Source organism: Mesoplodon densirostris (genome assembly GCF_025265405.1).
Source record: "Mesoplodon densirostris isolate mMesDen1 chromosome Y unlocalized genomic scaffold, mMesDen1 primary haplotype SUPER_Y_unloc_1, whole genome shotgun sequence".
Classification (NCBI taxonomy): domain Eukaryota; kingdom Metazoa; phylum Chordata; class Mammalia; order Artiodactyla; family Ziphiidae; genus Mesoplodon; species Mesoplodon densirostris.
In genome coordinates this window covers 655011-727099 of record NW_026778236.1, presented here as the reverse complement: position 1 = coordinate 727099, position 72089 = coordinate 655011, and the positions used below count along the sequence as shown (strand labels likewise).

The following is a 72089-nucleotide window of genomic DNA, read 5'->3' as shown; positions in this document are numbered from 1 at the left end:
TACTGGGCATATACCCTAAGAAAATCATAATTCAAAAAGTCATGTACCACAATATTCATTGCAGCTCCATTTACAATAGCCAGGACATGGAAGCAACCTAAGTGTCCATCAACAAATGAGTGGATAAAAAAGATGTGGCACATATACACAATGGAATATTACTCAGCCATAAAAAGAAACGAAATTGAGTTATTTGTAGTGAGGTGGATGGATCTAGATTCTGTGATACAGAGTTAAGTAAGTGAGAAAGAGATAGACAAATACCATATGCATATGGTATATATATATATATATATATACACACACACACACACACACACACACACACATAAAGAGAGAGAGAGAGAGAGAGAATCTAAAAAAGATATTAAATTGGTCATGAAGAACCTAGGGGCAAGACAGGAATAAAGACACAGACCAATTATAGAACGGACTTCAGGATACAGGGAGGTCGACGGTTAAGCTGGGACAAAGGAAGAGAGTGGCATGGACATATATATACCAAATGTAAAATAGATAGCTAGTGGAAAGCAGCCACATAGCCTAGGGAGATTAGTGTGGTGCTATGTGACCACCTAGAGGAGTGAGAACAGGAGGGTGGGAGGGAGGGAGAACCAAGAGGGAAGAGATATGGGAACATATGTATATGTATAACTGGTTCACTTTGTTATAAAGCAGAAACTAACACACCACCCTAAAGCTATTATATTCTAATAAAGATGTTTAAAAATTAAATTAAAAGAAATAAAGATATTATTTTGCTTACCAAAAAAAAAAAGAGGAAAAAACGATGATCCAAAACCTGTGGGATGAAGCAGAAACACTTTTAATAGGGAAGTTTATAGCACTAAAATCCTACATCAAGAAACAAGAAAAGTCTCAAATAAACAACCTAAACTTACACCTAAAGCAATTAGAGAAGGAAGAACAAAACAAAACAAAACAAAAAAAGTTAGCAGGAGGAAATAAATCATAACAATCAGGTAAGAAATAAATGAAAAAGAAATGAAGGAAACATAGCAAAGATTAATAAGACTAAAAGGTGGTTCTTTGAGAAGATAAATAAATTGACAAACCATTAGCCACATTCATGAAGAAAAAAAGGGAGAATTCTCAAATCAACAGAATTAGAGATGAAAAACAAGAAAAAATTGACATTGCTGAAATATATAGGGTCATGAGAGGTTATTACAAGAAACTATATGCCAATAAAATGCACAACCTGGAAGTAATGGACAAATTCTTAGGAAAGCAAAACCTTCTGAGACTAAACCAGGAAGAAATAGAAAAGAAAAACAGACCAATCAAAAGTACTGAAATTGAAACTGTGTATAAAAAAACTTCCCAAAAACAAAAGTGCAGGGCCAGATGGCTTCACAGGCGAATTCTTCCAAATATATAGGGAAGAGCTAACACCTATTCTTCAAAACTCTTCCAAAATATAGCAGAGGGATGAACACTCCCAAACTCATTATATGATGCTACCATCACTCTGATGTCAAAACTAGACAATAATTACACAAAAAGAGAAAATTACAGGCCAATAGCATTGATGAACATAGATTCAAATATACTCTACAAATGACTAGCAAAGAGAATCCAACCACATATTAAAGGATCATACACAATGATCAAGTAGGCTTTATCCCAAGAATACAAGGATTCTTCAATATACACAAGTCATTCAATGTGATACACCATATTGACAAATTGAAGGTTAAAAAGCATATGATAATCTCAATAGATGCAGAAAAAACTTTTGACAAAATTCAATATACATTTATGATAAAAACTCTCAAGAAAGTAGACATAGAGTGAACCTCAACATACTAAAGGCCATATATGATAAACCCAGATCTGACATCTTCTCAATGGTGAAAAACCAAATCTGTTTCCTCTAATATCAGGAACAAGACAAGGTTGCCCACTCTCACCACTATTATTCAACATAGTTTGAAAGTTTTAGCCACAGCAATCAGATAAGAAAATGAATTAAATCAATCCAAATCAGAAAGGAAGAAGTAAACTGTCAATGTTTGCAGATGGCATGATACTATAGAGAATCCTAAAGACACTATGAAAAATCTACTAGAGCTAATCAATGATTTTGGTAAAGTAGCAGGATTAAAAATTAATACCCAGATATCTCTTGCATTCCTATACACTAATGATGAAAAATCTGAAAGAGAATTTAAGGAAACACTCCCATTACCACTGCAACAAAAATAATAAAATGCCTTGGAATAAACCTATCTAAGGAGACAAAAGACCAGTATGCAGAAAATTATAAGACACTCATGAAAGAAATTAAGATGATACAAACAGATGGAGACATATACCATGTTCTTGCACTGGAAAGATCCACATTGTGAAAATGACTATACTACCAAAACCAATCTACAGATTCAATGCAGTACCTATCAAACAACCAACTGAATTTTTCACAGGACTAGAACAAACAAATTTCACAATTTTTATGTAAACACAAAAGACCCTGCATAGCCAAAGCAATCTTGAGCAAGGAAAACAGAGCTGGAGGAAGCAGGTTCCTGACTTCAGACTATATTATTGAGCTACAGTAATCAAGACAGTATGTTACTGGCACAAAAAAAAGAAATATAGATCAATGGAACACAAGAGAAGGAAAAGACATACAATAACGAACCCAAAACAATCAAGAAAGTGGTAATAGAAACCTACATATTGATAATTACCTTAAATGTAAATGGATTAAATGCTCCAACAAAAAGACATAGACTAGCTGAATGGATACAGAAAGAAGACCGTTATATATACTCTCTACAAGAGACCCACCGCAGACCTAGGAACACATACAGACTGAAAGTGAGGAGATGGAAAAAGATATTCCATGCAAATGGAAATTAAAAAAAAGCTCTAGTAGAAAATCTTATATCCAACAAAATAGACTTAGCAAATAGTTTTGGGAAAACTATATAAGTTTAGGCAGAACAATGAAATTGGGCCTCTGCCTAAAACTTCTTACAAGAATTAACTCAAAATGTATCAAAGACTTAAACATAAGACCCAGTACCATAAAACTCCTGAAAGAAAACAGAGAGGTTCCTTGGCATTGGGCTTGGCAATGATTTTCTGGATAATGACATCAAAAGCACAAAACAACAATAGCAAACATCAACAAATGGTTCTACATCAAATTTGAAAGATTCTGCATAGTAATAATAATAATAATAATAAATAATAATAAAATGAAAAGGGAATCTACGAGTGGGAGCAAATTTTTGCAAATATAATGGATAAGGGATTAATATCCAAAATATAAAAAGAGCTCATACATCTCAATAACAAAAAAATGATTTAAAAATTGGCAGAGAAACTAAATAGACATTTTTCCAAAAAGGGCATCCAAATGACTACATAAAAATGTACATAAAAAGATGTCCAACATTACTAATCATTAGGGAAATACAAATCAAAACCACAATTAGACATTACCTCACACATGTTAGAATGACTACCATCAAGAAAACAAGAGATAGGGCTTCCCTGGTGACACAGTGGTTGGGAGTCCACCAGCCGATGCAGGGGACACGGGTTCGTGCCCCGGTCAGGGAAGATCCCACATGCCGCGGAGTGGCTGGGCCCGTGAGCCATGGCCGCTGAACCTGCACGTCCGGAACCTGTGCTCCACAATGGGAGAGGCCACAACAGTGAAAGGCCCACATACCACAAAAAAAAAAAAAGAAAGAAAAGAAAAAAGAAAACAAGAGATAAATTTTGGCAAAGATGTAGAGGTAAGGAAACCCTCCTAAACTGTTGGTGGGGATATAAGTTGGTGCAGTCACAATGGAAACTAGTAAGGAGGTTCCTCAGAAAATAAAAAGTAGGTTTACTATATGATCCAATTCTGCATATATACACAAAGGAACTGAAAACAAGATCTCAAAAGAGATGCACTCCTTTCTTTACTGAAGCACGATTTACAACAGCCAAGATATGGAAAGAACCTAAGTGTCTGTCAATGGATGAATGGATAAGAAAGACATCGTATGTACATATGCAATGAAATATTATTCAGCCATGAAAATGACATCTTGCCATATGAGACAACATGGATGGACCTTGAGTATTATGTTATATGAGATAAATCAGTCAGTGAAAGACAAGTACTCTATGGTATTACTTACCTGTGGAATCTGAAAACACCAAACTTATAAAAACAGCAAGTTAAGATACTGGTTACCAGGGACTTAAGAGGAGGTGAATTAGAACAGATATTGTTGAAAGGCACAAACCTGAAACGAGTACTAAATAAGCCTGAAAGATCTAACGCACAGTATTGGGAATAGAGACAATACTGTATTATTACAATTAGACTTGCTAAGTAGTGAGTCCAGCTGCTAAAAAGAATAGATAATTATGTAATGTGATAGACTTGCTAATTATTGCTATTATGGCAATCATATTACTATATAAATATATCAGATTAACAGGTTGTACACCTTAAATTTACATACTGTTAAATGGCAGTAAAAAAGTCAATCATTGTCCTATATACCAGCAATGGAAGAGTGGAATTTGAAATTTAAGACAAAATTCAATTTACATTTATCTTCCCGAAAATGAAATACTAAGGTTTAATCTAACAAAATATGACAAGATGTATATAAAAACTACAAATTCTGATGAAATAAATCAATGAAGAACTAAATAAATGGAAAGATATTACACATCCACTGATAGGAGGACCAAATTGGTCAAGATATCAGTTCTTCTCAGTTTGATCTATAGAGTCAAAGCAATGCCAAGCAATACCTAAGCAAGTTACTTTGTGGGTATTGACAACACATGTTTTTTTTAAATATATATAAATTTATTTATTTGTTTATTTATTTATTTATCTTTGGCTGCATTTGGTCTTCATTGTTGTGTGTGGGCTTTTCTCTAGTTGCTGTGAGCTGGGACTACACTTTGTTGTGGTGCATGGGCTTCTCTTTGTGACAGTGTCTCTTGTTGAGAAGCACAGGCTCTAGGCACGCAGGCTTCAGTAATTGTGGCTCACAGGCTCTAGAGTGCATGCTCAGTAGTTGTGGTGCATGGGCTTAGTTTCTCCATGGCACGTGGAATCTTCCCAGACAAGGGCTCGAAGCTGTGTCCCCTGCAATGGCAGGTGGATTCTTAACCACTGCACCACCAGGGAAGTCCTGACAAAGTGTTTTAAAGTTTATGTGGAGGGCCACAAGATCCAGAATAGTCAACACAATAATAAAGGAGAACAAAGGTGCAGAACTAACACTGTCTGATTCAATGTCACGGTAATCAAATAGTGTGGTACTGGTGAAAAATAGATAAATAATATAAGATAGCCCAGAAATAGACCCACATAAATACAGACAGCTGATCTCTGACAAAGGAGAAAAGGTAATAAGATGGAGCAATCATATGAAGAAATGGTGTTAGAACAACTGGACATCCATGAGAAAAAAAAAAGAATCCTTACAACCTACATAATGGATCACAGATTTAAATAGTAAATGCAAGATAACATAAGAAAAAAAATAGATGATACTGGGTTCAGTGATTGTTTTTTGTTTGTTTTTGTGGTATGCAGGCCTCTCACTGTTGTGGCCTTTCCCATTGCAGAGCACAGGCTCCGGACACGCAGGCTCAGCAGCCATGGCTCACGGGTCTAGCTGCTCCGTGGCATGTGGGATCTTCCCGGACCAGGGCACAAACTCGTGTCCCCTGCATCAGCAGGCAGACTCTCAACCGCTGCACCACCAGGGAAGCCCAGATTCAGTGATTTTTAACAAAATATAACACTGATGGCATAAGCCATGAAAGAAATATTGATAAGCTGGAGTTCATTACTTTTTTTTTTTAATGCCCTGTGAAAGACACTTTAAAATGAGAAGTCTAGCCTTGGACTAGGATAAAATATTTTCTAAACATTGATAAAGGACTGTCATCCAAAACATAGAAAGAACTCTTAAAACTCAACAATAAGAAAACAACCTGAGTTAAAGGTGGGAACGGAACTGCTAGCTCATATAAGAAGATATTCAGGTGGAAATAGTATAACAAAAGATGTTCAACATCATGTCACAGGTGAGGGCACATTAAAACAATGAGATACCACTATACATCTACTAGAAAACCAAAACCAAAATACTGAAAACACCTAATGCTGACAAAAATGTAGAGCAACAGGAACTCTCATTCATTGCTAGTGGGAATGAAAATTGTACAAATACTTGGAAGACAGTCTGACAGTTTCTTACAAAACTTAACATACTTTTTCCATACAATTCAGCAGTTATTCCTATGGTTTTTACCCAAATAAGCTAAAAACTTATGTCCATACAAAAACCTACACAGGGATATTTCTAGCAGTTTTATTCATATTTACCAAAACTAGGAAGCAACCAAGATGTACTTCAGTAGGCAAACTGATAAATAAACTGTGGTACATCCAGATAACAGAATATTATTCAGGGTTAAAAAGAGATGAGCTATCAAACCTTACAAAGACATGGAGAAAATCTAAATGCATATTACTAAGTAAAAGAAGCCAACCTGAAAATGCTACATGATGTGTGATTCCAACTATATGACCTTCTGGAAAAGACAAAAAACTATACAGACATAAAAGGACTGTCAAGTGATTAAGGGTGAGAGTGAGATAAATTGGTAGCAGAAAGAGGATTTTTGGACAAAGTATTCTGTATGGTATTCTAATAAAAGATACATGTCATTATAAATTTGTAAACACATTATGTACAAAAACATGAGTGGTTTATAATGTAAACAATGGACTCTGGGTGATTATTATATACCGATATAGATTCCTCAATGTACCAGTCTGGAAGATGATAATGAGAGAAACTGTGGTGACTGGAAGCAGGAATTACAGGAGAAATCTATATATTTTCTATTTTGTATAAGCCTAAAACTTCTCTATAAAATAAGCTCAATTTTAAAAAATCTAACTAGTTCGGAAAAAACGGAGGGAAAGAGGAGAAAAGAAAGGAGAAAATGTTTTGAAAGAAGGAAGGGAAGATTCAAAATGGAAGAATGGAAAGAAAAATACCCACAGAAGAAAATAATCTACAAATTATGTATTTATACCTAGTATGCAACATGTATAAAGAGTTCTGACCACTCAGCAACAAAATGAATAACCCAATTAAAAAAGCAGAAAATGATTTCAATAGACATTTCCCAAAAAAGATACACAAATAGCCAGTAAGCACATGAGAAGACTGTCAACATCATTAGTCATTAGGGAAAGGCAAGTGAACACCACAATAAGCTACTAATTCACACTAACTATGGTGACTAAAACAAACAAACAAACAAACAAAACCAGAAAGTAACAAATGTTGGCCAAAAATGGGGATATTAGAACCCTCATAGTTTTTGGTGGTCATGCCAAATCCTGTGCAAAATAGAATTGTGGTTCCTCTAAACTTTAAACATAAAGTTACCATATGACTCAGAAATTCAACAATTAAGTATATACTCAGTAGAATTGAAAACATATATCTATACAAACTTTTTACACAAATAGTTCATAGAAGCACTAGTCACAATAGTCAAGATGTGAAAACAACCCAAAGGTTGGTACTAGCCATGCAAAGACTGTATTAAGCTATAAAACAAACTGTGCTGATTTTGCTAAATGTAGATAATTTAAATTCATGCTACTTGAAAGAAGTCAGACACAAAAGGTCACATATCATATGACTTTATTTATATGAAATATCCAGGATATGAAAATCCATATAGAAGAAAACAAACCAGTGGTGTCAGGAGAGAGGACAAGGGGCATAACAGAAATGACTGCTTAATGAGCACAGCATTTCTTTTAGAAGGGATAAAAATGTTTTGAATCTAGCCACATATAGTAGTTATACAACACTCTGAATATTCTAAGCCATATTAAGTGGTATACTTTTAAATCGTTATAACAGTGAATTTTTATGTGATGTTTTCCTCTATAAAAATTATTGTTTTTATTCAGTTTTCATGAAAAAGTTGTTTGTAAAAGTCTGATAAAGACACAGCTCTCTTACAGACAAAACTTATGAAACTCTGATTCCAAAGTTATATTAGAAGGGGCCATAGATCAGACAATAGAAAAAGAATCAATAAAACATAAAGAAGAATAGGAAAAAGGGGGAAAAAAAGAAATGGAGCAAAGAATAGGTAAATGTTAACTGCATCAAGGGGATCAGGTCTCAGAAAAAGTCAGGAACTAGGACTACAGAATGTGGTCAATGGATAGGGGTCAGGAAGTAGGTGTTGGGAGGTGGAATCAGATATATAAAACAGGGAGAGAAATAAAGAAAAAAGAGCTTTTTTTTCAAAGATAAACAAAATTGACAAATCTTTAGCTACATTAGCTAAGACAGAAGACTAAAATTAATAAAATCAGAAATGAAAATTAGTACACTACTACTAAAATAAAATGGTTTATAACAGAGCAATGAACAATTGTATATTAACATATTGGTTAACTTAGATGAAATAAACCTATTCATTGAAACACACAACCAGAGGAGGAAGATGGCGGAAGAGTAAGACGCGGAGATCACCTTCCTCCCCACAGATACATCAGAAATTCATCTACACGTGGAACAACTCCTACAGAACACCTACTGAACGCTGACAGAAGACCTCAGACCCCCCAAAAGGCAAGAAACTCCCCACATACCTGGGTAGGGCAAAGGAAAAAAAGAATAAACAGAGACAATAGGATAGGGACGGGACCTGCACCAGTGGGAGGGAGCCGTGAAGGAGGGAAGGTTTCTACACACTACAAGCCCCTTCGCGGGCGGAGACTGCAGGTGGCGGAGGGGGAAAGCTTCAGAGTAGCGGAGGAGAGCACGGCAACAGGGGTGCGGAGGGCAAAGCGGAGAGATTCTGGCACAGAGGACCGGTGCCCTTAGGCACACACCAGCCCGAGAGGCTTGTCTGCTCGGCCGCCGTGGCAGGCGGGGCTGGGAGCTTAGGCTCGGGTATCGGCTTTCAGTCGGAGCGCAGGGAGAGGACTGGGGCTGGCGGCAGGAAGAGAGCCTGAAGGGGTTAGTGCACCACGGCTAGCCCGGAGGGAGTCCGGGGAAAGGGTCTGGAGCTGCTGAAGAGGCAAGAGACTTTTTTCCCTTTTGTTTACTGGTGCGCGAGGAGAGGGCATTAAGAGGGCTGCTTGGGGAAGCGCCAGAGACAGGTGCAAGACGCGGGTAAGGCGCGGACCTCGGAGACGGGCGTGGGCCGCAGCCGCCGCGGCCCGCCGCCGCCGTGGGGCCTGTGTGCGAGCGCGGGTCACTGTCCGCCCCGCCTTCCGGGGGGCCTGTGCACCCCGCCACTGCCGGGGTCCCGAGACCCGGGGACGGCTTTCCCGGGAAAGCGCACGGAGCGCCACGGGCTGCTGCAACGTCACGCCGGCCTCTGCCGCCGCAGGCCTGCCCCACACTGCGCGCCCCTCCCTCCCCTCTGCCTGAGTGAGCCAGAGGCCTCGAATCAGCGGCTCCTTTAAACCCGTCCTGTCTGAGCGAAGAACGGACGCCCTCCGGCGACCTACGCGCAGAGGCGGGGCCGGGTCCAAGGCTGAGACCCGGGAGCTGTGAGAACAGAGACAGGGAAATCTCTCTGTGCAGCCTCGGAGGCAGCGGATTAAAGCTCCACGGTCCATTTGATGTGCCCTGCGTCTGTGGAGTGCATGAATGGACAGCGAATCATCTCAAATTGAGGAACTGGACTTTGAGGACAAGATTTAAGACTTTCCCCCCTTTTCCTCTTTTTACAACGAATTATTCCAAATTAAGGAGGTGGACTTAGAGAGCAAGATTACAGACTTCTCGCCCTTTTCCTCTTTTTACAACGAATTATCCCAAATTGAGGAGGTGGACGTGGAGAGCAAGATTTTTGATTTTTCCCCTGCTCTCTTTTTGTGAATGTGTATGTGTGATCTTCTGTGTAAGATTCTCTATGTATAGCTTTGCTTCCACCATATGTCCCAGGGTTCTATCGGTCCGTTTTTTTTTTTTCAATAATTACATTCTAATTTTAATAACGCTACTATATTTCATACTTTATTCTATTTTACTTTACCTGCTCTTTCTTTTTTTCCTACCTTCCCTTCCTCCCTCCCTCCCTCCGCTCCTCCTTTCCTTCTTTCTTTTTCTTTCCTCCCTCCCTCCCTCCCATCCTTCTTCTTTCCACTTTCTTTTTCTTTCCTTCCTCCCTCCCTCCCTCCTGTCTTTCTTTCTTTCTTTCCTTCCTCCCTCCCTCCCTCCTTTCTTTCCATCCTCCATCCCTCCCTCCCTCCTTTCTTTCTTCCTTCCTTCCTTCCTTCCTTTCTTCCCTTCTTCCTTTCTTTCACTCTTTCTTTCTTCTACTAATTCTTTCTTTCTACTTTTTCTCCCTGTTATTCTGAGCCGGGTGGATGAAAGGCTCTTGGTGCTGCAGCCAGGAGCCAGTGCTGTGCCTCTGAAGTGGGAGAGCCAACTTCAGGAAGCGGGTCCACAAGAGACCTCCCAGCTCCACATAATATCAAGCAGCGAAAATCTCCCAGAGATCTCCATCCCAACACCAGCACCCAGCTTCAGTCAACGTCCAGCAAGCTACAGTGCTCATCACCCTATGCCAAGCAACTAGCAAGGCAGGAACACAACCCCACCCATTAGCAGAGAGGCTACCTAAAAACATAATAAGGCCATAGGCACCCCAAAACACACCACCAGACGTGGACCTGTCCACCAGAAAGACAAGATCGAGCCTCAACCACCAGAACACAGGCATTAGTCCCCCCCACCAGGAAGCCTACACAACCTACTGAAACAACCTTAGCCACGGGGGTCAGACACCAAAAACAACGGGAACTACGAATCTGCAGCCTGCAAAAAGGAGACCCCAAACACAGTAACATAAGCAAAATGAGAAGGCAGAAAAACACACAGCAGGTGAAGGAGCAAGATAAAAACCTGCCAGACCTAACAAATAAAGAGGTAATAGGCAGTCTACCTGAAAAAGAATTCAGAATAATGATAGTAAAGCTGATCCAAGATTCTATTTCCAAGATCCATAATCTTGGAAATAGAATAGACAAAATGCAAGAAACAGTTAACAAGGACCTAGAAGAACTAAAGATGAATCAAGCATTGATTAAAAACACAATAAATGAAATGAAAAATACTCTAGATGGGATCAATAGCAGAATAACTGAGGCAGAAGAACGGATAAGTGAGGTGGAAGATAAAATAGTGGAAATAACTGATGAAGAGCAAAATAAAGAAAAAAGAATGAAAAGAACAGAGGACAGTCTCAGAGACTTCTGGGACAACATTAAACACACCAACATTCGAATTATAGGGGTTCCAGAAGAAGAAGCGAAAAAGAAAGGGACTGAGAAAATATTTGAAGAGATTATAGTTGAAAACTTCCCCAATATGGGAAAGGAAATAGTTAATCAAGTCCAGGTGGCACAGAGAGTCCCATACAGAATAAATCCAAGGAGAAATACACCAAGACACATATTAATCAAACTGTCAAAAATTAAACACAAAGAAATCATATTAAAAGCAGCAAGGGAAAAACAACAAATAACACACAAGGGAATCCCCATCAGGTTAACAGCTGATCTCTCAGCAGAAACTCTACAAGCCAGAAGGGAGTGGCAGGACATAATTAAAGTGATGAAGGAGAGAAAACTGCAACCAAGATTACTCTACCCAGCAAGGATCTCATTTAGATTTGATGGAGAAATTAAAACGTTTACAGACAAGCAAAAGCTGAGAGAGTTCAGCACCACCAAACCAGCTTTACAACAAATGCTAAAGGAAGTTCTCTAGGCAAGAGACACAACAGAAGGAATATACCTATAATAACGAACCCAAAGCAATTAAGGAAATGGGAATAGGAACATACATATCAATAATTACCTTAAATGTAAATGGACTAAATGCTCCCACCAAAAGACACAGAGTGGCTGAATGGATACAAAAACAAGACCCATATATATGCTGTCTACAAGAGACCCACTTCAGACCTAGAGACACATACAGACTGAAAGTAAGGGGATGGAAAAAGATATTCCATGCAAATGGAAACCAAAAGAAAGCTGGAGTAGCAATTCTTATATCAGACAAAATAGACTTTAAAGTAAAGACTATTAGAAGAGACAAAGAAGGACACTACATAACGATAAAGGGATCATTCCAAGAAGAAGATATGACAATTGTAAATATTGATGCACCCAACATAGGAGCACCTCAATACATAAGGCAAATACTAACAGCCATAAAAGGGGAAATCGACAGTAACACAATCATAGTAGGGGACTTTAACACCCCACTTTCACTAATGGACAGATCATCCAAAATGAAAATAAATAAGGAAACACAAGCTTTAAATGATACATTAAACAAGATGGACTTAGTTGATATTTATAGGACATTCCATCCAAAAACAACAGAATACACATTTTTCTCAAGTGCTCATGGAACATTCTCCAGGATAGATCATATCTTGGGTCACAAATCAAATCGTGGTAAATTTAAGAAAATTGAAATTATATCAAGTATCTTTTCGGACCACAATGCTATGAGACTAGACATCAATTACAGAAAAAGATCTGTAAAAAATACAAACACATGGAGGCTAAACAATACACTACTCAATAACGAAGTGATCACTGAAGAAATGAAAGAGGAAATTAAAAAATACCTAGAAACAAATGACAATGGAGACACGACGACCCAAAACCTATGGGACGCAGCAAAAGCAGTTCTAAGGGGGAAGTTTATAGCAATACAATCCCACCTTAAGAAACAGGAAACATTTCGAGTAAACAACCTGACCCTGCACCTAAAGCAATTAGAGAAAGAAGAACAAGAAACCCCCAAAGCTAGCAGAAGGAAAGAAATCATAAAGATCAGATCAGAAATAAATGAAAAAGAAATGAAGGAAACGATAGCAAAGATCAACCAAACTAAAAGCTGGTTCTTTGAGAAGATAAACAAAATTGACAAACCATTAGCCAGACTCATCAAGAAAAGAAGGGAGAAGACTCAAATCAATAGAATTAGAAATGAAAAAGGAGAAGTAACAACTGACACTGCAGAAATACAAAAGATCATGAGAGATTACAACAAGCAACTCTATGCCAATAAAATGGACAACCTGGAAGAAATGGACAAATACTTAGAAATGCACAACCTGCCAAGACTGACTCAGGAAGAAATAGAAAATATGAATAGACCAATCACAAGCACTGAAATTGAAACTGTGATTAAAAATCTTCCATCAAACAAAAGCCCAGGACCAGATGGCTTCACAGGCGAATTCTATCCAACATTTAGAGAAGAGCTAACACCCATCCTTCTCAAACTCTTCCAAACAATATCAGAGGAAGGAACACTCCCAAACTCATTCTACGAGGCCACCATCACCTTGATACCAAAACCAGGCAAGGATGTCACAAAGAAAGAAAACTACAGGCCAAGATCACTGATGAACATAGATGCAAAACTCCTCAATAAAATACTAGCAAACAGAATCCAACAGCACATTAAAAGGATCATACACCATGATCAAGTGGGGTTTATTCCAGGAATGCAAGGATTCTTCAATATATGCAAATCAATCCATGTGATACACCATATTAACAAGTTGAAGGAGAAAAACCATATGATCATCTCAATAGATGCAGAGAAAGCTTTCGACAAAGTTCAACACCCATTTATGATAAAAACCCTGCAGAAAGTAGGCATAGAGGGATCTTTCCTCAACATAATAAAGGCCATATATGACAAACCCACAGCCAACATTGTCCTCAATGGTGAAAAACTGAAACCATTTCCACTAATATCAGGAACAAGACAAGGCTGCCCACTCTCACCACTCTTATTCAACATAGTTTTGGAAGTTTTAGCCACAGCAATTAGAGAAGAAAAGGAAATAAAAGGAATCCAAATTGGAAAAGAAGAAGTAAAGCTGTCACTGTTTGCAGATGACATGATACTATACATAGAGAATCCTAAAGATGTTACCGAAAAACTACTAGAGCTAATCAATGAATTTGGTAAAGTAGCAGGATACAAAATTAATGCACAGAAATCTCTGGCATTCCTGTACACTAATGATGAAAAATCTGAAAATGAAATCAAGAAAACACTCCCATTTACCATTGCAAGAAAAAGAATAAAATATCTAGGAATAAACCTACCTAAGGAGACAAAAGACCTGTATGCAGAAAATTATAAGACACTGATGAAAGAAATTAAAGATGATACAAATAGATGGAGAGATACACCATGCTCCTGGGTTGGAAGAATCAATATTGTGAAATGACTCTACTACCCAAAGCAATCTACAGATTCAATGCAATCCCTATCCAACTACCACTGGCATTTTTCACAGAACTAGAACAAAAAATTTCAAAATTTGTTTGGAAAAACAAAACACCCCGAATAGCCAAAGCAATCTTGAGAACGAAAAACGGAGCTGGAGGAATCAGGCTCCCTGACTTCAGACTATACTACAAAGCTACAGTAATTAAGACAGTGTGGTACTGGCATAAAAACAGAAAGATAGATCAGTGGATCAGGATAGAAAGCCCAGAGATAAACCCACGCACATATGGCCAACTTATCTTTGATAAAGGAGGCAGGAATGTACAGTGGAGAAAGGACAGCCTCTTCAATAAGGGGTACTGGGAAAACTGGACAGGGACATGTAAAAGTATGAGATTAGATCATTCCCTAACACCATACACAAAAATAAGCTCAAAATGGATTAAAGACTTAAATGTAAGGCCAGAAACTATCAAACTCTTAGAGGAAAACATAGGTAGAACACTCTATGACATAAATCACAGCAAGATCCTTTTGGACCCACCTCCTAGAGAAATGGAAATAAAAACAAAGATAAACAAATGGGACCGAATGAAACTTCAAAGCTTTTGCACAGCAAAGGAAACCATAAACAAGACCAAAAGACAACCCTCAGAATGGGAGAAAATATTTGCAAATGAAGCAACTGACAAAGGGTTAATCTCCAAAATTTATAAACAGCTCATGCAGCTCAATAGCAAAAAAACAAACAACCCAATCCAAAAATGGGCAGAAGACTTCAATAGGAATTTCTCCAAAGACGATATACAGATTGCCAACAAACACATGTAAGAATGCTCAACATCATTAATCATTAGAGAAATGCAAATCAAAACTACAATGAGATATCATCTCACACCAGTCAGAATGGCCATCATCAAGAAATCTAGAAATAATAAATGCTGGAGAGGGTGTGGAGAAAAGGGAACACTCCTGCACTGCTGGTGGGAATGTGAATTGGTACAGCCACTATGGAGAACAGTATGGAGGTTCCTTAAAAAACTAAAAACAGAACTACCATAGGACCCAGCAATCCCACTACTAGGCATATACCCTGAGAAAACCATAATTCAAAAAGAGACATGTACCAAAATGTTCATTGCAGCTCTATTCACCATAGCCCAGAGCTGGAAACAACCTAAGTGTCCATCATCGGATGAATGGATAAAGAAGATGTGGCACATATATACAATGGAATATTACTCAGCCATAAAAAGAAACGAAACTGAGCTATTTGTAATGAGGTGGATAGACCTAGAGTCTGTCATACAGAGTGAAGTAAGTCAGAACGAGAAAGACAAATACCATATGCTAACACATATATACGGAATTTTTTTTTTAAATGTCATGAAGAACCTAGGGGTAAAACGGGAATAAGGACACAGACCTACTTGAGAATGGACTTGAGGATATGGGGAGGGGGAAGGGTAAGCTGTGACAAAGGGAAAGAGAGGCATGGACATATATACACTACCAAACGTAAGGTAGATAGATAGTGGGAAGCAGCCGCAGAGCACAGGGAGTTCAGCTCGGTGCTTTGTGACCGCCTGGAGGGGTGGGATGGGGAGGGTGGGAGGGAGGGAGATGCATGAGGGAAGGGATGTGGGAACAGATGTATATGTATGACTGATTCACTTTGTTAGAAAGCAGAAACTAATAAAAAAAAAAAAACACAACCAAACTTGAATCATGAAGAATAGAAAATCTGACCAGACAGTTAAATACTAAAAGATTTGAATCAGTAAATCAAAAATGTCCCAACAAAGAAAAGCCCAGGACCTGATAGCTTTACTTATAAAAAATGCCAACATTTGATGAATAAGCACCAACTCTTCTCAAACTCCTCTTAAAACAGAAGAGGAAGCAATGCTTCCTAACTCAATCTGAGGCCAGCCTTTATTACTAGAATATCAAAACCAGAGATAAATTACAAGAAAACTATAGAAAATAGGCCATTTGAATACTAATGCAAAAATTTTTCAATAAAATACTAGCAAACTAAATTAAATAGCATATAAAAATAATTATATACTACCACTAAGTGGGACTTATTCCTGGAATACTAGGATGGGTTAAAAGAAAATCATTTGATGTAATGTCAACAGAAAGTAGGCAGAAAAGGAGATAATCTCAATTGATGTAGAAAAAAACACTGGACAAAATTCTACATCATTTCATGATAAAAGTACTTAAAAAGCAAGAAAAATGAAACTACCTCCACACAATAAACACCATATATGACAAACAGCTAACATCATATTCAATGATAAAAAACTAGAAAGTGCAGCCTTTTCAACACACGGCTCTGGGAAAAACAGATAACCATATGTTAAAGAGTTAAGATTAACTCTTACTTAATACCATATAAAAAGAATCTCAAAACGGATTATAGACCTAAAAATAACAAGCAAAAACTATAAAACCCTTAAAGAAACCATAAAGAAAAAACTTGATGACACTAGATTTGGCAATGATTTCTTGGATATGACATAAAAGGCACAGGTAAAAAGAAAAAATTCACAGACTGGATTAGATCAAAATTTTAAACTTTTGTATTTCAAAAAATACTATCAACTGAACAAAAAGATAATTAAAAGAATACAAGGAAATATATTCAAATCACATATCTGATAAGAGATTAATATTCAAAATGTATAGAGAACTACAACTCAACAAAACAAAGCACACAACACGGGACTTGAATACACTTTTCCCCCCAAAAAGATAAACAAATGCCAATAAGTAGATGGAAAGATGCACACAACACATATTAAGTGCTTCACACCCATTAGGATTGTTAATATAAAAAGCAGAAAATAAGTATTAGTGAGATGTGAAGAAGTTGGAACCCATATGTATTGCTGGTGGAAGTGTAAAATGATGCAAACATATGGAATAGAGTAGAGCAAGTTCATTCAAAAATAAAAGATAGAATTACCATATGATCCTCTTCTAGGTACATAACCAAACAATTGAACTCATAGGCTTGAAAAAGTATTTGTATATCTATGTTCCTGCCAGTATTTTTGCTAGTCAAAAGATAAAAATAACCCTAATGTCCATTCATGGGTGAATATATACAGTAAATATTATATATACAGTTAAAGTGGAATATTATTCCCTTAAGAAAGCATGAAATTTTGATATATGCTACAACATGAATGAACTTTGAAGGCATGTTAATTGAAATAAACCATTCACAAAAAGACAAATATTGTATAATTCCACTTATAAACTGTGTGTAACATTAAAAAACGTATAGAGACACAAAGCAGAACAGTGGTTCTTAGGGACTGGGTCAAGGTGAAAATAAGGATACAGAGTGAATGGGTAGAGTGGATAGTGGTGAACGTTTCACAACGTTTAATGGGTACAGAGTGAATAGTGATGAATGCTTCACAACAATGTGAAAGTGTATGATATATTCACTGTCAGTGAACATTACACCTAAAAATGGTTAATGATAAATTTTGCTATCTTTTACCACAATTTATAAAAGGAATAATTCACACAATTTAAACCACAATAAAACCGGCATGACTCTTGCTAAATGAAATAGCTGTCAACCACAAAATTGAGATGTATGAACAATTAGAGACTTTAAAGTAGTTATCATAGATATACCCTTCCAGGTTAAGGAAAACAACACACTAGATGTAGGGAAACACCAATTTGAACAACTTCAAATTTTTCATCAAAAACCCATGCAGTGAAAAGACAGTGAAATAACTCTTTAGAGTGTGGGGGAGAAAGCAGTAAATGTAGTTTTCTTATACTAGACATAATTCTGAGATCAAGATAAATGAAGACAATTCATTAGTACAATCTTTCCATAGGAACAAAGGACAGGAAACAGAAAATAGTTAAAAGTAAAAGAAAAGATTTATTTTTCCTCTTAAGTCCCTTAAAATACAAATTACTGCTTAAAGAAGAACTATAATATTTTCTTCCTGGTTCTCAATATATGCAGATGTAATGCATATGAAAGCTACAACAGAAAGGTTAGTAATAGTAAATTAATACGAGAGTAAAGTTTTTCTTTATTATGATGTAGTGGTTCAAAATAAACTCTAACTTGCAGATGAAAGGTTAAGTTTGTGTACTGTAATCCCCAGAGCAACACAAGGTAGGGGGAGAACAATAGAGACACGTCAGCAGAGAGAGAAAAGAAGAGAGAAAAAGACAGAAACAGACAGCAATTGGAGGTAGGAGCAGAGATGAAAAGAGAGAGGGTATGAAAAGGGAAACAGGATTAATTGAGAAATACACTATAGGCAAGTTAAAATGGAATGTTAAAAAATTCAGATAATTCGAGGATAGTCTACAATGAGAAATACTGGAATATATAAAGGCAACTAACAGAAACCAATAACAAAATGGTATACTTAAACCATTATCAATAATAATGATAAGTACTAATAATCTTTTTTTCCTCAAATGTTCATTTTTATTGTACTCACAATCTTCTTCATTCTCTCTCTCTCTCTCTCTCTCTATCTCTCTCTCTCGCCTTCTCGCTCTCTCGCTCTCTCTCTCTCTTGTGTGCACATACATGCATCTCAGCACGCTTGCACATCCCCAACCACATCCCCAATACACAGACCTCTGAATTCTTTAAGAGTAAGTTTCAGATACAATACTTCTTTCCTGCTATGTACTTCAGTGTGTATTTCCTAAAACCAAGAACATCTTATATAACCACAGTACAATTTTCAAAATTAATACTGATATAACACTATTATTTATTATACAGCCCTTTTGCAGATTTCACTAATTGCCCAGTAATGTCAATTATAGCAAAAAAAAATTAAGATCAAGCATCATATTCAATTGTCGTATCTCTTTACTTTCCTTCAACATGGAAGTCCTGAGACATTCTTTGTATTTACGAAGCAGATATTTTTGAAAGGTAAAGGACACGGATTTTGTAGAGTGTCCTTCAAATTAGGGTTTGTCAGATGTTTTCTCATGATTAGGTTCTAGTTTTGCACTTTGGTAGGAATATCACAGAAATGAGGCTGTGTTCCTCTCAATGCACCACTTTAGGAGGAATATGCCGTTTATTTGTCCCATTATTGTTGAAGTTAAAATTGATTATTTAGCAAAAGTGATATCTGTCATATTTCTCCACTGTAACATTATGATATTATCTCACTGTGGCATTATTATATTAATTGTTAATATAGTACATTATATTATATTATGATAATTATTACCATTACTTAATACATGCTTTATGGAAACATACTTTGAGATTATGTAGCCATCTTAAAACTCCTCAAATATTTAACACCAGTTCTAGCATTTATTGATGACTACTGCCCAAATTAATTAGAATAAATATCTTTCATTTAACATGTTTCTTTTTTTAAAACATCTTTATTGGAGTATAATTTCTTTACAACGTTGTGTTAGTTTCTGCTGTATAAGGAAGTGAATCAGCTATACTTATACATATATCCCCATATCCCCTCCTTCTGGCATCTCCCTCCCACACTCCCTATGCTACCCATCTAGGTGATAACAAAGCACCGAGCTGATCTACCTGTGCTATGCTGCTGCTTCCCACTAGCTATCTATTTTACAGTTGGTAGTGTATATATGTCAATGCCACTCTCACACTTCGTCCCAGCTTACACTTCCCCCTCCCCATGCCTTAAGTCCATTCTCTACATCTGCTTCTTTACTCTTGTCCTGCTCTTATGTTCATCATAACCTTTTTTCTTTTTTTTTTTAGATTCCATATATATGCATCAACATATGGTATTTGTTTTTCCCTTTCTGGCTTACTTCACTCTGTGTGACAAACTCTAGGTCCATCCAGCTCACTATAAATAACTCAATTTTGTTCCTTTATAAGGCTGAGTAATATTCCATTATATATATATGCCACATCTTTCTTATCCATTCATCTGTCAATGGACACTTACATTGCTTCCATGCCTTTGCTAGTGGAAATACAGCTGCAGTGAACATTGTGGTACATGACTCTTTTTGAATTATGACATTCTCAGGGTATATGCCCAGCAGTGGGATGCTGGGTCGTATGGTGGTTCTATTTTTAGTTTTCTAAGGAACCTCCATACTGCTCTCCATAGTGGCTGTATCCATTTACATTCCCACCAACAGTGCAAGAGGCTTCCCTATTCTCCACACTCTCTACAGCATTTATATTTGGTTGCCCTTTTCATGATGGCCATTGTGACTGGTGTGAGGTGACTCCTCCTTGTAGGTTGTAGTTTTGATTTGCATTTCCCTAAAGATGACTAATGTTGAGCATCCTTTCATGTGTTTGCTGGCAATCCTTATATCTTCTTTGGAGAAATGTCTATTTAGGTCTCCTGCTCATATTTGGATTGGGTTATTTGATTTTTGGTATTGAGCTGCATTAGATGCTTGTATATTTTGGAGATTAATCCTTTGTGAATTGCTTCATTTGTAAATATATTCTCCCATTCTGAGGGTTGTCTTTTCATCTTGTTTATGGATTCCTTTGCTGTGCAAAATCTTTTAAGTTTCATTAGGTCCCATTTCTTTATTTTTCTTTTGATTTCCATTTCTCTAGGAGGTGGGTTAAAAAGGATTTTATTGTGATTTATGCCATAGAGTGTTCTGCCTATGTTTTTCTCTAAGAGTTAAGTGGTGTCTGGCCTTTTATTTAGGTCTTTAATCCATTTTGAGTTTATTTTTGTGTATGGTGTTAGGGAGTTTTCTAGTTTCATTCTTTTACATGTAGCTGTCTAATTTTCCCAGCACCACTTATTGAAGAGGCAGTCTTTTCTCCCTTGTATATTATTGCATCCTTTATCACAGATAAGATGACTTTATGTGCCTGGGTTTATCTCTGGGCTTTCTATCCTCTTCCATTGATCTATATTTCGATTTTTCTGCCAATACCTTACATTCTTGACTACTGTAGCTTTGGAGTATAGTCTGTAGTCAGGGAGGCTGATTCCTCCAGTTCCATTTTTCTTTCTCAAGTATGATTTAGTTATTCGAGGTCTTTTGTGCTTCCATACAAATTGTGAAATATTTCGTTTTAGTTCCCTGAAATATTACATTGGTAGTTTTAAAGGGATTGCATTGAATTGGCAGGTTGCTTTGGGTAGTTTAGTTATTTTCACAATGTTGATTTTCCAATCCAAGGAAATGGTACACCTCTCCATCTGTTTGTATCATCCTTGATTTCTTTTATTAATGTCTTATACTTTTTGGCATAAAGGTCTTTTGTCATCTTAGGTAGGTTTTTCCTACAGATTTTATTCTTTACGTTGCAGTGGTAATTGGGAGTGTTTCCTTAATTTCTCTTTCAGATTTTTCATCGTTAGTATATAGGAATGCCAGAGATTTCTTTGCATTAATTTTGTATCCTACGACCTTACCAAATTCATTGATTAGCTCTAGTAGTTTTTGGTAGAAGCTTTAGGATTCTCTATGTATACTATCATGTCATCTGCAAACAGTGACAGCTTTACTTCTTCTTTTCCAATTTGGATTCCTTTTATTTCTTTTTCTTCTCTACAGTGTCTAAAACTTCCAAAACTATAATAATAATAATGGTGAGAGTGGGTAACATTGTCTTGTTCCTGATCTTATTGGAAATGGTTTCAGATTTTCACCATTGAGAATGATGTTGGCTGTGGGTTAGTCATATATGCACTTTATTATGTAGTGGTTGGTTCTCTCTATGCCTACTTTCTGGAAGGTTGTTATCACAAATGGGTATTAAAAGATGTCAAAAGTTTTTTCTGCATCTTTTGAGATTACTATATGGTTTTTATCCTTCAATTTGTTAATATGGTGTATCATATTGATTGATTTGCGTATGTTGATGAATCCTTTCATTGCTGTGATAAACCCCACTTGATCATGGTGTATGATCCTTTTAATGTGCTGTTGAATTCTGTTTGCTAGTATTTTGTTGAGGATTTTCGCTTCTATGATCATCAATTATATTAGCCTATGGTTTTCATTTTTTTGTGATATCCTTGTATGGTTTTGGTATCAGGGTGATGGTGGCCTTGTGGGATGAATTGGGGAGTGTTCCTCCCTCTGCTATATTTTGGAAGAGTTTAATAAGGATAGGTTTTAGCTCTTCTCTAATTTTTTGATAGAATTGGCATTTGAAGCCATGTGGTCCAGGACTTTTGTTTTTTGGAATATTTTTTTTATCACACTCTCAATTTCAGTGCTTCTGAGTGGTCTGTTTATATTTTCTATTTCTTCCTTGTTCAGTCTCGGAAGTTCATGTTTTTCAAAGAAGTTGTCCATTTCTTGAATGTTGTCCATTTTCTTGGCAAATAGTTGCTTGTAGTAATCTCTCATGATACTTTGTATTTCTGCAGAGTCAGTCATTACTTCTCCTTTTCATTTCTAATTCTGTTGAATTGAATCATGTCCTGTTTTTACTTGATCAGTCTGGCCACTTATTTATCAATTTTTTTCATCTTCTCAAAGAACCAGCTTTTAGTTTTATTTTTCTTATCTATTATTTCCTTCATTTCTTTTTCATTTATATCTTTTTTTACATCTTTATGGTAGTATAATTGCTTTACAATGGTGTGTTAGTTTCTGTTTTATAACAAAGTGAATCAGTTATACATATACATATGTTCCCACATCTCTTCCCTCTTGTGTCTACCTCCTTCCCACCCTCCCTATGCCACCCATCCAGGTGGTCACAAAGCACTGAGCTGATCTCCCTCTGCTATGTAGTTGCTTCCTAATAGCTATCTATTTTATGTTTGGTAGTGTATATAAGTCCATGCCACTCTCTCACTTTGTCACAGCTTACACTCCCCCCACCCATATCCTCAAGTCCATTCTCTACTAAGTCTGTGTCTTTATTCCCTTTTCACCAATAGGTGTTTAATGCCATTTTTTTCTTAGATTCCATATATATATGTGTTTCCATATTGTATTTGTCATTCTCTTTATGACTTACTTCACTGTGTATGACACACTCTGGGTCAATCCACCTCACTACAAATAAATCAATTTAGTTTTTTTTCTTATGGCTGAGTAATATTCCATTGTATATATGTGCCACATCTTCTTTATCCATTCATCCGATGATGGACACTTAGGTTGTTTCCATCTCCTGGATATTGTAAATAGAGCTGCAATGAATATTTTGGTGCAAGACCCTTTTTGAATTATTGTTTCTCAGGGTATATGACCAGTAGTGGTATTGCTGGGTCATATGGTAGTTCTGTTTTTAGTTTTTAAGGAACCTCCATACAGTTCTCCATAGTGGCTGTACCAATTCACATTCCCACCAGCAGTGCAGGAGTGTTCCCTTTTCTCCACACCCTCTCTAGCATTTATTGTTTCTAGAATTTTTGATGATGTTCATTCTGACCTGTGTGACATGATATCTCATGGTAGTTTTGACTTGCATTTATCTAATGATTAATGATGTTGAGTATTTTTTCATGTGTTTGTTGGCAATCAGTATATCTTCTTTGGAGAAATGTCTATTTAGGCCATCTGACCACTTTTTCTATTGGGCTGTTTGCTTTTATGTTATTGACCTGCATGAGCTGCTTATAAATTTTGAAGATTAATCCTTTGTCACTTGCTTCATTTGCAATTATTTTCTCCCATTCTAAGGGTTGTCTTTTGGTCTTCATTATGGTTTCCTTTGCTGTGCAAAAGTTTCATAGTTTCATTTGGTCCCATTTGCTGATTTTCGTTTTTATTTCCATTTCTCTACAAGGAGGGTAAAAAGGATCTTGCTGTGACGTATGTCATAAAGTGTTCTACCTATGTTTTCCTCTAAGAGGTTGATAGTTTCTAGCCTTACATTTAGGTCTTTAATGCATTTTGAGTTTATTTTTGTGTATGCTGTTAGCAAGTGTTCTAATCTCATAGTTTTACATATATCTGTCCAGTTTTCCCAGCACCACTTATCGAAGAGGCTGACCTTTCTCCATTGTACATTCCTGTCTCCTTTATCAAAGATAAGGTGACCATATGTGCGTGGGTTTATCTCTGGGCTTTCTATCCTGTTCCATTGATCTTTCTATTTTTGTGCCAGTACCATACTGTCTTGATGACTATAGCTTTGTAGTATAGTCTGAAGTCAGGGAGCCTGATTCCTCCAGCTCCATTTTTCGTTCTCAAGGTTGCTTTGGCTTTTCGGGGTCTTTTGTGTTTCCATACAAATTGTGAAAGTTTTTGTTCTATTTCTGTGAAAAATGTCAGTGATATTTTCATAGGGACTGCATTGGATCTGCAGATTGCTTTGGGTAATAGAGTCATTTTCACCATGTTGATTCTTCCAATCCAAGAACATGGTATATCTCTCCATCTATTTGTATCATCTTTAATTTCCTTCATCAGTGTCTTATAATTTTCTGCACAGAGGACTTTTTTTCCTTAGGTAGGTTTATTCCTAGGTATTTTATTCTTTTTGTTACAATTGTAAATGGGAGTGTTTTCTTGATTTCACTTTCATATTTTTCATCATTAGTTTATAGTTATGCCAGAGATTTCTGTGCATTAATTTTGTATCTTGCTACTTTACCAAACTCACTGATTAACTCTAGTAGTTTTCTGGTAGCATCTTTAGGATTCTATATGTAGAGTATCATGTCATCTGCAAAATGTGACAGCTTTACTTCTTTTCTGATTTAGATTCCTTTCATTACCTTTTCTTCACTCATTCCTGTGGCTAAAATTTCCAAAACTATGTTGAATAAGAGTGGTGAGAGTGGCAACCTTGTCTTGTTCCTGATCTTAGTGGAAATGGTTTCAAATTTTCTCCATTGAGGATGATGTTGGCTGTGGGTTTGTAATATATGGCCTTTATTGTGTTGAGGAAAGTCCCCTCTATGCCTACTTTCTGCAGGGTTTTTATCAAAAATGGGTGCTGAAATTTGTCAAAAGCTTTCTCTGCATCTATTGAGATGATCATATGGTTTTTCTCCTTCAATTTTTTAATATGGTGTATCACATGGATTGATTTGTGTATATTGAAGAATCCTTGAGTTCCTGGAATAAACCCCACTTGATCATGGTGTATGATCCTTTTAATGTGCTGTTGGATTCTGTTTGCTAGTATTTTGTTGAGGAGTTCTGCATCTATATTCATCAGTGATATTGGCCTGTTGTTTTCTTTCTTTGTGACATCCTTGTCTGGTTTTATTATCAGGATGATGATGGTCTCGTAGAATGAGTTTGGGTGTGTTCCTCCCTCTGTTATATTTTGGAAGACATTGAGAAGAGTAGGTGTTAAGTCTTCTCTAAATGTTTGATAGAGTTCGCCTGTGAAGCCATCTGGTCCTGGGCTTTTGTTTGTTGGAAGATTTTTAATCACAGTTTCGATTCCAGGGCTTGTGACTGGACTGTTCATATTTTCTATTTCTTCCTGATTCAGTCTTGGCAGGTTGTGCATTTCTAAGAATTTGTCCATTTCTTCCAGGTTGTCCATTTTATTGGCATAGAGTTGCTTGTAGTAATCTCTCATGATCTTTTGTAATTCTGCAGTGTCAGTCAGTTGTTACTTCTCCTTTTTCATTTCTAATACTATTGATTTGAGTCTTCTCCCTTTTTTTCTTGATGAATCTGGCTAATGGTTTAGCAATTTTGTTTATCTTCTCAAAGAATCAGCTTTTACTTTTATTTATCTTTGCTCTTGTTTCCTTCATATCTTTATCAGTTATTACTCATCTGATCACTTTGATTTCTTTCATCCTGCAAACTTTGGGGGGTTTTTGTTCTTCTTTATCTTACTGTTTTAGGTGCAAGGTTAGGTTGTTTATTTGATATGCTTCCTGTTTCCTAAGGTAGGATTATATTGCTGTAAACTTCCCTCTTAGAATTCCTTTTGCTGTATCCCATCGGTTTTGGGTCATTGTGTCTCCACTGTCATTTGTTGCTAGGTATTTTTTGATTTTCTCTTTTATTCCTTCAGTGACAACTTCGTTATTAAGTAGTGTATTGTTTAGCCTCCATGTGTTTGTATTTTTTATAGATCTTTTCCTGTAATTGATATCTAGTCTCATAGTGTTGTGGTCGGAAAAGATACTTGAAACAGTTTCAATATTCTTAAATTTACGAAGGCTTGATTTGTGACCCAAGATATGATCTATCCTGGAGATCATTCCATGTGCATTTGAGAAAAATATGTATTTTGTTGTTTTTGGATGGAATGTCCTATAAATATCAATTATGTCCATCTGTTTTAATGTATCATTTAAAGCTTGTGTTCCCTTATTTATTTAAATTTTGGATGATCTGTCCATTGGTGAAAGTGGGGTGTAAAAGTCCCCTAATATGAATGTGTTATTGTAGATTTCCCCTTTTATGGCTGTTAGTATTTGCCTTATGTATTGAGGTGCTCCCATGTTGGGTGCATAAATATTTACAATTGTCATATCTTCTTCTTGGATTGATCCTTTGATCATTATGTAGTGTCCTTCTTTGTCTCTTGTAATAGACTTTATTTTAAAGTCTATTTTTTCTGATATGAGAATTGTTACTCCAGCTTTCTTTTGGTTTCCATTTTCATGCAATATATATTTCCATCCCCTCACTTTCAGTCTGTATGTGTCCCTAGGTCTGAAATTGGTCTCTTTTAGACAGCATATATATTGGTTTTGATTTTGTGTCCATTCAGCTAGGCAGTGTCTTTTGGTGGGAGCTTTTAATCCATTTACGTTTAAGGTAATTATCAATATGTATGTTCCCCTTCTCATTTCTTAATTGTTTTTCGGTTTCTTGTTGTAGATCTTTTCCTTCTGTTGTGTTTCTTACCTAGAGAAGTTCCTTTAGCATTTCTTGTAAAGCTGGTTTGGTGGTGCTGAACTCTCTCAGCTTTTGCTTGTCTGTAAAATTTTTAACTTCTCCATCAAATCTGAATGAGATCCTTGCTGGTTAGAGCAATCTGGGTTGTATATTTTCCTCCTTCATCACTTAAGAAATGTCATGCCACTCCCTTCTGGCTTGCAGAATTTCTGCTGAAAGATCCACTGTTAACCTTATGCAGGTTCCTTTGTGTGTGTGTGTGTGTGTGTGTGTGTGTGTTTGTGTGTTTTATCCCTTGCTGCTTTTACTATGTTTTCTTTGTATTTAATTTTTGATAGTTTTATTAATATGTGTCTTGGCGTGTTTCTCCTTGGATATAACCTGCATGGAACTCTCTGTGCTTCCTGGATTTGATTCACTTTTTCCTTTCCAATATTACAGAAATTTTGAGCTATAATTTCTTCAAATATTTGCTCAATCCCTTTCTCTTTCACTTCTTCTTCTGGGACCCCTATAATTCGAATGTTGGTCCATTTAATGTTGTCCAAGAGGTCTCTGAGACTGTCTGCAGTTCTTCTCATTCTTTTCTCTTTATTCTCCTCTGCAGTAGTTATTTCCACTATTTTATTTCCAGGTCACTTATCCATTTTTCTGCCTCAGTTATTCTGCTAGTGATCCCTTCTAGATTATTTTTAATTTTATTTATTTTGTTGTTCATAATTGCTTCTTTCTTCTTTAGTTGTTCTAGGTCCTTGTTAAATGTTTCTTGCATTTTCTCTATTATATTTCACATATTTTGGATCATCTTTACTATCATTATTCTGAATTCTTTTTTTCAGGTAGACTGCCTATTTCCTCTTCCTTTGTTAGATCTGGTGGGTTTTTACCTTGCTCCTTCATCTTCTGTGTGTTTTTCTGTCTTCTCCTTTTGTTTATCTTACTGTGTGTGGGGTCTCCTTTTTGCAGGCTGCAAGTCCGTAGTTCGTGTTGTTTTGGTGTCTGTCTCCAGTGGCTAAAGTTCGTTCAGTGGGTTTTGTAGGCTTCCTGGTAGAGGGGAGTAGTGCCTGTGTTCTGGTGGATGCGGTTAGATGTTGTCTTTCTAGTTCACAGGTCCACGTCTTATGGTGTGTTTTAGGGTGTCTGTGGCCTTATTATGATTTTTGGTAGCCTCTCTGCTAATGGGTGTTGTTCTGCTCCTGTCTTGCTAGTTGTTTGGCACAGAGTGTCCAGCAGTGTAGCCTGCTTGTCTTTGAGTGAAGATGGGTCTTGGCATTGAGATGGAGACCTCTGGGAGATTTTCACCATTTTATATTACATGGAGCTGGGAGGTCTCTTGTGGTCCAGTGTCCTGAAGTTGGCTCCCCCACCTCAGAGGCACAGCACCGACTCCTGGCTGGAGCACCAAGAGTGTTTCATCCTCATGGCTCAGAATAAAAAAGAGAAAAAGAAGGAAGGAAGGAAGGATGGAAGGAAGGAAGGAATAAGAAAGAAAGAAAGAAAGAAAGAAAGAAAGAAAGAAAGAAAGAAGATAAAATAAAATAAAATAAGGGAAAAAATTTTTAAGTAAAAAAAATGTATGAACATAACAATAGGACAAATGGTGAAAGCAACACTATACAGACAAAATCACACACAGAAGCATACACATACACACTCACAAAAAGAGGAAAAGGGGAAAAAATAAGATATCATGCTCTCAAAGTCCACCTCCTCAATTTTGGATGACTCATTGTCTATTCAGGTATTCCAACGATGCAGGGTACATCAAGTTGATTGTGGAGATTAAGTTCACTGCTCCTGAGGCTGCTGGGAGAGACTTCCCTTTCTCTTTATTTTTATTATTTTTTTAATTTTTGTTTTTATTTTTGACCCTGGTGTGAAATACATTTTTTTCTTTTTTTTAATTAAGGGTACTTTATTTATTTATTTATTTATTTATTTATTTATTTATTTATTTTTGGCTGTGTTGGGTTTTTATTTCTGTGTGAGGGCTTTATCTAGTTGTGGCAAGCAGGGGCCACTCTTCATTGCGGTGCACAGTCCTCTCACTATCACGGCCTCTCTTGTTGTGGAGCACAGGCTCCAGACGTGCAGGCTCAGTAGTTGTGGCTCATGGGCCTAGTTGCTCCACGTGGCATGTGGGATCTTCCCAGAGCAGGGCTCGAACCCGTGTCCCCTGCATTAGCAGGCCAATTCTCAACCACTGCACCACCAGGGAAGCCCCCCTTTCTCTTCTTTGTTCGCATAGCTCCTGTGTTTCAGCTTTGGATTTGGCCCTGCCTCTGCTTGTAGGTCGCCTGAAGGTGTCTCTTCTTCACTCAGACAGGACGGGGTTAAAGGAGCCGCTGACTTGGGGGCTCTGCCTCACTCAGGCCAGGGGGAGGGAGGGGTACGGAGTGCGGGCCGAGCCTGCGGCGGCAGAGGCTGGCGTGACGTTGCAGCTGCCTGAGGCGTGCAATGAGTTCTCCTGGGGAAGTTGTCCCTGGATCACGGGACCCTGGCAGTGGCGGGCGGCACAGCCTCCCGGGAGGGGAGGTGTGGGGAGTGACCTGTGCTTGTACACAGGATTCTAGGTGGTGGAAGGAGCAGCCTTATTGTCTCACGCCCGTCTCTGGGGTCGTGCTGATAGCCACGGCTCACGCCATTCTCTGGAGCTCCTTTAAGCAGAACTCTTAATCCCCTCTCCTCACGCACCAGGAAACAAGGAGGGAAGAAAATGTCTCTTGCATTTCGGGAAGCTCCAGACTTTTCCCTGGACTCCCTCCCAGCCAGCCGTGGTGCACTAAACCCTTCAGGTTGTGTTCACGCCGCCAACCCGTCCTCTACCTGCGCTCCGACCAAATCCCGAGCCTCAGCCCCCTGCCCCCGCCTGCCCTGGCAGCTGAGCAAACCAGCCTATCAGGCTGGTGAGTGCCAGTTGGCACCAATCCTGTGCAGGAATCTCTCCACTTTGCCCTCTGCACCCCTGCTGCTCTGCTCTGCTTTGTGGTTGCGAAGCTTCCTCCCTCTGCCGCCAGTAGTCTCTGCACACGAAGGGGCTCCTAGTGTGTGAAAGCCTTCCCTCCTTCACAGCTCCCTCCCACAGGTGCAGGTCCCATCCCTACTCTTTTGTCCTTTTTCTTTTTTTCTTTTGCCCTACCCAGGTACATGCAGAGTTTCTTGCCTTTTGAGAGGTCTGAGGCCTTCTGCCAGCATTCAGTAGGTGTTCAGTAGGAGTTGTTCCACGTGTATATGTATTTCTGACATATCTGTGGGGAGAAAGGTGATCTCCGCATCTTACTCTTCTGCCATCTTCCTCAACTCCCCCTCTATTTCTTTTTAAATAGAGAGGACAAAGGAAAAATAGCAAACAAATGATTTACCAGAAGAGGTGGATTTAATCTTTTCTCATAAGCTTGGATGTGAGGCAAATTCCATGCTGTTGCGGAGGGGCTGAGCCTTTTGTACTATCACCTGAACCTACAGAGCTAAAGAAAGGCTGGTCTTTCCCACAGACAACAGGGTACGAGCCTTTGACAAACAAGGATATGACAGACTTGGATTAATAACTCTTTATTAAGGATTCCAACTCCAAAGAGTAGAAAGCAGCAACAAAAACAACAAAAAGTCCTCAGAAGAACTTAAGGCTCAGCTTTTGCCACAACTATAAGAGAAACGGAAATAGATTGACTTGACTGAGAATGAGGTAGATGGGTGTAGAGGGATCAGCGAATGGTGTATCGTACATAGGGGACCTCCACATCGTTGCCGCTCTCGTCGTTGCAGCACTGCTCAAGCACCAGTGCTTGAATGTGGTGTCCCAGCTCTTGCTTTGATACTCGTCTCACTATTGCTGTTATCCTGGGTTGAGGAAAAAGAGGGTCTGTGAAGAAGAAAGAGAGGAAAGGACTTACAGAGACAAAGTTAGGAGAACAGTGAAGATGAGTTGCATAGCTAGCTGATGCTTCCCACCCCAGGCAGGACCTGTTTCTGTTTGCACACTGACCCAACTTAAGCCTGAGTTGATCTTTGATCTTACTTGCTGTCATGAAAAAGGAGCATGGATACACCCTGGAACAGCATGGTGATCTCTAACTTGTGCTCTGGCTGAAGAGGGTGGAAAGGAGGAGGGGCAACAAGGTCACTGGGATGGACAGTACCAGTAACCTGGGCAACCACCACCACAAGTGCAGCGAGTGAAAGGGCCTTACCTTCAAGTAGTCAAGGAACTGCTTGAGGGGCATCTCTTCACCATTAGGCTGCAGCCCCTGTACCTCAAAGTGATCCCACAATGTCCACTGCTGGTTATAGTACTCTGGGACAAAGCACAGAGTAAAGCACAAAGAGTAAAACGGGAGCAAGCCCAGATCATATGCTCCTCTTTATTTCACAAACATGCCAGTTCCATTCCTACTTTGCACAGGTTCAAACAATGAACAAAGGATACACAAAATTAAACAAAGCCTCTCACCTGGTATGATGAAAACCAGAGCCAGTTCTACGGAGATAAGATACACACAACCTCTACGCACACACACACACACACACACACACACACATAGCATCACTCACTGATGGGCAACACCAAAGGTTTCTATAAAAGCAAGCCCTTACCTGATGACGGTGTGGGACAAGGGGCTCAGAGAAGCTGAAAAAGGGCAGGGCCAAGTTGATGAAGCTGTTCTTATAGGACTCAAGCTGTTGGTGTCCCTGCACTACCTTGTACAGCTCCAGACATGCAAGGCCAACTATAGCTGCTGTGGTTGTGGCAATGGCTGGAATGATCTTCCCTGCAAACAACTTGCTCTGTAACGCAGAAGGTGATGAGCAGACGCAGTTGTTAGAGACGTTCAAGGTCTACAGAAGAGGTCAAACATGGCGGACTCAAACTTGGAAAAGGGTGCAAGGTTAGTTCTAGACTACTGTTACCTTATGCTGGTCAGCAGGGGGGAATGTTATAGTTCTCCGCCCAGAGATTGGATGCAGCCACAATGAAATCCATATGAAAGTTGCTGTCATCATCCTCTTGTGAGTGGAGACAGAGGAAGAACAGGAGAGACAGAGTTATAGGAAAAAAAGGTTTCCTGAATACTGGGACCTGAGGTATATTCACCTAAATTACCTGCCAGACAAGCCAAATACTAGCCCAGACCACAAAAGATAATTGGGCCATCTGATGCATGGGAAACGGGTTTGTGCCCCGGTCTGGGAAGATCCCACATACCGCAGAGCGTCTGGGCCCATGAGCCATGCCCACTGAGCCTGAGCATCCGGAGCCTGTGCTCTGCAAAGGGAGAGCTCACAACAGTGAGAAATCCATGTGCCGCAAAAAAAAAAAAAAAAATTAACAAAATTACAGGCAGGCCTGTAATCCCCACAAAAGCTTAGGATGGCTCAGCCCATTCTCCTACACTGTTGAAGGTCCCCATCACAGCACCTTCTCAAAGTTGATGGGGTACATCTTGAACCCAGGGAGGCTCTCTGGGCTGGGCAGCATGGCCTCGAGCTCCTGCAGGCGTTTATCAGCTGCAGAAAGGGAGGTAGTACATGTTAGGCCTTAGATATATGTGAGATCCCAGGCCAGTGTCTGAGGTGCAAGCAGGAGTCCAGGGTAGGGCAGAGATGTTCAGGCAGATAGAGGATTTGAAAAGGAGAGACATCATGGGAAAGAGAAAAGAATGGGGAAAGATAGGGCAGAAAACACCTCAGAAAAGAAAAAGGCAGACAGGTGTGTGGGACATGGAGATATATCTAGAGACACTGAGGTAAACAGGTAAAGCCACTAAGAAAGAATATAGACAGCAGCACTAATCATAAAACAGGTGAAAGCACAGAAGTTGTTAACTGATGAATGAGTGGATAGAAAAACTGATCTATCAATCCAATGAAATATTAAGCCTTAAAATCCATTCAATGAAATATTAAGCATTCCAAAATGGAAGTCTACTATATTTAAAGTTGGTTAAGATGGTAAATCTTTTGTGTTTCTTACCACAACTTAAAAAAAAAGGAGGTCAATGAGAACATACTGAAAGAGAAAGACAGAAAGAGAGAAGGGGAGACATGAAGGAAGATATAAGGGAAAACAGGAGACAGAGGGATAAAAGATACAGAAAGGGGCATAGGGAAAATGCACAGACAGCAAAGAAGAGAGTAATATTACATGGGATAGACCTCAGAAAATTTGAAGAGGGAGACCAAGGAGAATAAATGTGAAGATTAAGAGAATGTTCAGAGAATGAGAAAGTACAAAATACCTGAAAGGGAGATATGTAGGGAGATAAAGAAAATATACAAAGAGAAACATGAGAGAGTAGTTGTCTGGGAAGGAAAATGCGGGAGATATATGAGGAGGGGAGAGATATACAGATGAAGAAATTGAAGGATATATACAAAGAAGATAAAATGTAGAGGAAGACTTACAGGGCATGAGACAGGATACGGGAGAGGTGGGAAATTTGAGTTGGGGGGTAGTTATAGATGGAGAGATGAGGAGGGCTATCTAGAGGGAGAGAAGAGGAGGGCTATCTAGAGAGGGAGATGAGGAAAGATATATGGAGGTTAAAAATAGGTTAGGCCAGGGCCCTGGGAGAAGATGGTGGAAGAGTAAGATGCGGAGATCACCTTCCTCCCCACAGATACACCAGAAATTCATCTACCTGTGGAACAACTCCTACGGAACACCTACTGAACGCTGGCAGAAGACCTCAGACACCCCCAAAGGCAAGAAGCTCCCCACGTACCTGGGTAGGGCAAAAGAAAAAAGAATAAACAGAAAAAAGGATAGGGACGGGACCTGCACCAGTGGGAGGAAGCCGTGAAGGAGGAAAGGTTTCCACACAGTAGGAAGGCCATCCGCAGGTGGAGACTGTGGGTGGCAGAGGGGGAAAGCTTCGGAGTAGCAGAAAAGAGCACAGCCACAGGGCAGCAGAGGGCAAAGTGGAGAGGTTCCTGCAGAGAGGATCAGTGCCAACCGGCACCCACCACCCTGAGAGGCTTGTCTGCTCACCCGCCGGGGCGGGCAGGGCTGGGAGCTGAGGCTCGGGCTTCGGTCGGAGCACAGGGAGAGGACGGGGGTTGGCGGCGTGAACACAGCCTGAAGGGGTTAGTGTGCCACGGCTGGGCGGGAGGGAGTCCAGGAAGAAGTCTGGACCTGCCGAAGAGGCAAGAGACTTTTTCTTCCATCTTTGTTTCCTGTTGTGCAAGGAAAGGGGATTAAGAACGCTGCTTAAAGGAGCTCCAGAGATGGGCGCGACCCGCGGCTAAAAGCGTGGACCCCTGAGACGGGTGTGGGACGCTGGGGCTGCTGCGGCCGCCACCAAGAGGCCTGTGTGCGAGCGCAGGTCACTGTCCACACCTCCCCTCCGGGAGCCTGTGCAACCTGCTACTGCCAGGGTCCCAGGATCCAGGGACAACTTCTCCGGGAGAATGCATGGCTCAGGCTGCTACAACGTCACGCCGGCCTCTGCCGCCGCAGGATCGCCCCGCACTCCGTATCCCTCCCTCCCCCCGGCCTGGGTGAGCCAGAGTCCCCGAAGCAGCTGCTCCTTTAACTCCATCCTGTCTGAGTGAAGAACAGACGCCCTCTGGTGGCTAAATCCAAAGCTCAGACCCGGGAGCTGTGAGAATAAAGAAGAGAAAGGAAAATCTCTCCCAGCAGTCTCAGAAGCAGCGGATTAAAGCTCCACAATGAACTTGATGTACCCTGCATCTGTGGAATACATGAATAGACAACGAATCATCCCAAATTGAGGAGGTGGATTTTGAGAACAAGATTTATGATTTTTTCCCCTTTTCCTCTTTTTACAACGAATTAACCCAAATTGAGGAGGTGGACTTTCAGGGCAAGATTTACGATTTTTCCCCTTTTCCTCTTTTTGTGAATGTGTATGTGTATACTTCTGTGTGAGATTTTGTCTGTATAGCTTTGCTTGCACCATTTGTACCAGGGTCCTATCTGTCTGTTTTTTCTTTAATTTTTTAAATAACTTTTTTATTTTAATAACGCTATTATATTTTATCATACTGTATTCTATTTTACTTTATCTTCTTTCTCTTTTCCTACCTTCTCTATTTCCTCCCTCCCTTCTTTCTTTCCTCACTTCCTTCCTTCCTTCCTCCCCTCCCTCCCTCCCTCTCTCTCTTTCTTTTTCTTCCTTTCTTTCTTTCTCTCTTTCTTTCTTCTGCTAATTCTTTCTTTCTACTTTTTCTCCCTTTTATTCTGAGCTGCAGGATGAAAGGCTCTTGGTGCTGCAGCCAGGAATCAGTGCTGTGCCTCTGAGGTGGGAGAGCCAAATTCAGGACACTGGTCCACAAGAGACCTCCCAGCTCCACATAATATCAAATGGCAAAAATCTGCCAGAGATCTCCATCTCAACACCAGCACCCAGCTTCAGTCAACAACCAGCAAGCTACAGTGCTGGTCACCCTATGCCAAGCAACTAGCAACACAGGAACAAAACCCCACCCATTAGCAGAGAGGCTGCCAAAAAACATAATAAGGCAACAGACACCCCAAAACACACCACCAGACATGGACCTGTGCACCAGAAAGACAAGATCGAGCCTCATCCACCAGAAAAAAGGCACCAGTCCCCTGCAACAGGAAGCCTACACAACCCATTGAAACAACATTAGCCACTGGGGACAGACACCAAAAACAACAGGAACTACGAACCTGCAGCCTGCAAAAAGGAGACCCCAAACACAGCAAGATAAGCAAAATAAGAAGACGGAAAACAACAGCAGGTGAAGCAGCAAGATAAAAGCCCAGAAAACTTAACAAATGAAGAGGAAATAGGCAGTCTACCTGAAAAAGATTTCAGAATAATGATAGTAAAGATCATCCAGGGCCTCCCTGGTGGCGCAGTGGTTGAGGGTCCGCCTGCCGATGCAGGGGATACGGGTTCGTGCCCCGGTCTGGGAGGATCCCATATGCCACGGAGCGGCTGGACCCGTGAGCCATGGCCGCTGGGCCTGCGCATCCGGAGCCTGTGCTCCGCAACGGGAGAGGCCACGGCAGTGAGAGGCCCGCATACAGCAAAAAATAAAAAAATAAAAAATAAAAAAAAAAAGATCATCCAAAATCTTGGAAATAGAATAGACAAAATGCAAGAAACAGTTAACAAGGACCTAGAAGAACTAAAGATGAATCAAGCATCAATTAGAAACACAATAAATGAAATTAAAATTACTCTAGATGGGATCAATAGCAGAATAACTGAGGCAGAAGAATGGATAAGTGACGTGGAAGATAAAATAGTGGAAATAACTGCTGCAGAGCAGAATAAAGAAAAAAGAATGAAAAGAACAGAGGACAGTCTCAGAGACTTCTGGGACAACATGAAATGCACCAACATTCGAATTATAGGGGATCCAGAAGAAGAAGAGAAAAAGAAAGGGACTGAGAAAATATCTGAAGAGATTATAGTTGAAAACTTCCCCAATATGGGAAAGGAAATAGTTAATCAAGTCCAGGAGGCACAGAGAGTCCCATACAGAATAAATCCAAGGAGAAATATGCCAAGACACATATTAATCAAACTGTCAAAAATTAAACACAAAGAAAACATATTAAAAGCAGCAAGGGAAAAACAACAAATAACACACAAGGGAATCCCCATCAGGTTAACAGCTGATCTTTCAGCAGAAACTCTACAAGCCAGAAGGGAGTGGCAGGACATACTTAAAGTGATGAAGGAGAAAAACCTGGAACCAAGATTACTCTACCCAGCAAGGATCTCATTTAGATTTGATGGAGAAATTAAAACGTTTACAGACAAGCAAAAGCTGAGAGAGTTCAGCACCACCAAACCAGCTTTGCAACAAATGCTAAAGGAAGTGCTCTAGGCAAGAAACACAACAGAAAGAAAATACTTACAATAACAAACCCAAAACAATTAAGAAAATGGGAATAGGAACATACATATTGATAATTACCTTAAATGTAAATGGACTAAATGCTCCCACCAAAAGAAACAGATTGGCTGATACAAAAACAAGACCCATATATATGCTGTCTACAAGAGACCCACTTCAGACCTAGAGACACATACAGATTGAAAGTAAGGGGATGGAAAAAGATACTCCATGCAAATGGAAATCAAAAGAAAGCCGGAGTAGCAATTCTCATATCAGACAAAATAGACTTTAAAATAAAGACTATTAGAAGAGACAAAGAAGGACACTACATAATGATCAAGGGATTGATCCAAGAAGAAGACATAACAATTGTAAATATTGATGCACCCAACATAGGAGCACCTCAATACATAAGGCAAATACTAACAGCCATAAAAGGGGAAATTGAGAGTAACACACTCATAGTAGGGGACGTCAACACCCCACTTTCACAAATGGACAGATCATCCAAAATGAAAAAAAATAAAGAAACACAAGCTTTAAATGATACATTAAACAAGATGGACTTAATTGATATTTGTAGGACATTCCATCCAAAAACAACAGAACACCCATTTTTCTCAAGTGCTCATGGAACATTCTCCAGGATAGATCATAGCTTGGATCACAAATGAAGCCTTCATAAATTTAAGAAAATTGAAATTGTATCAAGTATCTTTTCCGACCACAATGCTATGAGACTAGATGTCAATTACAGGAAAAGATCTGTAAAAAATACAAACACATGGAGGCTAAACAATTCACTACTTAATAACGAAGTGATCACTGAAGAAATCAAAGAGAAAATCAAAAAATACCTAGAAACAAATGACAATGGAGATATGACGACCCAAAACCTATGGGATACAGCAAAAGCAGTTCTAAGGGGGAAGTTTATAGCAATACAATCCCACCTTAAGAAACAAGAAACATCTCGAGGGAACAACCTGACCCTGCACCTAAAGCAATTAGAGAAAGAAGAACAAAACAAACCCACAGTGAGCAGAAGGAAAGAAATCATAAAGATCAGATCAGAAATAAATGAAAAAGAAATGAAGGAAATGATAGCAAAGATCAATAAAACTAAAAGCTGGTTCTTTAAGAAGATAAACAAAATTGATAAACCATTAGCCAGACTCATCAAGAAAAAAAGGGAGAAGACTCAAATCAATAGAATTAGAAATGAAAAAGGAGAAGTAACAACTGACACTGCAGAAATACAAAAGATCATGAGAGATTACTACAAGCAACTCTATGCCAATAAAATGGACAACCTGGAAGAAATGGACAAATTCTTAGAAATGCACAACCTGCCAAGACTGAATCAGGAAGAAATAGAAAATATGAATAGACCAATCACAAGCACTGAAATTGAAACTGTGATTAAAAATCTTCCAACAAACAAAGGCCCAGGACCAGATGGCTTCACAGACGAATTCTGTCAAATATTTAGAGAAGAGCTAACACCTATCCTTCTCAAACTCTTCCAAAATACAGCAGAGGGAGGAACACTCCCAAACTCATTCTATGAGGCCACCATCTCCTTGATACCAAAACCAGGCAAAGATGTCACAAAGAAAGAAAACTACAGGCCAATATCACTGATGAACATAGATGCAAAACTCCTCAACAAAATACTAGCAAACAGAATCCAACAGCACATTAAAAGGATCATACACCATGATCAAGTGGGGTTTATTCCAGGAATGCAAGGATTCTTCAATATAAGCAAATCAATCAACGTGATACACCATATATACAAATTGAAGGAGAAAAACCATATGATCATCTCAATAGATGCAGAGAAAGTTTTCGACAAAATTCAACACCCATTTATGATAAAAACCCTGTAGAAAGTAGGCATAGAGGGAACTTTCCTCAACATAATAAAGGCCATATATGACAAACCCACAGCCAACATCGTCCTCAGTGGTGAAAAACTGAAACCATTTCCACTAAGATCAAGAACAAGACAAGGCTGCCCACTCTCACCACTCTTAGTCAACATAGTTTTGGAAATTTTAGCCACAGCAATCAGAGAAGAAAAGGAAATAAAAGGAATCCAAATTGGAAAAGAAGAAGTAAAGCTGTCACTATTTGCAGATGACATGATACTATACATAGAGAATCCTAAAGATGCTAACAGAAAACTACTAGAGCTAATCAATGAATTTGGTAAAGTAGCAGGATACAAAATTAATGCACAGAAATCTCTGGCATTCCTATACACTAATGATAAAAAATCTGAAAGTGAAATCAAGAAAACACTCCCATTTACCACTGCAACAAAAAGAATAAAATATCTAGGAATAAACCTACCTAAGGAGAAAAAAGACCTGTATGCAGAAAATTATAAGACACTGATGAAAGAAATTAAAGATGATACAAATAGATGGAGAGATATATCCGGTACCTGGATTGGAAGAATCAATATTGTGAAAATGACTCTACTACCCAAAGCAATCTACAGATTCGATGCCATCCCTATCAAACTACCACTGGCATTTTTCACAGAACTAGAACAAAAAATTTCAAAATTTGTTTGGAAAAACAAAAGACCCTGAACAGCCAAAGCAATCTTGAGAACGAACAATAGAGCTGGAGGAATCAGGCTCCCTGACTTCAGACTATACTACAAAGCTACAGTAATCAAGACAGTGTGGTACTGGTACAAAAACAGAAAGATAGATCAATGGAACAGGATAGAAAGCCCAGAGATAAACCCATGCACATATGGTCACCTTATCTTGGATAAAGGAGGCAGGAATGTACAATGGAGAAAGGACAGCCTCTTCGGTAAGTGGTGCTGGGAAAACTGGACAGGAACATGCAAAAGTATGAGATTAGATCACTCCCTAACACCATACACAAAAATAAGTTCAAAATGGATTAAAGACCTAAATGTAAGGCTAGAAACTATCAAACTCTTAGAGGAAAACGTAGGCAGAACACTCTATGACATGAATCACAGCAAGATCCTTTTGGACCCACCTCCTAGAGAAATGGAAATAAAAACAAAAATAAACAAATGGGACCGAATGAAACTTCAAAGCTTTTGCACAGTAAAGGAAACCATAAACAAGACCAAAAGACAACCCTCTGAATGGGAGAGAATATTTGCAAATGAAGCAACTGACAAAGGATTAATCTCCAAAATTTATAAGCAGCTCATGCAGCTCAATAGCAAAAAAACAAACAATCCAATCCAAAAATGGGCAGAAGGCCTAAATAGACATTTCTCCAAAGAAGATATACAGATTGCCAACAAACACATGAAAGAATGTTCAACATCATTAATCATTAGAGAAATGCAAATCAAAACTACAATGAGATATCATCTCACACCAGTCAGAATACCATCATCAAGAAATCTAGAAACAATAAATGCTGGAGAGGGTGTGGAGAAAAGGGAACACTCTTGCACTGCTGGTGGGAATGTGAATTGGTACAGCCACTATGGAGAACAGTATGGAGGTTTCTTAAAAAACTAAAAATAGAACTACCATATGACCCAGCAATCCCACTACTAGGCATATACCCTGAGAAAACCATAATTCAAAAAGAGACATGTACCAAAATGTTCATTGCAGCTCTATTCACAATAGCCTGGAGATGGAAACAACCTAAGTGTCCATTTTCAGATGAATGGATAAAGAAGATGTGGCACATATATATAATGGAATATTACTCAGCCATAAAAAGTAACGAAATTGAGCTATTTGTAATGAGGTGAACAGACCTAGAGTCTGTCATACAGAGTGAAGTAAATCAGAAAGAGAAAGACAAATACCGTATGCTAACACATATATATGGAATTTTTTTAAATGTCATGAAGAACCTAGGAGTAAAACAGGAATGAAGACACAGACCTACTTGAGAATGGACTTTGAGGATATGGGGAGGCAGAAGGGTAAGCTGTGACAAAGGGAAAGAGAGGCATGGACATATATACACTACCAAACGTAAGGTAGATAGCTAGTGGGAAGCAGCCACATAGCACAGGGAGATCAGCTCGGTGCTTTGTGACCGCTTGGAGTAGTGGGATAAGGAGGGTGGGAGGGAAGGAGACGCAAGAGGGAAGGGATATGGGAACAGATGTATATGTGTAACTGATTCACTTTGTTATAAAGCAGAAACTAAAAAAAAAAGGAATGTTGTAATGTTTTCCCTAATGTAAGAGCCTGGGGGAAGTAAATCTGTCTTCTAGGATTTCCTCCCCAGAATTCAGAAATTTAGGCGTTGTTTTAGCTCTTCTACACTCTCTCCACCCAATCCTGCCTTCCTGTTGGTGATCGGACCTCCCTATTGGCTATCTCATATCTTTCAACTGCCTGCTTTTTGACATCATTCTCCTACCAAACCTACTACCACTTGGTAGAGTCTTGGGGTTTCTGTAGAGTTGTCTGTAAATAAATTTGGATCATCACAAGTGACCAGTGACCAGTAACCAGTGACCTTTGTACTGGACACATGTGCCGTTCAGCTGCAGCCACTCAGACATCCTCTGGTTTTGTCTCCTCATCCCTTGTATGTGTTGATGTTTCCTCTTCTTCTCTGAGCATGTCAGATCTTGATCAATCCAAAGGTCCCAACGTGATCAAAGCCAAAGACACCAGAGCCATTAAGGTGAATCAGGTGCAGGAAAAGCCAAGTGTCATAAAGGTTCCCTCTGATCAACCCAGGAAGAACAAACATAAAGCCTCTGAGCCTATCAGTGGTGCTCCCAAGGCCAAAATCCAGCCAAAGAATCCGGAGTGCCTGTTAGGGGGAGAAGTGGTTCTCTGCAATGCTGCAGTCAGTGACAGGGCTCCTGTGAACACGGCCAAGCATTCTAAAGGCAAACCTCAGAAAGCTGCATCCAGAAAGATCAGCAAAACTAAGAGCCACGGGCAGGAAAAGACCACAAGGACCAGAGGAAGAAAGAAGGCTGAAGACAATAAGCAGTCAGGGAACAAAGTCAAGGCAGAAGAGAAGCCAACAATTCCCAAGACAAAGCGAAAGAAACACCAAATGGAGCTTACCCAAGAGAGCTTTAAAAAAACCTCGAACCTCCCTAGGCATGCGCATGCTGGAGTCTGTGAAGGTTTTTCATGCACTGGGGGAGAAGAATGATAAGAAAACTGGGCTCTCTTCCTGTCAGGTCTTGGGAAATTCAAGCAACCCTAAGGACCCCCAGCCACCCCCAGCTATCCAGCCATGGTGGCATACCCCACATGAGGGTAAGAGCCCTGAGAAAACTCAAGTCAAAACCCAGAAACCAGACAGCAGTGCTGAAAGAGTGTCCATCTCCATCCCAGTATGAGCTGCCTCCTCCTGGGAAGGTCAAGTTGATACCTCTGCCTTTTTCTGCCTGGGACAAGCCTCAAGCCGACCTGCTCCTTGGAGGCCACAGTCTCTGGCCTCACATCAGCCTGCTGTGGCAGACCATGCCCAGCCTGCTTCTACTAACTCAGCTCAACCTGCTGCAGCCAGTTCATCCCAGCCAGCTCCTGCCTCTTTGCCAGGTCCTGCCAAACCAGCTCAGACAACTGTGACCAACCCAACCCAATCAGGTTGGACTGACCATACCCAGCCTAGTGTTCCTCAGTCTGCTGCTCCTAGGCCTGCACACTACAAAACTTCATCTTGTGCTTCTCTCCAGTGGGAGCCTGTTCCCCCTGCTGTAACTAAGCACCAGTCCCCACCCAAGCTCCAAACCCCATTTCTACTCCAAGACTTCAGCAAGCAACGAATTCCATGCAGGGAACCCAATGTTCCTGTGTCCGTCATGTCAAAGCCCATCGAACAAGAGCAGAGGCCAGAGCGGGAGGCCATGAAGAGGTGGGCTCAACAAGATCGTGAGAATGCTGCCAAATACACCTCTTTGGGGAAACTGCAATTTTTCATTGAGAGGGAAAATGAAATGGAAATTGCTGACTACTGCAGATATTTAAACTAAGAGCTGCTAGGATTGTTGGTGCCACCTTGGGTACCAGCTGCTCTTCCATATATAGATAAAATACGTATAAATTTCTCTATTTATTTTGATATATTTTAAAACAATAAAACAATAAATAAATGTAATAGAATTAATAGATGAGTAATAAACCCTTTGAATTTTGAAAAAAAAAATAGGTTAGGCCTTCCCTGGTGGTGCAGTTGTTGAGAATATGCCTGCCAGGGCAGGGGACACGGGTTCGAGCCCTGGTCTGGGAAGATCCCACATGCCGCACAGCAACTAGGCCCATGAGCCACAACTACAGAGCCTGCGTGTCTGGAGCCTGTGCTCCGCAACAAGAGAGGCCGCAACAGTGAGAGGCCCGTGCACCACGATGAAGAGTGGCCCCCGCTCGCCACAACTAGAGAAAGCCCTCGCACAGAAACAAAGACCCAACACAGCAAAAATAAATAAATAAATAAATAAATAAACATAGGGTAAAGAGGCATACCAAAGGAAGGTGGGGAGGTGGATGAGGAGATCTATAATGAAATGAAACAGGGAAGAAATCAAGGCAGAGAGACTACTGGTAAAGATCATATCCATTTGTCCCTGCATATGGACACAAAAAGAAACAGAGGAAAGAACAAAACAAAGCAAACATACACACAGAAAAGAGGTGGAACACTGGTGCACCTGAGGGAGAAACAGTGGGAAGAACAACGTAGTAGCACATCAGAGAATTTGCCTCAACTAACCAACCTTATTTTAAATTGGAAGAAGCAAGGACCAAAGGACAGTGTGGATAAATCTCAGGCCTGAGATCTCAGAGCAGAGCCAGTGGCAAAACACAAGTACATGGGAGGCTTGCATAGGTAGGTGATAAATAGGATGCTAGCTCTAGGCCAACTAGTTAAACACCCTCACCAACACACGAAGTGGTCTGCAGCTCCTGGTCAGAAACATGGATCTTGACTCCAGACTTCAGGGTGAACTCAGGAACCTGCACAGACTGAATGAGTATGGTCACAGCAGCTCGGTCCTGAGAGCCCCTCAGCCCATAGGTCTGGGCAAACAGGTTGGCAGCAGCTATCATGTAGTCCAGATGCAGGGGCCAAGAGAAGGCAATGTATGGAGGGGTAAGCATATCAGTACTCACCTAAGGAGCCGTAGCCTCCTTCCCATCCACGTACCCACATTTGAAGGAGGAGACTTACATTGCTGACATCAAAGATGAGCGGGTGTGGACAGTGTTTAGGCCCAGACCAGAAAGGGGCTCCTGAGCTTGTAAGCTAAGAAAACAGAAAGATTGGGGGGAGTGGGACATGAGAGGAGAGGTCTTTCTGATAATTGTGACTCCTCATTTTCAAGCCCGGAAGTCCCAACTTAGTATATGGCTGGGCACTCACTTTGTGCCAGACACAGAGCTATTTATGAAACTTTTATAGATTGCCAGGCAGGTACTAACATACTTAATTTATTAACTTAATAAATATCAATTAGCCCTCATAAAACTCTCATGAAATTAGGTCACTATTATTCCTACTTCCTACATGAGGATACTGAGGCACAGAGAGAAAATACATGATTAGTCCCAATATCAAATGCAGTTGAGACTTGAACCCACCTAGGTCCTGTGCTCTTAACACCAAAATTTCTCTTCTACAATATCTATAGCCCTGACTGGGAATCTGGAATGACTCATGTCATATCTGAGGGAAACAGGTACCAAGTATCTTGCCTGAGAGAACAGGGATGGGCAGGCAGAGGAGAGAGGTCAGGAGGAACAGGTCTTTGACTTCAAAAATCACTCGCTTAATCATTTAATGAGATCTCTGGGACTTGGTGGTCTTGCCACAAATGAATTAACTGCAATGAACCATGTCAAAAGTGTGTAGCAAACTGCTTCCAGTAAGCCTATTCTGACAAATGGACCCCACAAGAGTGTAATACCTGGTTCGGAGGAAAGTTGTGCAGCAGCTGTCTGATGTTGTTGGAGTACTGAGTGTGCCAGTGCTAGTAAGCCCACGTCACACAGTCAGCCCAGGTATGTGGCTGCTGAAGCACCAGGCTGCGCTGCACAGTCTCCAGCACCTCCAGGGGTTCAGTACCTGCCAGGTGCAGTGTTTGCTCCACAAACATTGAATCCCTATCAAGAATTAGAGGGGACACAAACTCAAAATTACACAGTGATCCCAGAGTGAGCTTAACACCATGAAAAGTCAGTGCTGACTCCCAAAGGTATAAGGCCCAAGGAATCATTAGTTTATTTGAAAAGTAGGCCAGGTCCTAAGTGTTACACTGGTTACAGAATGCTTTGACTGACAGGCAGGGGACACGGTGAGCGAGGATTTGGACAGAATTACTCACATTAGGTACTGGTTGACGTTGTCTGCTGGCTGCTTGAAGAGACCTTCAAACTCATCCTGAGCCCACTGCAGACAGAGCAAATCAACACTATGTGGGTTATGGGAAACAAATAAGTTTATGTAGACCTTAGGAACACCATCAGGAAATGCAGCAAATAGGAAGAGCATGGCTGTTATGGGAGAACAGAGGAAGGAAGCCCTCCCAATGTGGCTCCTCAAACTTGTCAAGCCCTCACCACTTCAATGTAAAATCCAATGATCTTAATCTGGGAAGAGGTTAACACACAAGTTTACATTCATGCAGAATTTATTAAGATGTACACCTTACCTTAGGTATGTGAGGCCTCAATAAAAGAAAAAGTTCACACCAAGAATAAAACATGAACGATATCTATGCAGGTTCTGGGGACTGGGCAGAAAGTAAGATAGAGGTTTGACCCCTGTGAATTCAGAGGTCGATAAATAGTCACTGGTGAAGTGATCTGGAGCATCCTGATGCTCAAAATCCAGGTTCAAAGGCCAGCTCTGCCACAGTCTTGTGACCATCAGGTATATCTTTACTTGTTTTTTCTCATTTTAAAGACATACACTGTAACAGTAAAACTACACCTCATGGAGTTAATATGAAATAAGCAAACATGTACACATTTAAAGCTTAGTTTGAAAGTCACAAGGACATATTAAGTGTAAATGCTTTACAGAAGTCCTGTGAGAGTTACTACCATCATTCCAATTTTACAGATAAGGAATCTGAAGCATGAAGATGTTAAGTCCAAGGGCACATAGTATATTTGTTTTAAAAGCCTTTTTATTGGCCCTTCTGCATGCTGGGTAGAGAGAAACACAGTAATAGAACCATAACCTAGTAGAGGTTTTATGTATATAGAAATGAACATGCACACAAAAACACATCTCTTTCTCTCTCCATCTCTCTGTATCTAAACACACACACACACACACACACACACACAGACACACACACACACACCCCAACATGGGATGTAAGGACAGGGAGAAAGACACATACTGAACTGAGTCCACAAGTATAAACTCATCCATTCTGGAAGGAAAAGTGATTGAACTGTTACTGCTCATTTTCTTCCTGTTCCCATACTCTCTAAACATAGCCTCAAAGACTGCATTAAGAATCATTTTGATAAAAGGATGGTTATTTGTGGTTTGAAAGGGGACTGTAATTAGGGCCAAGTTCTGAGGGCCAGTTAATGGGGTGCTTTTTTTTTTTTTTTTTTTGCGGTATGCGGGCCTCTCACTGTTGTGGCCTCCCCCGTTGCGGAGCACAGGCTCCGGACGCGCAGGCTCCGGACGCGCAGGCTCAGCGGCCATGGCTCACGGGCCCAGCCGCTCCGCGGCATATGGGATCCTCCCAGACCGGGGCACGAACCCGTATCCCCTGAATCGGCAGGCGGACTCTCAACCACTTGCGCCACCAGGGAGGCCCTAATGGGGTGCTTTTACTTTGTCAACCTACATGATAGGTATGCTGTTTTGTATGTATGTGTACTATATAAACACAAATATGCTGACAAGCTATTAAACATATATTGGGAAACAATCAAAAAAGTAGTCCTAAATATGGACTTAATATTAGCAAAATAGTATCCTGTACACAAAGAAACACATCCTCACCTTTTAGATATACACTTCTTACATAAAGTATTTCACATGGTATAAATAATACTTCCCTGTATGTTTCCAAAATAAAAATTTCAAGTTAAAAAAAAATCATTTTGAAAAGCTTAGGTTGCTAGGTTTAAAGTGAGTGAAGGAGAGTTAAAGAGAGGGCAGATATTACATACACTGAGGCTTCATCATCTGAATAAAAAGAGTTTGGCAAATGAGACACTGTCCAGGTACCTATCTGTTCCACCTCTTTCTCCCTGCAAGGCTGATCACCTGCAAAGTGTGCTCGACGGCATTCAGGAAGTTCTTCAGTGTGTAGATGGGGATGGACTTCTCAGGAGGGTCCTGGCTGGAGCTGTATGACTCTGTGAGGAAGGGGATACTACTTCCACATTACCCTTGGTACCCAGTGTGCCTGACTCCAGAAGAGGCTTACGGTAGAACACACAGCAGCAGTCCATATACGTGCCTGTGAGAAAGGTGCAGCAGGTGAGGGTGGGGGAAAATAATATCAGGATAGGACACGGTGACACACACTCCCTAAAACACACACATTACTCTCGCCTTGTCCTCACCCACCCGCATAACTCACGGGCATCCACACTGTCCGAGGCACTGCCAACACCATCCAGCTTTTGGAAGAAGATATCATCATACACATGCTCTGTATGAGGGCCCACACAGTTCTGATGGCTCATCACCCGGATATGTGGATTTATCTGGCTCACAGCTGCAGCAGCTGTATCAGACTTCAATTTCTGGATAGGGATGGAGAAACAGAACTGTCATTCATATAATCACCCAACAAAACTTTACAGAGCTGTTCTGAAAATTGATTTACGCAATGATGCACAAGACCTAGGCTCTGAGGTCAGGAGGCTCTGTGGTCTATGATAAATGCCACACAGCTTGGGCTGGGACAAATGAGGAATGGGGTGAATAAAAAAGGAAAACAGTGATACAATAGGAGCCAATGGGTTTAGTATCTGTTCTTTTGTCTACCGAACATCCATTGTTTTTACTTACTAGCACCCAGAGTTGGAGTGCATTCACCCAAAGAAAACCAAGGTCCTCTGAACTTACAAAAACAAAAAGGATCCTCTGAAAGTACAAGTCAGATCACATTCCTCTCCTCATAGCCCTCTATTGATTCCCACTTTCACTAAGGGTAAAATGAGCTGCTCCCTATTACTTTTACAACCTTCTCTCTTACTGTGGGCTGTCTCTGTCTCTATTCCTTAAACACAGCAGGCATATTCCAACCTCAGGGTTTTGCTCATACTGTTAACTTCACCTGGCATACTCTTCCCTGAGATTTCTTCCTGTTCTCATATATCATCTTTAATTCTCTGTGGATATACCACCTTTCCAATGAGGATTTCCTTTAGCACACTGAAAACCACCCTCTCATGGCATTTCCAGTTCTATATCTTGTTTTTCATTCTTGCCCCTACACAGTATTTTTCACCTTGTTATGTTCTAACCACATACTGTGCTATTGTATTTATTATTTGCTGTAGCAGTTGTCCAAACTAATGATGTTAAAACGAAGTTTGTGGGGGTTTTTTTATGTGAGGCACAGCTATCAAGATTTCCTACATTAGACATTTAAACTCAGAAAATTTTTAAATATTATTACTCCGTTTAAAATTGGAGGGGCTTCCCTGGTGGTGCAGTGGTTGAGAATCTGCCTGCTAATGCAGGGGACATGGGTTCGAGCCCTGGTCTGGGAAGATCCCACATGCCATGGAGCAACTAGGCCAGAGCCACAACTACTGAGCCTCCGCGTCTGGAGCCTGTGCTCTGCAACAAGAGAGGCTGCGGTAGTGAGAGGCCCGCGCACCGCGATGAAGCATGGTTCCCACTTACCACAACTAGAGAAAGCCCTCACACAGAAAGGAAGACCCAACAAAGCCAAAAATAAATAAATAAATAAATAAATTAATAAAATTGGAATAATTCCATTATATAGTACAAATATTATGAAAAACACTCCAATACAAATCTTTAATGATAGGAGTCAATCTGTATTTACAGTTTTGCAAATTTTAGTTATATAATATCTTAGAAGATAGCTGAATTTTCATTATCTACTGCCTGTAATGTATTACATGTTTTGCTTGAAAGATGTAAGGGACATCCAGCCTTACCAAAAAATATTTCAATAACATTTTCAGATGATTGTTGATATATTTTTTTAAATACATCAAAACTTGACATGTGATAGTAAAGTTTAGTTGCAAGGTAAAATACTGATCCACAGCAATATCCACTGTCATTCTCTGTATTTTGAATGGTTCTTTAGTTAATGCACAACTCTGTATCATCATGAATTGGTCTGGTCGTTTGGAAAATACTGTGTATTTGGGTTACGGACAGCCTCCTAGAGCAGAGTGGAAAATTACCCTTTCACCTGATAAAATGAGGATAAAAAGGACATAATGTCTTAGTATTCTTTAAACAGTTGTGATCTTTTGGACTTGAGGAAAGAGTGCTGCCAACCTCCACTGCATCTGAGAATCTCTCATTTACTATATCTTCTCACTAGAGAAAAGCAGAAACCTTTCATTTGCTATCTTATATATTCTAACTAGTTAAGTAGTACCTAGTATTTGCATGATAAAATGAAAGGAAAGATAAACACTGGGCAGGCAAAAATAATACTGAGCTTTACAGAAGACTCCCTAGATAGATCCCTCTATAACCTAGCTTCCATAGTCCCACATTAGCCATAACCAAAAACCAAAGGAAAAAAAATGGTTGGGGACAGGTGTAAACTCACAAATGAAAGATGTAATAAGTTTTCAATAAATATCTGCTGGAAGAAAGACTGAGTGGTAGAGAAAAAGAAATAAGGGAAGAACTGAAGGAAAGAGAGAAACAAAAAAGTCCTAAGGCGGGCTTCCCTGGTGGCACAGTGGTTGAGAGTCCACCTGCCGATTCAGGGGACATGGGCTCGTGCCCCATTCCAGGAAGATCCCACATGCTGCGGAGCGGCTGGGCCCATGAGCCATGGCCGCTGGGCCTGTGCGTCCGGAGCCTGTGCTCTGCAACGGGAGAGGCCACAACAGTGAGAGGCCTGCGTACAAAAAAAAAAAAAAAAAAAAAGTCCTAAGGCAATAAGACAGATAACAAGAAAAAGACAGGAGAAAAGTGAGAAACAAAGCTCAACCACTTACCATGTCCAGTCCACTCACCTTGATATCCCAAGGCCGGAACAGAAACTGTCGATTCACATTGGATTTTTCTACAGTGTCCATGTCTGTAATGGTGATTGCCCACATCCCTACAGCCTAGCCCAATCATGGCAAAGTTCTTGAGCAGCTCATAGCCAATGGCCCCTGCACCCATCTGGGAGGTGGCCAAGAAGAGAGACAGAAGATGGTTAGGGTCACTGGGGTAACAAAGGCACTTATCAGTTCTCACTCCCCCTGGAGATGGCAAGAGAGGGTAAGAGGATCTACTACTGCATATTTAAGTCCCAGTGCCATAAAAATCCATGGTCCTCTAAGGAAAGAGGCACAAGACCAGGAAATAAAGGACCTGGTATGAAGAAAATGGAAGAGGGATGAGATGAGGGTACAAGCAAACACCATCCCTTGTAAGCCAAGAGGAGACTCCAGAAGAGGTGGCCAGAGGCTAGGGGACCTAAAGGTAGCTTTTGACCACAAGGTTCTCTCACCAAGAAGTATCTCTGCTTGCCCAGCTTCTCTTGCAGGCCGGAGCCAAATACAGCCACCTGCCCATCTTAACGGTTCTGGCACTGAGTCATGTGAAGGGAAGAGAGGGTTAGGGAAAAGGCACCTTAAAAAGATCCATAATAATGCCTTCTCCATGGGCCCCAATCACATACTGGAAGGCACGTGTCCTCTGTAAAGGCCTCTTGGTCCTCACGGAGACATTCAACGGCATCAAAGTACAGCCACTGCATAACAGGCATAACTTTCCAGAGCAGGCCTGAGGAGGGGGTAAGAAAGAGGAAATGATCACTGGTTAATCAGAGTTGCACAGCAAGCAGCAGGGCCAGGAAGGAACCTGGCCCACTCCCAGCACTGTCCATCTCCACTCATATTGACCTTCATAACCTCCTGGGCAGCCACGTCCCCAGTGAAGGAATTGATGGGTGCCAGATCCCCAGCAGCCACATAAACCAGCTTCCGGATGAGGGCTTCATCCAGACTGTTTTGCTGCACTGCTGGCAGAGCTTCAGCATTCACAGCCTGTGCTATGGTCACCAGTTCCGTTGCATCCTCCTGGAAGGAGAAAAAGAACAATCACACCACTGTGGGGAGAGGGAGAGGTAGAAAAACTAAATAGATGAAGAGGCATAGAGCAGCTTTGGCTCAAGGACCTGGCTGGCTTGCCCACCCATCTACCTCATTGTGGGGCCAAGGAGGCTGGCCATGCTGGGCACAGAACTGGTGCAGGGCCTGGAAGCCAATGGGTAGTTGAGGAGGGCGAGAATACTTGGCAAAATCTGTTATCACAAAGTCCGGCTCTGACAGTGAAGTGGGCAAGGATTTCTGTGGAGAGCAAGATATCAGAACAAAAAAGGAAAAAACGTAGAGATGCCTGGAACCCTACAGCACACCCTCCTGCTCATACTCACAAAGCTTATCTTCTTAGTTACTTTGACCTGACTGACAACGCCTCCACAGATGTAGTCAGAGAAATTGGAGGTATCACAGATACTAAAGGTGTAGGGACCTGGGGGATGAAAAGAATGAAGGTTTATATGTCAATTCATTCCCTCACAAGATCAACAGCACTATCAAAACAGGAACGGGAAAACCTCCCACCTCCTTTCTCCCCCAACCCCCTCCCCCATACAGTGGGAGTTTGGAGTTAACAGATGTAAGCTATTATATATAGAATGGATAAAAAATTATATATAGAATGGATAAAAAAGGTCCTACTATAGAGCACATGGAACTCTATTCAGTATCCTGAGATAAACCATCATGGAATAGAATATGAAAAATAATGTGTATATAGATAACTGAGTCACTTTGTTGTAAATCAAAAAGTAACACAACATTAAACATTAAATCAACTATCCTTCAATTAAAAAAATAAAAATAAGGTATCGTACACCATAAAAAACAAACAAACACAATGCTGATTTCTTCAGACAGCACAGGTACCCTATGTCTAAATGCCACTCTAGAGAAAAAGAAGTAAGCCCTGAAAGGATCCAATGGCAACTACATAATTTCTCTAGAACAAACTCAAAAATATTAAAGGAACACAAAACGCAACTCCAAAAAGCTAACATTCACAATTACCTTCCATCCATCAAAAATTAGCAGAACATGGATCTGTGGCTTTAGTCTTCAAAAATTTGTAAAGTTTTGGCCATTATTTCTTCAAAAACTCTTTTGGCCCCCTCCTTTGTTGGGAATTTCTTTGACATGTGAAATATATTTACAATAGTTGTTTTAATGTTCTTGACCAGTGATTTTACATAACAGATGTGATTAACAAATTAACACACAAGAAAAAATTAGGAGATTTAACAAAGTAGAAGAAACTATCCAAAATACAACAAAGACGGGGAGAAAAAGACAAACAAGTCAAGTGCCTTAATATACATGTAATTGGAGTTCTGGAAAGAGATAATGGGGTGGCAGTGAGCTGCGAAAGTAACATTTTCAAAAAAAATAAGGCCAGAAATTTTCCCAATTTGATAAAACTATAAAACCATAGTTAATATAAATTTAATAAACTGCAAAAGAGACACGGAGAAAACTATACTAATGTATATCATAATCCCATTAAGATCAGTGATAGTGAAAATAAACACATTAAATACAGAGAAACAAGAATAAGAATAGCAGACTTCCTGTGGAAAATAAGGCAGGAAAGACAACAGAGCAATATCTTTAAAGCAATGAATTCTAAAATGCTACACTCTGTAAAGACATCTTTCAAAAACACAGGCAAAATGAAATTTCAAGCATGAAAAAGCTGAAAGAATCATCACCAGCAGACCCCATTCCACAACATATGTCAAAGGCTTTCTTCGGCAGAAGAAAAATTGCATCAGATGCAAATCTGGAGCCACAGAAAAGTATACTGGAAATGGTGATTATGTGGGTAAAAATAAACTTTCTTAAATCTTTTCAACAATATAATTGTGAAGTCAAAAATAATGTATTGAGAAGTTTATAACATACATAAAATATATGACGACAGCAAATGGTGAACCAGAAAGTGGAAATATTTTGTTGTAAGTTTCTCTTTAATATGTGTGGTGATGAAGTATTACTTAGAGATTGTTATACTATACATTCTAAAACAGTTTAAAAAAGAAAGAAACAGAGTCAATGGGCCAAAAAATAATAATGGAATCAAATCCTAGTGGTATAAACCTTTTCTGCCTGTAGCTCAGTTCATATGTCTTTATTAAAGCTACCTGGACCCATCTCTTCTAAGTCCCAAGTCAGATTTCAGAGAGGCATCTCCTCTTGGACTTTGGTACAAGTCAAGACTACAGATATGTGTCACCTCTTGGGCTGTGGGTCAGCCCACACCACAGGGACAATTCTCTCTTTGATCTGGGCAACAATTTCTTGCTCCCCAGTCTTGGCATACCCAGGACTTTGATCTCTAGGGGATAGATGCCATTGAGTTCATTAATGCCCTGAACTTCTGTGATCTCAAACCCGTGTCGGGCACATCCAGGCAGCTTACAACACCAGGGTTGTCCTGGATGGAAGAGAAGTAAAGAAAGCCTCAGAGGTAGGATCAGGGTACCAGGAGCATAAAGGAGGACTATGGCTACCCACATGCCTTCCAGAACCCCTGTGGCCAATCTCCTTACCTTGGTAACCAGAGAAATCATAGCACTGAGAGGCTGTTCCCCATTGGAATCCGTCAGGATCATCTCCTCTCCAAAGTCACAGAACAACTGCCTGTAAAAGGAGACACGAGGACTGGTGCCTGAGACCCTTAGAAATAGTGAACACTTCCTAGGAAAGCTTAGCCATCACTGCCGGCAGTCAGTGCTCATGCCAACTGGGGAGAGGTGAACATGGAGAATGGAAAATCTGGTGGGCTGAGAGTAGCATTACGCCACTGGGAGCCAGGGGGTCTTAGCCTGGGCTTGGGAGGAGTTGGGGATAAAGGAAGAAGCAGGCACTCAACCAAACAGACCCCGAGTGTCTGCCACGACCAGCTTGATTCCATGGCTGTGACAAAACACACCCACCCACAGCTGGCCCTCCAAAGGAGAGCTGGTGAGGAACACAACCTGTAACAAGAAGGAAGCTCATGCAAAGGGACTGGCATTGGGGTGAAGGGAAATAAGAAAATAAAGGAGAAAGGCAGGCCAGGGGTTGGCAGAATGGCAGGACTAAAGCTTACTGGTTCAGACCTTTTCTGCAAATATTTACAAAGTATGTGTGTCATACTCAGTGAGGGTAAAACTCAATGAAGAGAAATATGAAACCCCAGACTATGACAAGAAAAGTAAAGCAGTATTAGGAGGACAGAATTTGAAGACCAACTAATTCACTTATTTGAAAAACACCCATTCCTGCCTGCCTACAACCCTGCATGTCCTGGGAGTCAAACAATGAGTCACAGTCTGTTCCCAGTTAAAGTTTGGGTTTATCCCCAAATCCTGCACTCATTTGCTTCAATTCTCAAATAAAACAAAATGGAACAAAGCAAAGCCTGCTCAGCGAAGATTTGTAGGGAATCTTTGAATTCCCTTCCTTATTCACCAGGATAGGTTCCTACTGCTGCATCAGGAGTTCCAGTGCCCATGTTCTCTGGGAAACCCCAGGGCACGCACCCACAGGGCTGGTCCATTAAATAAATCTGAGCAAACCAACCAGGAAAAGGATCTGAGAGTGAAAGTCAGGAGGCAGGGTGATGCTGCAAAGTACCTGGAAACCACTAAGGAAGTCATCAACAGGGGCCCCAGTGTAGGTGGTGATGGGCACATAGCTGTTGAGTTCAGCAAGGTAGGGCTGTGATGCCTCAGCCTGGTTCTTACCGATGTCCTCCTCCCTTAGGTAGAACTACAACAAGGTACAAGAAGGAAAGAAGTGAAGTGAATGCAGAGACCAGGGGGTTTGGTGATTGGGCAAGGGGAAGGGATCCAGGAAGAGGTACCTGGGATGAGAAGTCAGCCCACTGGGCAGTGCCCTGGTCATGAAGGGTGACTGCTTTGACCCCACCAAGGATGATATTCTTCGCAATCTCCACCCCTAGGCCCCGAAGGCCCGACACTAGCACACTGGATGTCTGGAGATGCTTCATAGCCTCACGGCCCAGGACATACCTGCCAGATTTGAAGGAGACTCTGGGTCATGGCTTGGCCCACCCAACTCTATACTCTCTTTGCCCCCCTCCTGCTTTACATTCCCAGGCTCAGCCATAGTCACCACTGCCGGGAGTAAAGACCCTCACCTATGTCTGGTGCACTGCCTGTTTTTGGCATTCCCTAGGAATGGAGGGGAAAAGAGTTTCATCGAGACAGCAAAAAAACGCTTAAATAAGAGGTACTTTCCCACCAACCACAATACCATCCCACATCCAAGATTTAGGGAAAGGACACTCACGTTGGTTGGAAGGGCAATCAGCACATGGTTTTGGATCAGGCCCAGACATACAACGTTTCTTCGATAGTGGCATAGTGCACATCTTTAGAAAAAGGGTCAGAGGTGAGCCAGATACGGGGAGGCTTTTCTCTTTTGTTGATGGTAACTCTGGTGGAGAGAAGGACTTAAGTACTAGCATCCTCATTTCAAGAACGGAAACATGAAGACATGCTAGGTACTAGAGCTACTCTGAGAGGGAGGAAAGAGGAGGCTGAGCTCAGACAGTTGATTTTCCCCAGGAATGAAGGATAAAAGTTTCAGGAAGATAACAGACTGAAAGAGTGAGTGAGCAGACACTGGCTAGATTGTGAAGTCCGGCTGGGCTTCTGTGACCACTGATGCAGAGCACCATGCAGGCTGAACAGATGCTGAGAAGGGGATCTAGTAGGAAGGAAGCATGCTGGGGGAGGGGTTGTATAATAATGATATAGGGGCCTATGAGGCTGAAAGCAGAAGATGAGGGCTTGTGAATGAAGATATTGGCCACTTGAAAGGCCCTAGGGGAGACTATAAGGCACGATGTGGAGTACAGGATCTTAAAAGAAGGGAGGACAACCTGTTTACTTTTGAATGCACAGGTAGAGCCCTGGGCAAGACTGGGAAGGTGAGTCTCTGATAGGGGTGGTTAGAACCAAAATCTGAAAGGGTCTATCAAATACTGGTGCAGGGAAGGGGGACTGGGAAAGGATGTCTGCCAGATTATGTATCTGAAGAATTCCTACCTGGTATCTGGTCCCCCGGGAGCTTCTGAGAGAAGATACTTGGGATTATCTGGAAAGAATTCTGAGACGATGAAAAGGGGGTATTTTCTAAGAGCAGATATTGGGTTAGTAGTAAAGCATTTTAGTAAAGGACAATGTCGGATTCGGAGGTGTTTTTGATGGAAAATGCTAAAATGGAGTTTGGGAAGGTCGACGACTAAGTAGAAATGCTAGGTGTAGGGACACTTCTTGAAGATGCCATAGAACGGAAGGTCTTTAACGGCAGGTAATAAAGGTCTTTCAAGGGAAATGCTAAAAAATATTAAGTAGAAATGCTGCGTACAGAGTGATCTCTGACAGATGAGACTACCAGGGTGAGACGTGAGCAAGAGGTCTCTGAGAACGAGTCAGGGTCTGTGGTATTCCATAGTGTTGTACTTTTTTAAGCTCTGAATGGTGATTAGGAGGAGGAAAAAGGGGAGGGAAGGGTGAGTAAAGATGTTAGAGAAAGGTCTCTTTTAGGGAAATGAGAGCGAAACAGACCTTGTCAGGGCTCCGGTTCCTCTTGGAAGCTGTGGGGATGGTAATTTGGGTTTACGGTCTTCTATGTAATACACTGACTGGGAATATTGAATCTGGTGCTGTAACGTGCTAGATCTGTGAGGGAATAAGGTTTTTGGCTAGATATGTTGCACGCGAGACTCTAAAGGTTAGGAACTGGGCCTCTGGAGCCCTGAGGTCAGATTCCAGAACACAGGCAAGAAAGAGTAACATCAACCCAGCCCCAGCATCCGCCCCTATGCCGCCTCTTCAGCCCAGTTAACCACCTCCAAGACCCTCCCAAAAACCCTGCCCAGGGAGAGGTGCCGAGAAAGGCCGTTTGGTACAAATGCCCGTTCCCACGGGGGTTCTGCCGCCAACTCCATGTGTATCTGAAGACAAGCCGGGCTGCCGCCCTCTTTTTACTCCTCCTCCCCCGCCGTCTGGCTGGAGGAGAGTTGCAGCCGCCTCAGCCTTACCCAATTCCACTGACCACGCCTCCTTTACCTCAACCGCTGACCCGGAAGCCCAAACAAAACGTTTGGTCCTACTCGCCGTCGCACCCGTAGTGAATCACTGGTGACGTCAGCAGCCCCTGTGGGACTCATTACGTGTGCTGACGGCAGAAGGAAGACAGCCCCACCTAGTGGCTGCATTCAGTAAAATGGGTATAAACTGAAACACGCAGTTACCTCACTGAATCACTCTGAGGGAAGACAGCAAGCTAGAGAAGTCAAGACTTTTGGTCTCGAATTATACAAGACACTAGGTGTTAACGGACTTTCTGTGTGGAAGTCCGTGCCGAAAGAGACTTGCAACAGAGGCATATGAAAGCAAACGGGTGCTAAAATTTCCCGGAACTGCTTATGATTCTTTTTAACAGCACATAGTATAAGCATGTAAAATTTCTACTCTGCCACCTGAGTGCTCTGATTTCCATTACTCACTCTTGAACTTAATAAGTGAGTAGGGACCAATGCCTCACTGTCCTCTTCTATACAACTGTGATAACATCAGCCACCTGATAAGGTCAACATGTTATGAAATTGGAAACATTATGTACAGGGAAATAAGATAAAATGAATAATCACTATGGTGTAAAAAGTTTACAGCAATGCTGTCTATGCACTAAACACTGTTAAGTTTAAATATTAACGTAATATTTATATATGAATACATGTTTTTCCTATTAATATTAAATTGATTATGGGTGAAGATATACCCAGGCACCAGAGAAACTTCCATTTGGGGACATTATTTCATAATGAGGCCTTGAAACACCCTTCCAAAGTGACCCTGAAACCATAATGCTAATGTTACCAGTGCCCATGAAATAAGAAAAACACAATACCAAGTCATCATAGGCACCACCATTTAACAAACCTCGTGATACACAATAAGCACCCAATGCATTTCTATTGAATAATAATAAGATATGACATTAACTGATTGCTAATATACAGTACACCTGTGTCTTTGACATTTTGCCACTGGCATGCTCAGAAAAACATCTGGTAGAGTACACTGTTAAAAGAACTGGTCCCATGCTTTTATTTCTGGAAATTTTGATTATGAATCCAACCTCTTTGTTACAGGTCTATTCAGATTTTCTAGTTTTTTAAACTCAGTTTTATTCACTCTGTTTTTCCACTAACTTGACTATTTCATATAGTCAAAAGTAATGTCCAAACGAATTCCTAACAATTCTCTTTATTTCTGTATGGTTTCATAGCCATTTTATTTTATTCATTCAGGTTTCAGTAATTGAGTCATCTCTCTCTCTCTCTTCATTTTTGCAGTCAACCTAAGGTTTTTCAATTTTAATAATCTTATCACAGAACCAACTTTTGGTTTTGGTTGATTTTCTTTATGCTTTTTCTATGTATATTATTTTATTTATTTTTATACTAACCTTTATTATTTTCCTCTTTCACTTTGCTTTGCGGTTAGACTTTTTTTTCCAGTTTCTGAACTCTTTCTTCCCTTTTATATAGGCCTGCATATGTGTGTGTTTGTGTATATATATATATATATATATATATATATACATATATATAATGTATATACATATATGTATATATATATATGTATATATATATATATATATACATATATATATATACATATATATATATATTCCTCTGGGTTCTGCTTTTGCCGAATCCCATGTCTTGGTATGTTGTGTTTTCATTTTCATTCACTTCAGAGTATTTTCTAATATCCCTTGGACACTGTTTGACTCATTGATTACTTAGGAATGTGTTGTTTAATTTCCACATATTTACAAGTTTTCACAATTTCCTCCTATTATTGATTTCCCATTATTCATTCCTTTGTGGTCAGAGAACATATTTGGTGTGATTTAAATTATTGACACTTGTTTTATGGCCTAACGTGAAGTCTATCCTGGAGGACATTCCTAGTTCAATTGAAAGGAGATTGTATTCTTCTGTTCTTGGGAGGAATGTTCTGTACATGTCTGTTAAGTCCACTCGGTTTATGTCATAGTGTTGTTTAGGTCTTCTCTTCCCTTGGTGATCTTATGTTCTGTCATTTATTTGGATATACTGTTGAATCTATTTATTCCTCTCTCAAATTTTGTCAGTTTTTGATTCAGGTATCTGGAACTTTTTAGTTAGGAGAGTATATGTTTATAATTCTTATGTATTTCAACAGATTTACCCTTTTGTCAATAATATATTATTAACCTAATATAATAATATAGTAATATATACTGTCTTTTGTCTCATAATTTTTTTATTTAAAATCTGTTTTGTCTGCCATTAGTATAGTCACTATAGCTCTTTTTTGATTATTGTTGACAAGAAACTTATCTTTGCAACTTTTTACTTAAAATCTCTTTGTTTCACTCTAAGATTTGTCTCTTTGACAACATGTAGTTCATCATGTTTTTAAAGAATCCATACTGCAATCTGCTTTTTAATTGGACATCTTCTAGTGTACCATTTTTATGGTTATTTGTTATTTCTTTTACTATATACATTTTAGAGTCATTTTATTAGCGGTTGCTCTGGATTTAGGTTGTTATAAATTAAACTGACAGTTTCTAACAACCTAGTTCAGATTAATACCAAGTTAATTTCAAAATATGAATTTTTGCTTTTATCTAGTTTATCCCCCTTTTTCTTGTGTTGTTCTTATAATAAATTACATCTTTATCTACTTTATACATCAGCACCAATTAATTTTTTTTCCTATGGAGTTATGTTTTAAATCAGGTAAGAGGAAAAACGTAACTGCATTAGTTTACTATTGTTGCTGTAACACATTTCCAGAAATTCAGTGGTTTAAAACATTACAAATTGTTCTCTTACCATCCTAAATGTTACAAGTCCCAAATCCATTTTACTGGGCTAAATTCAACATGTTGGCAGGACTGGGTCCATCTAGATGCTCTGCTGGGATAATATATTTCCTTGGCCTTTTTTTGCGTAGTGGTTGCCAGTATTCCTAGGCTAGTAACCCCTTCTACTATCTTCAAATACATCACTTCATTATCTACTTCTATCATCACACTGGCTTCTCCTCTGACTCTGACAACTCCTGCATCCCTCTTATAAGAAACATTTTGATTAGATCCACCCAAGGTAATCCAAGACAATTTCCCATCTGAAGACTTTAATTTAATCATATATGCAAAGTTTTCTGCCTAAAAATACATACATGTCCTGGGGATTAAAATGTGGACATATTTGTGGACTATTTTTCAGACTAAAATCATACACAGAAAAAATTTGTTTAAAATCCTCTGTATTTACCTATATAATTACTTTTACTGATGTTCTTTCTTTCTCTGGATTTGAGTTAACATCAAAGTGTCTTTCATTTTAGTTTGGACTCCCTCCAGGTATTATCTCATCTTGTACGGCAGATAGTTAGCAATAAATCCTCTCCGTTTTTTTGTTTATCTGGAATTGTCCTAATTTTGTACTCATTTTCAAAAGATGGTCTTGCTGCATATAAAATTCTGGGTTGACAGTTTTTGTTTTTGTTTTCTTTTAACACTATGAATGTCATCCAAGTGTCTTCTGCCCTGCATGGTTTCTGATGAGAAATGTTTGTTTTTGGTCTAATTGAGAATCTCTTACATGCCATGGGTTGCTACACAGTGCTTTCACAATTCTCTCTTGGATTTTGGCTTTCAGTAGTTTGATTATGATATGTTTTGGTATGGATCTCTTTGAGTTTATCCTGCTTTGAGTTTGTTTAGCTGGTTGAATCTGATGTTTTGCATCAAATGATGATGTTTTGCATCAAATTTGGGATGTATCTTGACATTACTTCTTCAAACTTTCTTTCTGCTCCCATAATTATTTTGGCAACTCCCCAGGTTAAAGTTCATTTGCACTGGGTGAGCTCCAAATTATGGCAAATATAGACAGTCTTGCAAATGGAGTCTTCCAAGGAACATCTCAGTCACAACAGATAATGTCAAAGCCTTGGAGATGAGGTTCTGAAAGAATTCTCACTTTGTTCCTCTCCTTCTGGTGGCTACTGGGATGCAAAAGGAATGCATACTATTTCAAAGTGTACCATTATTAAGCTGGAAAAAAGGAGGGTGGGATTGTGACAATTTAAAGTCTCTAGAGCTTGCTGATCTTACCAAGATTCAGTCATTTTTAAACACGTAAATACTCCCCTAGTTCCTGTAAAATTTTGTCAATTTCCAGAGTTCTGAAAAAGTTGAGTCTGCATTGTAGGTTTGTAATGTAGAGAATTTTTGGAGGGCCTTACTCTATCATTTTCTGACATAACTCATGAGCTGTCCTTACTGAGGAAGAAACAAAGGTTTGTTTGTGTTTCAGCTCAAAGGTGACCCAAGAGAAGTGTTGGACCCTCACAGTAATTCTTTCCATGATTATCAGCTGTGTGGCCTGAAGACAGGCACCTCACTTCTCTGGGCCATCTATAAAATGAGGATAATAATTGTAACTTACACCAGTGGTAGAGTTTAAATGACTAAATATGAATAAAGGGCTTAAAAAAGAGCGTAACACACAGTAAGTACTACCTAAGTAATATTAGTAGTTGGAGTACTATTAAATTGCCTGGTGTATTATGACACCTGATAAAGACGTTCACCACACTGTAAAGATCATGTAAGTATTTGCTGTTCTTCTTATCATCACCTTCATACCACCAATGGATGCTGCAAAAAATTGCCTGTGTTCACACAGCTGGGAAAGAAGAATGCTGGATTTTTCATTTAGAACTTTGCAGGTAACTGACATATTGCACCAGAAGGCTTTTCCCTCCTCATATACAGAAGTATCTACTCCTTCATTAGATGCAAGGCTCAAAACTCTACAACCTGTTAGGGGAATCTATACATGTTTTATGCACATGAATGAGCAAAACCATACTCTTCATGATAAATGTACAAGTGTCCTAAATAAAGGCTCTCTAAATTGGGACTATACTCTCCCTCATGAATAACCAATTCATTTAGTTTTGTACGATAATATCTGTGTCCCTTCAGCACAACTGTCCTTTCTCCTTTCCTGACAAGAAGGGCCCCATATCTTCATGAATAGTGAGTAAAGCTATAGAAAATGATGTCCTAATGGTATCCTGTTTCTCAGCAAGATCCTAGTTGACTAGGCTCCAGTATCCCTTCTTAGCCTGAGTTGATGACTATCCTTACAAAAAAAGTGAGCCCAGATGCATCCGATCTTATTGACCCATGTCTCTAAATGCTTGAAGGACCCTATAATGGAACGTGGGTCACAAAGGCCATTTTGGCAAGCTCCCAACACTTGTACTAGGAGTCTTACTTAAACAATCTTCTTCAAATCCTGCCTTGATTAGAAATCTCAAATTTTACCCAAATCCACTTCCCTTTGGAGAACATTGCAAATACTGTGTGCTATCGAAACATGGACACCAAAGACCTCCCGCCAAATATTTCTAAGCCCTGTTGCAAAAGGGTATGCCCCCAAAGAGACTTCCAAATCCTTCCCCTCAGTCCCTAAACACCACCTCCTATAGGTCCCCTCCAAAATAGACATCCCTTAAATGGCGCCATGGTCCAGAGACCTAAAGGCATACCTCAGAGGATACCTGAAGTTTAGATCCCTTCTACAAATGATGTGTAGGCTTTTAGACACCCTGAACTCCTGTTGACTCCCTGAACTGAGCAGAAGGAGAACTTTCTGTTGGTGATAAGACAGAGCAGCTGAGCAGCAGCTAATGCTGTCACCCTCTAAAACATGAATTTGATTTCAAGTTCTAAACATGAAGCCAAAGAGGACCTCAGTGGCTGAATTGGCTCATAATGCCTGCCACCAAAAAGGGACCTCAACCTGGGTTCCCCTTCAGACCTACCCATTTTAACAAGCCGTGGTCCCTTCTGGGTATTACACTCCTCCTGAAGAATCTGACGGGAGATTTAAAGTGTTTTGGAAGAAAGGAGAGCCTAGGAGATGTGAAGAGGGAAACAGGCATAAAGGTTTGTCAATGCCATTGTATCACAGCAGTGCCTTTAATTTAAAAAATGTCCCTGTTTCATGTACCCATATTCTAAATGAAGTGGCAATCAAAACAAATAATTAAAACATAATTAAAATATAAATTTTTTTCATTACATGTTAAGTAGGAAAACCTATGTATACATTATTACAATATATAGCATACACTTTATTATACAATATAAATTTATTTATATGTATTTTTATTTACATGTATTTTTATATTTAAAAATTATGTATGTTCATATTTGTTATTTATGTATTAATGTTAATATATATTTAAGTTTTTGTGTGTGTATGCACAAACTAACCATGGAAAAAACAGAAAAATTATGAGTAATGTGAGGGAACAATTTGGAACTCTTAAAAAATGTAATTCTGTGGGAAGCCATTTCTGCTGGAGGAAAGAGATGGTACAAGACATAGTGATAGATAAGTAAAATTAGTGTCAGTAAAGGTGAATATTTTTAGAAATAATTTGAAGTGATTATTATTTTTTAAATCTTTACTCTCACTTAAAATCTAAGGTAGGTCATTTTACTATATATTGCCATTTTGTCCTCTATAGGAGTGCCATCGGTGTACATTCCTCTTTGTGACAGCCTTGTCAATAGTAAGCTTTGGTTTTTGCCAATTTGAGAAATGAAAATTACCATCTTAAAGTAGTGTTATTTTGCATTTTTCTTATTAAGAGTGAAGTTGGACATCTCCCTACATTTAAAGACCATGAATATTTTCCTTTTTTAAAAATACAAATCATGTTCTTTGTCCATTTTCTTTGTCCATTTGAATTGTGTATACTATTAGTGCCTTTTTTTACCAATACATTTTATAAACTAGCTCTTTTCAGTAATTTTTAAAAGAGAATACTCATAACATAGTTATGATGTGTTCTTTTATCCTTTTCAGATTTGATTATAAGCATCTACTAGAGTGTCAGGCTCTGTTTTAGGGAATGGTGTAATAGCACTAAACAAGATAGATAAAAATCTGTTTCCCATGGAACTTTCATTCTGAGGATCAAGAGAGACAATCAAGATGAACTTAAAAATATAAAGTTAAAATGAAGAAATAAATTAAGGAAAATCAAGGACAAGATATAAGGAATATGATAGAAAAGTGGTATGAATCTAAATATGAGAAGTTAGGAGAACTTCTCACTCATTGAAGAGAGAACATTTGGGCAAAGATATGGAGGAGATGGAGTGTTTTTAAATTTATTTATTTGTTTGTTTGTTTGTTTTGGGCTGCTTGAGTCTTCATTGCTGCACGCAGGCTTTCTCTAGTTTGCAGCAAGCAGGGGCTACTCTTCATTGCAGTGCGTGGGCTTCTCATTGTGGTGGCTTTTCTTGTTGCAGAGCACATGTTCCAGATGCACAGGCTTCAGTAGTTGTGGCAGTTGAGCTCAGTAGTTGTGGCTTTCGAACTCTAGCATGCAAGCTCAGTAGTTGTTGTGTACAGGCTTAGTTGCTCTGCAGCATGTGGGATCTTCCCAGACCAGGACTCGAACCCATGTCCCCTGCATTGGCCGGGGGATTCGTAACCACTTCACCACCATGGAAGTCTGGAAGAGAGGATTTATATATATACTTGGGGAAGAACATTAAAGATAAGGCAAATAATTTACAACAACCCCAAGGTTGTACTGTCCTGGGAACTACAATAGCCCTCATCAATAGTAAAGCCCACGTACAACCTGTGCAGCAACTACAATCGTGAACTCTCCAGGTATCAACCAGGATAAGCAGATACCAGCTTTGAGGCCAAAATACAAATTCTCCAGCAATCTGCCTAAGAAGCCTAAAGTAAATCAGCAGCATTTACTCCCAATAAACTAAACACAGTCTATGCAGAAACAAATCCAGAAGTCACACTATAATGTTATGTCAACTATCCAAGGGAGCCTAACCAAAGCCTCTGCAGAAATCTGCCCAAAGAGCCTAAAAAACCTCCAGATCAACCAGCTGAGCAAACCACATACTGTTCAGCATCAATCCAGGGAACCTAACCAAAACCTATGTATCAAGCAGCCTAGGAGGCCAAACTGCAATCTCTGAGTGAACCACAGAAGGTTGCTAACTACAGAGGCACCTGTAGAAAGTGGCACAGTGTACTGAAATTATTAAAGCTAACCAATCCTAAGCCTTCTTTCCCTGTCTCACCTATTTCTTAAAAGGAATTTCCATTCAATAAAAGATCTCCCCCTGTTTTCTCCTTACTCCTTCTGTCTCCTGATGAACCCTGCTATCTCTCTATGTGGCCCAACATGGCATGGTGTGCCCATCCTCCTGGTAACTATGAGAAGATGCTCTTTTCAACTGATTTCATCTCTTGACCTGTGGTCTCAACAATAATAAAACCCACATTAAAACATTTGGTGCAGCAAGCAAGGTGGTTTGGTTTCAGATTGAAATGATATGCCACTAGACTCTTTATCTTACCAACTAGTTCTGCCACACAGCAGTGGCAGCCTGGGAAGCATTGTGCTTCATGCAAATGTTGCTAATATTTAGATCAGGGAGCTGGCTGTCCCATTCCAGAGAGACACTGCTGTCTAGAGACAGGTAAACAGAATTTCTCATATCTCCTTTTTCCTTTAATCAGCCACAGAGAGAAAAACCTCAAAATTTTGGATTCAGGTGGCTAAAAGCCTAAAATAAATATTTTAAAAAGGGAAAAACAAACTATAGATACAAAACAACCCTAGATGCAACCCTAGAGAAAAAAAAAAAGGTAAATAGGTAAATTATATACTGACATGTATATATCTTATATAATAATATAAATGTACAATAAGTTACAAAAATTAACTAAAAGGAAGATCCATAATTTGACAAAAGTAGAAACCCAAATTTACATAACAAAATTTATATAGTAAAATATGTATATAATAAATTATATATAAATATATTAAAAATTTCTTATACACTAAAGTAATTTATATAAGAAAACAAAAGGGCACTTTTGCACCTCTGTAGCATAGATTCTAAATTAATAATGCTGTAACATTTGCTTAAATGAAAATTTGCTTAAAGTTTTAAGTCCATAATACTCCATGGACTTCATCAATACTGGGGCTCTAATGCTTAGACCCACAGGCCGTTGAACCAGGGTAATATAAGCTGTACGACCCAACTACCTCACTGGCTTGCTCATCACCAAATTAATAAGTAAGGAAATGGCTCATAGCTAATAAGCAAATCTAGAGGGTCTGCCTACAGACTTATGCAGGGCTCCAACAAACTCAGACTTACTATAATACTACAGAGAAAGAAATATGAGAGACATATCAACTCAAGTGGGCATCCACTTAACAATGATAATGTACTCCCTCTTCCCAGACAACATCACCTTTGCTCAGGAACTCATCATTGCAGATGACATCACCTCAGACAATATTCAATATCACCTCCAGCACAGGACCTTACCATTGAACATGATATCAACACTCCAAAAGTTCTTAATATGACAGTGGACTATCACAGGTCCAATTATAGTAAGCACTTCTTTTTATGTTTTGATATCTTGGGGTCTTTCTGACACTGGAAGGGATTGCCCTTCCCAAATTTAGCTACTGCCTAGAGATAGCAGAAAGCATGCCCAGGGCACATCTTCCAAATGCAAACCAACCAAATTGAAGCCCATATGCCAACCACCCACTTTATCTGGTTCTAAAACTCAGGCCACTATCCACCTGTCCTAATTACACCAGGGCTAAGTACCAGACAACTCTAGGAAATCACTATACTCCAGTCAATGCTAAGGCTGATTACACTGCCTTGTCTTACTCTTCATACAGAAAGCACAATAAAGGCTCTTCCATGCATTTTTACTTGCTCCTTCTGTCCCTTGACTGACACTGCTGCTTAACAGCATGGCCCCTCCCCATAACATGATATGGTTTCAGTACTTTGGAATTGTAATACATTATCTCCTCAGTGGCAGTTATTTCCTGAACTGTTTGCCAAACCACACCTGAATACTAAAACCTAGATGTAAAAAGCACATAGGAACTCTAATTGCAACTTCTGTAGCTTGTATCCATTGAGTAGGAACATAGTCAAGCTGAGAAGTTTAAGCAAGTCTCTATAGAAATCTACCTAAGAAAGCAAATCAAATGTATGGCAATCCTCGCAGGAAAAATAACACAGCTCTGCAGCAACTGACACAGGAAGCCAGCCACTACCTCTGAAGCAACTAGCCCAGAAAGCTTAACCACAATCACTTTGACCACCAACTTTGAAGGTTTAACCATAGCCTCTGCAGAAATTGACCCACAAAACTCTGCAGTGATCTTTAGGAAAGCGAACCACAAATTCTTCATCAGGTAGACAGGAGCCAAACCATATCCTCTGCAGCAACAGCTAGAGAGATAAACACAAGCTTTGCAGCAATTGGCCCAGGAAGTCTAAGACACAGTTTTGAAACAATCAGCCCAAGAAACAAACACAGCCTCTGTAGTGAAGAGAGAGGCAAACTAAACAACTTCTGCAGTAACTACGTAAGAAGGAAAATTTCAATCTTTGCAGAAATTGGACAAGGAAGTTAAATCACAACCTTTGCAGAAACTGGTCAACACAGTAATGAAAGATTGAAATCATAATGGAGTAATTACAGTTCTGACATAACAAGTGGTGTCGGGCAGCCATTGAGCATCTGTCCTCAGTTATGTCCCTGTACCACTAAGAAGTTGAACATTCTATGAACTGTATAACCCCAAGAACACCACCAGCCATATCTGGAATAACACATGCCAGTTGCAAGTATATGGTAACAAGGTTCCCCCTTGTAATTATGCAAACATTTCACACGCGCAGCAAATATTTGCTTAACAAACACCCTTACTTCTTGCTTTCTCTAGTTACAATACTTGACAAACAATTTATGTAACTTCTTGCCTCTATAACTTTCCTCCATTTTTTAGTGTGGCAGAATAGAATCAAAACGCTTCTTGAATCTGTATTTTTCGGGATGAAGTAGTACAAATCTTAAATAAAAGGCCGAGTTTTTTATTTTTATTTTTGTTTGTTTGTTTGTTTTGTCTCATCTCTGTTCTTGGAATTCTGGGTTAACAGAAGCCTCACTGCAATCTCTGGAGTAAATTGCCAGGAATAACCACAACTTCTGCAATATCTTAGTGCAGAAATCTTTCAATAACCTAACTACAACAACCATATGGACAGAAAGTACAACAGAGGTTACCATGGGCTGGAAGTAGGTGGTAACTTGGTGTGCTTATTTAATGGGACAGGGTTTCTGTTTAGGATGTGAAAGATTTTTGGAGATGGACAGTGGTGATGGTTGCACAACATTGTCAATGTTCTTACTGCCACTTAAAAATGGCTAAATAATAATATCATTGTTAAGTATCACATGAAAAACAAAAAAAGAGAGAGAAAAGGAGAAAAAAAGGATTGAAACAGACAACTTTATCTTATGTATATTCTAACACAACTAAGGAAAAAATAAACCTCACTGAAGAGCATTCTGAGGAGACCAGAAAGTAAACATGTAAGAGTAACAACAAAATAAATGGAAAAGGAAAGCTCCCCCCACCAAAAAATGTGGGGAGATGAAAGAAATTAGTCCTACTACGTCTCAAGCCCAATCCAAAGCTTGTATAATTGAACACTTGGCTCTTACACATGAATAGACAAAAATAAAATGAAATAATATAAACCCTTTGCAGTGGCACAGAATTGAAAGCACAAATTCCACCCAAATACAAGTGAAATTTTTAAATATCTCAGTATAAAAAATGGACATTTTAATAATGATACTGGGATAACTCAATTACCATTTGAAAGCATAATAACAGAGCACATCACATGCACATTATAAATACATGACCCTTAACATTATTCATGATATAGGAAAAGGTCATGGAACTTCACTCATAATAAGAGAACTTCACTTAAAAAAACACACTGATGCATGATTTCTCATTTATCTGAGTGATAAATTGATAAGTGATAAAATGAAATTTAATCAGTATAAAAACTCCCAACAAACAAAAGGACAAGATGGCTTCAAGGTTAATTCTACCAAACATGTAAAGAAGACTTAATGCCTATCATTCTGGAAGTATTCCAAAAACTTGCAGAGCAGCAGACACTTCCAAATTCATTCTATGAGGTCAAGATCACCCTAATACTGAAGCCAGACAAAAATATCCCCAGAAAAGACAATTACTGATGAACACCGGGGCAAAATTTCTCAACAAAACATAATGAAGCTGAATCCAACAATATATTAAAAGGATTATACAGCATGAACAAGTAGGATTAAACCAAGGGATGCAAGGATGGTTCAATGTCTGCCAATCAAACAATGTAATACACCATATTAACAAATTAAAAAATAAAAACCACATGATCATCTCAATAGATGCAGAAAAGCTTTTCACAAAATTCAACATCCATTCAGGATAAAAAAAAAGAAACTCTTAACTAAGTGGCTACAGAAGGAACATCTCAACATAACATAGGCCATATATGACAGGTACACAGTTAACAAGATACTCAATGGTGAAATGTTGAAACCATTTCCTCTAAGATCAGGAGCAAGGCACCGGCAACAAATCTCACCTCTTTTATTCACAGTTTTGGAAGTCCTAGCCACAACAATCAGAGAAGAAAAAGAAATAAAAGGAATCCAAATAGAAAAGGGAGAACTAAACTCTCTCTGTTTGTAGATGACAATATCATATGTAGAAAATCCTAAAGACACTACAAAAAACCACAAGAATTCATCAATAAATTGGGTCAATTTGAAAACTACACAATTAATATAAATCTGTTGGATTTCTATACACTGACAACGAATTAACAGAAGGAGAAATTAAGAAAACAATCCAATTTACAACTGCATCAAAAAGAATAAAATGTCTTGCTGTCCATGAAAATTCAACTAACAATCAAGTTAAGAAGAAAAAAAGAATTTTATTTGTGACAAACTGAGGATTATATCCTGGGAGACTGACTCTCAGAAAGCTTTGAAATCTGTTCTTACTATTAGAACTTGAAGATGCAGTCTTTGAGACAAAGGATCCTACATCAAAATGTCATACTGATGTTTTACATAAAGTTCACCATGGATATATAGTCCAAGTAAGTAGGTACAAAGCAATCAGTAAGTCACAATGATGCCCTACAGAGTTGGGAAAGAACACTATTCTTTTAAGAAGTTACTTGTTGGTTTCAGAAAAAAAAAAGAAGATCTTTATGGTTGATCAGGTGCTCCCATCTTTGAGGAGGTCTGGTTAATTTAAAATGTTTATCAATATTGCATACTTAAAGAGGAGGGAAGAGACCCAACTGGCCAGAGAAAGAGAAGTTTAGGTTTAAGTTTTCTTGTCATGCCTTAAGGTATAAATTTTACTTCATCAGTTTTCCCCCTTTGATCATTAATTTTCAATAGAAAGCTTTAGGTAATCAAATATTGGGTCCCTGATGACTGGGTGGTTGTTTACCTGCCGTGGATCCACTATATTCCTTGATGCCAAGTCTTAATAGCTGGGCTCTTTCTTTGTTTTTAGGTGGTTAGGTTAGTAGAATGCTTGGCAAAGACTGATAGTAAATTCCAAGTTGTCCAATTGGACTTATGCTGGTTTTACCCTGTATGTGCATTGTGCATGCCCATCGTTTTATACAGAATTAAAATCAATAGTTTCATGTCATTTAGACACCATTATTTTAGTTGGAGTTTTGAACATACATCAAGAGGCAAAGGAGATATTATTGTATACAACATAGTATAGCCAGCAACAATAAAAATACAATAAGCAGATATTTCAGTTATGAACCTCAGAACTGAACCATTTACCCAAGATTTCCCCTGGACTAGTACATGTTTGATTTTTCATGTGAGTTGTTAGACGAGCTATATTAGAGGTCTCATCTGGTATGAAAGCACAACATTTTCTGAATTACAGCATAAGTTTCTCTGTGCAAAGCTGTTTTAAAAGTTGAGCCATTTGGTTTTGCAACATCACTTTCCCATCACAGAAACTTCAAAATTGAGTAAATTATTCAAATGTAGTAAACAATCATGGATGTATATGCTGACGGGGAAATATTTTATGACTACACATTTTATAAGGCAACTATGTTATCTAATACTATTTGGACTAAGGAATTTAGGGATGTCTGCTGTGCTACAATGCTTTTTGCAGCCACCAAAAGTGGCTGATATATAACTTCTTTTTGTCTGTTTTTAAACTTTTTTTAACATCTTTATTGGAGTATAATTGTTTTACAATGTTGTGTTATTTTCTGCTGTATAACAAAGTGAATCAGCTATACGTACACATATGGTGGTAGGATGAATTGGGGGATTGGGATTGAGATATATACACTAATATGTATAAAATGGATAACTAACAAAAAGACTGCTATATTAAAAAAATAGAATTCAGGGGGGTAGTGTAAAATAAGATGGATGGGAATCAGGAGGAGGATGGTAAGGAGGATATTCCAGTTGCCTTCTTGGAGTTTTAACATGGTTTATCATGAGGCAGCTGTATGATAAGGAAACAGGAGAAAAAGTAGAAAAATGGAAGGGGGAGACTAATGTGAAGGAAAGTAAGGTAGGAAGGATATATGCAATCAGTGAAGAAAGTTGATGCTTCTGACAAAAATGGATACAGAAAAAATGGGAAATAAAATCCCCTGGCAACTTCTTTTTTGTAGGTGAGGCTGTAGAATGTAAATGTTCTGTGGCTACAAATTCTGAAAGAAAACTAGCTTTGGGGAAGTGCCTTGGGAGTTTTGGTGGGGGAGTTTGATGGCAGTACTGGTGCAGGGAGTGGGAGTGGAAGAGGTG

General features: G+C 39.5%; 1 pseudogene; it reads right to left on the bottom strand.

The window, feature by feature from the left end:
- Window positions 1-30826: 30826 nt before the first annotated feature.
- Window positions 30827-55580, bottom strand: LOC132482929 (ubiquitin-like modifier-activating enzyme 1; annotated as a pseudogene).
- Between the last annotated feature and the right edge of the window lie 16509 nt (window positions 55581-72089).